Source organism: Scomber japonicus, chromosome 2 (assembly GCF_027409825.1).
Source record: "Scomber japonicus isolate fScoJap1 chromosome 2, fScoJap1.pri, whole genome shotgun sequence".
Classification (NCBI taxonomy): Eukaryota; Metazoa; Chordata; class Actinopteri; order Scombriformes; family Scombridae; genus Scomber; species Scomber japonicus.
Window position 1 is genome coordinate 27,156,203 of NC_070579.1, and position 60,915 is coordinate 27,217,117.

At 37.3% G+C, this 60,915-nt stretch overlaps 1 protein-coding gene across 1 annotated transcript; it reads left to right on the forward strand.

The window, feature by feature from the left end:
• The first annotated feature begins 7,666 nt into the window (after positions 1–7,666).
• On the forward strand, positions 7,667–59,073 carry rbm20 (RNA binding motif protein 20). The gene is made up of 14 exons (XM_053330666.1): positions 7,667–7,779; positions 41,145–42,177; positions 42,673–42,737; positions 43,189–43,298; positions 44,229–44,329; positions 51,219–51,365; positions 52,089–52,220; positions 52,307–52,386; positions 52,542–53,238; positions 53,320–53,406; positions 53,530–54,118; positions 55,068–55,133; positions 56,783–56,904; positions 58,464–59,073. The coding sequence occupies exons 1-14, from the start codon at positions 7,718–7,720 to the stop codon at positions 58,530–58,532; spliced, it is 3,360 nt and encodes a 1,119-aa protein (XP_053186641.1). The 5' UTR covers positions 7,667–7,717; the 3' UTR covers positions 58,533–59,073.
• The last annotated feature ends 1,842 nt before the right edge of the window (positions 59,074–60,915 follow it).

A 60,915-nucleotide genomic window follows, 5' to 3' on the forward strand; every position in this document is an offset into this window, starting at 1 on the left:
GGATGAGGCGGAGTAGCGAAGGTCTGGTCTTGCAGCTCTAATTATTATTATTATTATTATTATTATCACTACATTAAGGTCCATATTAGCCTAGATAGGTAAGGGTAGTGAACTAGCTAGTAACGAAGATAACCTACAACTGATTTGATAACTACTACTACTACTACTACTTAGCTAGTTGTATATTTTTACAAGATTATGCTGGCTACGATTTCTGGACAGCCACACTTGCTATACTCACCTTAATTCTTGCTGTTCGGTTCTCACTTCTTTTTTCCACCTTCTTAATGAATCTCTCTGAATTAATATAGTGCCACTAATTATGTAGTTACATATTTAACAATCCTTATGAACCTTTCAAGATTATATTGGCTAGTAAGGTAGCTAGTTAGCCACTATAGCCATGTAAGCCTTTGTGTTAAGTTAAATGAATGTTAGATTTGTGACCAGAAGACCTGAAGGTTATGCTGATTTCTCTGAATATAAATGAAATTAATAAGTAAGCTTTTGTTAAAAAATAATATTAGTTTTGCCTACAGTCTTCTCACACTAATGTTTATTTAGCTGAGACTAATCTGCCTGACAGGCAGACGGATGCTAACCCCCGTCGGCCTGCTGTTGAGCCACTGGAGCCCTGCAGGAGGCCCTGGCTCAGACTGCGTGGAACCAAAGGTCATCAGCCGATCTGGCCCCAGATTTCACTACATGACCCAAGCTGTTGGATGGAGGAAAAGTGTGATATACTTGATATGGGTCAGTATTGTTTTAATAGCTTGTTCTGTGATTTACCACTACTTCCGTTAAAATATCTGCAATTTATTCTTAATCACTGTAAAATGACCAGGGGCTCTTGACATAAAACATAACCGGATGTATAACAAGAATGTTTTAAAGTGGTCGTCTTTACGATTCAGCTGTTACTTGTTATTATTTTCTGGTGCTAATCAGTAATTGTTACGGTGCTTTTACACCTCACTTCCCAGAGATCACTTTGCAGTCCAACAACATGGGCAGCATCTGTCATCAATTTTCAATTTTCAAATATGAGTTTCAAAATGTGGGGCTCTCTGTGACTGTTCAGTGATGGTGTCTATTGTTGCTTGTGAGGTCTCCGATCATCACTGATAATGTAATTTTGAAATGAAAGATAGGCTGGACCTTTTGAAATACCCAATACCCAATATCAGGTGTTTCATAATAGACATTTTAAAACCTTTGATAAACTGGGAATATTTTTAATGAATACATTTAAACATTCTTTAAATGTAACTGAAATGATTTCTCTTTTCTCTGTGTTGTTACAACTGAGAGGCATTTCACTTCTATTGAATACATTCTAAAATCAGTAGCCAGTTATGCTGTTACAGCTGAGTCAAGCCAATCAAGTTTGCTTTTAATGGATTTTCCATAGCACAGCGGTATTTAAAATGTTGTTAAAGAGTTCTTTCATAGAGAAAAGATGCTCATCACACTGGATAGCATCTCTGAATAAGAAAGAGATGATTAATATCATAAAAATCACATACAACTAAGTAACTGAAAGTAGCCTTTAGCAGTCATTTTATTTCTTCTTGATTAATATTTAAGTCAAGTAATAGTACTTCTACTTCATAATATTCTGGTACTCTTTCAGTCCTTGACAGGAACTCCAACTGAGTAAAGTGTCTGTACCTACTTTTGCACATCAAAGGATTAATATGGCAATTTTAAGGTAAGTGTGCTGGTTGCTGTGGGGACTGTTCAAGTCTATAAAATGTGAATGTGTTAACACAGTCCTTTGTAATCTCACCTGTTTAAAGCTTCTCAAGTGTGGGCCTAAATCCATTTACACAGGATCTGAAGTGTGTCCCACTGCAGGTGTTAATGTCGTTCAGGTCCATAAAACATCAAGTATATAAATATATATATAAATTTGTTTCTCGTGTTAGCTATTTACAACATGCCTTTTTCTGGTTCACCTCCATAAAACCCAATAACATGGACGATAGTGATTATCTATGCTGTGGCATGGCTGTATGTCAATGTGTAATTTTAGTTCAATAAAAGATACAACTGCTGTCCCATCATGAACAATGGAATTTACAGGCTGTTGTTGTCAGTGATTGCTGGTGCCTCATTCCTTTTTTAAGCTTGTTTTATGAGGTCATATGTTCTCTGGACCCTTGGCCAAATGCTGATGGCTGGTCATAACCTCTTTGAAGTCTGGATAAGCCACAGGGGTACCAATGTCAAGCTACCTTTGCCAGAGTATTCTTTTGTAGTGATTTTAAATGAGCATTTTTGAATGTCGATTTGTTTCTATGTTGGACAGATGTGTAGGTTTACCAACATAAATAGAGTATTATTGACTCACTTATGACATGAAAGAAGTAAAGCTATGGTTTAAGTCAACCAGCTTTAGGATTCAGGATTCGGGATTGTGTAAATGCTGTGTCCTTATGTGTGTGAAGTTTTTATCCTTGGAAACTTTTGTTCTTTAAATGAAAATTTAAAAAGATACAATTTACTTAAATAGCCACAATTCAATCCAGATAAATACTACTTCATACTTATGTATGTCAGTGGCGCTAGCAGATGTGCCTGTTCGAGTGTGAACAGAACAAAAGAGGCCTGCTGAAATAGATACCTTCTTCTCATGCAATGGCCATAACCATATTTGACCTTCAGTGTGTATGTGTGTGTATGTAAATGTGTCACATGTGTTCGTGAATGAAATTGTGAGCTTTGGCTTGTCACATACTGTTGCCTGCTCAGTTCTCAACATAGAGGTCCTGCTATTAAGAGGCTAAGGGTAGAATATTAGTATTGTTTTAATTAACACACTAAGCCTATTTAATGACTTCGCACATGTCAGCTTAAATCCTCTACAAAATAAACATTCCCTTCTTCATGGGAATGCTCAGCAGCGGACCGGCATTCTCAGCTGCACCGGGAGCATTTTGTGGAAAACTGATCACCTGGAAAGGGAGTTTGCCAAATGCCGAAGTAAGCACAGTCTTACTTTGGCATTTGGCAGATGGAATGGATTGTTATGGTTGTCTATGTTTCACTGAATTATTGTGTCACAAAATGTAATGGTGATACTGATACGGAGAAGTTGTGGTGCCATGACATTTTTCATCCAACAAGATAAGCACAAAGGATATACCATCTCCCTGTTCCTTTATCCCTGTAAAACTAGAGACAATCTAAATGCTTCTTAATTTCCTAATAATGACTACATGCATGGTAAAATATACTGTGCTGCTTTCAAATCCAAACATACCAATGTGGACACTCATACTATAAGCTTAAGCTCACACACACAAAGTTCTGGCTTCGTATCTTTAAAGTCTGTCATGATTACATGCTAAAATTTATCAAAAATATTTCTTCACTCAGGCATTTGCAATATTCCAGATAGTGAAATGTAATCCTATTTTCAGACCACACATGCAACTTCTCTCTCTTCATACAAAGTCTGCAGGTCTAGCTAGTAGGGCTGTACATTTTGTACCACTGGTGCCAAGAGGTTGTGTGTTTTGCAGCATACACAAATATTCTGTAGCACTGACTTAAAATCTTTTGAAATTGCATATCTTATAAGTACATTTAGTGTTTTATAATTTCGTCAAAAATATAGTGGAACAAAATAAAACTTAAAAAAAAAAATCAATATACCGACTAATAAAATTTAAACAAATTTCACATAGTTTACAGACTATTAAACTATTACTTATAAAACTGTTGTTAAACTTATGTTAAACACAAAATAAACTAACTTGCGCTATAGCTGCAAGTCATTAGTGCACAGTATGTTGTTAGCAGGGATTTTGAAGTGATTTTGTGACACTTTCAGGTAGATTTATGTGCTGCAGCTGGGTAGTTAATCATCTAGTTTGAACTCAGTGAATATTTTCTTTTGCCACTTGTTCAGCAAGCTAAGGTACACAAGAAGACATGTGGTCATGCTTATAGGTTATAAGAAGCAAGAAAGCTAACGTGGGTTGTTGTTCAGAGAACACGTTGTGTAGTGGGCTGCTATGAAGCTCAGTGTGACTGCCTGCCTATGATAGTGTGTTCATTTTATCCAGGCCGGTAGGTCTGGGTCTGAAAACTGAAACAAATATGGATTTGCCTATAAACCTGCATTCTCTCTAATGGCCTTCAGGGGGTGTCTCCACTGACTCCAAAAAAAAAGTCTAATTGTATAGAAGTCTATAGGAAAATGACCTACTTCTACATTTATTACTTGATTATTAACAGTTTATGGTCTCGGTTAGTAGTCCCAAGCCTTCCTCAATACAGCAGTAAATTATAGTATATCATTTTGTAAATTGTAGTCCCATTTAATTTAAATTTGTCAATGAAGTTGGGTATGCTTCAGTGTGTTGCAACATTGTGATTGACCTGTCGGTACCATGGCAACAATGTTAGTTAGGTAATACAAACATGCCATTTAGTTTTATGGTCTTTAGCCTGTTTTTTGCTAGCCAAAATGTGTTAAGCATCATCACAGTTAATCATAGACTGTTAATGCAACATGCTAACGTGCTACATTTTGTCGAAGCAATGCAAAGTTTTCTATAGTTTAGTCCACAGTTCGGACTGTCTGAAGAGTTCTGAAAAAGTTAATTGAGTATTGAGGTTTAGACTTGAGTCCTATGATTTAGCTGCAACCAAATCATAGGACTTGCAAGTTTACTTGGACTTTAACACCAATAACTTGGGACTTCACCAAGACTTTAACCTTTTGACTTCAAGGACTTGATATTCTCCCTATACACAAATATTGAAATTTGTATTATAAAAAAGTGTGCAGTGAATTATTTCCTGATAGTGAATATGACAAATCAATTTAACAGCAGTCAATCACACTGCATATGACTTGAAGGAAAGGTGTTTTTTAAAAAATGTTTTGACAGTTTAAAAGAAAAACTGCAGGTTATGTAATACACTATAAAACACATTTACAAACAAATATTGTTGAGTAGTAATTATGTTCTGTGATCAATACATTAACAACTATTTGTATCTTTTGGAAATTGCTTTTACAACAGAGTTCTGTATCTGTAAGACTTTGTTTTCTCTAACTGCTGAGAAGCTGTGACTTGGACTTGCACACTTTGTCACTGGTTAGTTCTTTGTATAGGCCTCTTGCTGCCACTCTCAATCATCAAAAATGACTTTTCATCACTAGGCTTTTCAACCACAGCTGTCTACACTCAATATGACATGACAGATCACTCCTCCATGTCTTTTCATTTCGCATGATATGACGTGCTAATCTTAAATGGCACAGCTGCATTAATGAATTATCAAAATGTGGTTTGATGGTACACCAAGTAGTGAGAATGCTTAACTGGTATTTGCATTGACTGCAACTACTGTAAACATAAGGACTATACACATACACATACAGACACACTACGATGCATAACTGTAGAGGTCTTTCACATGGGTGTGACTGATCATTTTGTTAAGGATGGATTAGTAGTAGTAATGTGTATCTGAGGTGTGTGTGTGTGTGTGTGTGTGTGTGTGTGTCTGAGGGGTGTGTGTGTGTGTGTGTGTGTGTGTGTGTGCGCGCAGGTGTTCGTTTTAAAAAAAAAAAAATTCCATTCCCAAATTGCTGTGGCTCCAGCCTTGTGGATCATCTTTTTTAATTTTTAATTTTTTTATTAGTTTCTGTTTAAAAGAGAATGGTGCACAATGTTGATAATGTACAACCGTGTGACGCACTTGTTCTGATGAAATCTGCTTAATCAAGCAGAATTAATTACTTAATTAACGCGTAAGAAATATCCTCAGAAAATAGGTGGCTGTAGCTGTTGTGTTGTGGGTGTTCAGTATGATTGTTTCATAAGATTGCAGGGTATTGACTAGACAAACAATTTAATTGAAATTCACCTCTGTTACTGCCATGCTTCATACTGAGTCATCCAGGCATGCACCATTATAGAAACCACTTCATGCTACAGTGGTATCTGTTTCTCACAGGGCCAAAAATAAATGGAGGGATTGTTATGTAGAGTTGTCACATGAATATATGCACACACAGTGTGTAGTGAGGGTTTCCTGGTGGTTGTCAGCAGGGAAGATATTTATTGAAGTTTGTCATTCATCATTGAAACAGACAATGTGAAGATGGAGATAATTCCTCTTCCTTTAGTTGACAGGAAGATTTTTTTTGCCACGATTTATAGCTTTGTATTTGTCTGCAGTCAGTTGAGATTTCAGAAGACAAAAAAAAGTCCCTCTAAAGAGGACAGTATTTTTTTTGTTTTGTTTTGTTTTGTTTTTGCCTCATTTGTGAAAATTGATCACTGGAATATTTGTGCAGTATATTTCCCCTAAACAGCTGATGTACCTCTGTACAGACATTAGCCGTAAGATAGCTAATGACATAAGCACCAACCGTGTGTGTGGGGCGTGAGTCTGGGTGTGTGTTTGTGTGACAGCTCAGACTGATCTCAGAACTCACCAGGAACTACAGTTCTTTTTATTTCTTCCTAATTTGTATGAAGATCTTAGAATTAGTTTTACATAGTAAATGGTACCATCCCTTTTTAAGAGTAAATACCTAGTTTTAAATAATGTGATATTCCTCCAACCTAAAGAGAAAACTTAAACTCTGACTCTCAGACTAATTCTTTGAAAACAGGCTAGTTTACCAGTCACAATATTAATCCCCCTGCAAAATGACAATTTCCTATCCAATCAAAAGAATAAGTAATTAAAAATGCAACCAGTCACCAATTAAAGCTTGCCCCTGTCTCTTAGTTTGAGTTGTGGCGTACTTTTTAAACATTGCCGATGGGCTCTCACTCAGTACTATTCTTCCCCTAATGATGATTTATTACCAAACCCGCCCTACCTTTTGGCTCACAGATGTGAAACCGCAGACTGCCAGACCATTACAAAATGTGAATAATCTGACACTGTGTTCCAGGGGCTTGGGACTCAACCCCTCCAATGATTCAGCAGTTAAAATTGATCGCAACACCTAGACATACTGAGTGACTGATGGCATTCCCAAAGCCCCAGTGCATCCCTTCATTGGCCAGACTATGTGAGGGTGTGTGTGTCTGTGGGTGTGTGATTGTAGAGGTGATAATCGGCAGTGGCCGGAGGGACTTTCTTGTCCCTGTTGTTGTGCCGCGTGGAGCTGTCCCGGGCAGGGACTCCCAGTTGGTCCCTTTCAACTCACCCCCCTCCTGCCGTCTCCTGAGCCCACCTCTTCTGTTATTCCCTCTAAAACTCCACTCAGTCAAACTTCTGTGTCCCTTTTGAAGAAGCTCTGCTCTGATTTCCCCATCTTTTGACACTGGAGAGAGAAGGGGAAGTGAAGGAAAGTCTTAGAAGTGTATGGAGCAAAGTTTATAGGGAAAGGGAGTTGCAGAGAAGACGCTAAAGGGGGCTTTGCTGCTTTTGCTGCTGTCGATCAGGAGTAGCTGAGTGGAAGAGCCCCTGCTAAAGTGCTCAGCAGTCGGTTCTCTCTTCCCGCCTGCTGAGTTTCCTGTCAACTGTCCATTCAGTAAGAAAAACATAGCAGGCTAGCGAAAGTTGCCTCATCAGGATTCGCTGTCTTTGGATCGTGGTAGTTATTTTTGAGGGGGGTGTTTAGGGGGGTTAGGGGTGTTAAGGCTGCAGGTGGTGCTAGGGAGTTTGTTTTGCCATGCAGCAAGCTTGGGATCGGACAAGTAGCATTGAGGGTGTTAAAAAAGGCCATACAAAAATGCTTGGGAAAGGACAAAGTGGCGGATACACCTCAGAGGCAACGGGTGAAGTCTTGCAGAGGTAAGAGGAAATTATGTCCACCACCAAATCCGAAGGTATATATACAGTATAGGCACATGCCTGTAGCTCACATGGCTGTATGAAAAATGAATTTGTTCCACAGGGATTTGGATGATGGCATTCAATGAATATACTTCCATTAGTAGCTGTGGTGGTGGGAAGTATATCTGAAAGATTGCTTATGTTTGGAATAATTATGGTATGGCTGCCGACATGAAATCTCCCGCTGTGTGTCTGTATGGTCTGAATATTACGTCAATAAAACTATCAGCAGTCTATTTTAATACTAAATATTTTGATACTTTTTATGAAGTACTGGGTTATTTAATTTGGTCCCATTACACTATTCTTAAATAGTCTTGAGTGAAAAGGCAAATTTGAAGGAATAGTATTGATAAACAGTGTAAAACCCTAAAAATGATTACATTTTTAAGAAATGTTTGCTTATTTTGAATACATATCCACAATCTCAAAAAGGCTTAGAGATTCCCTAAAATTCAATGATTAATAATAAATGCATACCTTTTAACTTCACTGCATTAACCATGTCTGTTATCATATTTAGTGGTCTCGTATTTTTAAAATGTTTTAATGTAAAAAAAATCCCAAAACAAAATAAAAAAAATAAATATATTTGTGTTAAAAGAAAAGACTCCTCTTTAAAGGTGAGAGTTGATTCAGGTGTGTGTGTGTGTGTGTGTGTGTGTGTGTGTGTGTCACATTATTGCAGAAATTTGTGTTAAACACTAATACACATATATAAACTAACAATGTTGTACTATTAAATATTAAATTTGGTCCTTGTTTTGTGAACCCAAAAATTCTAAGTTTAAATAATAATTGGAATTAGAAATGATTTTTCCCATGAATTATTTGCCACTGTATCAGATTTTGGGTTGTAGAATTTAAAAAGAGAAAAATTGGGAACTGATTGCAGTGTTAAATCAATTAATGTTACATTTTTACAACTGTAGCATTAATTGTGTCCTTCAAAAGGAATAAAGGAATAATTATGACTCTTTTGTAAAATATATATTAATACTAAAATGTTAAAAGTGACTTTCTCTGAACAATAATGTATGGCTTTAAAAATGTCAGATGATCTTATATTAAATACAATTAACTGAAATGAATTAACTTACTGAAATGTTTATTATCCTAAAATGTGCCATTAGGAGAATAATATTTTGTCGGCATACAGCAAAGTTCATAATTTAATTTAAATAGCTTTGTTAAACACATACAACATTTTTAACTTTCTAATGAATCCAGTCATCAATACAAATCTATTTCTGTTAATTCAATAAAAATATTGTTCAAACTAAGATATTGTCAGCATGTTTGCTATAAATAAAACTACCAAATTAATTATTAAAACATGTATTAAGACAGAACTTCTGATTTGATTCATCTTTGCCGATCATCCGACAGTTTGGCACTATCAAGTATACTGTACAAGACATTGAAAGACTTAGATTTTGTCTCCGTTAAATGGCGTAATGTCTCTAAAACATAAATGCATCTGGTGAAGTCATTAAAGTGAGGGCCTCTTGCTGTGAGAAGGCCGTACATTCTGTCAGCTTCTCTATATAGCTGTAACTCAGAACAGAGTGAGGTTTTAACACAATTTACATGTACCACATCTAACCCCCAATTTGACAAAAAAAGTAATGGGATCTAATACACTCTGTGATCATATTACAGATACACGAATCATTTACATGGCTTAAGTAAAGACATGTTCTCGTTCTTTATCAGTGAAACTTGGTGTCCACATTACCGAACAAGAAAACCATTTTACTTGTTTGAATTTTAAATTTGTCACCTTTTTACGAGTTCAGGTGTAACTTTGTAATGTGCGGTATAGTGGATGTTATGGTAACAGGATCACTACTGACTTTATTGGTCAGTGTTTTATTGGTATTTACCTGTAAGTAACAACAAGTACAAGTAAACTGTGAGTTTTTATTTAGTTTGAACGTGTAGCTGGCAATATTTTAGTTGGTTACGTGGTAAGTGACAAAGTAAAAGTGTACAGCAGTCCATACATGGATCTGCAGCCTGCTACTTATTTTAGAACACAAAATCATGAATTAGTGAAGCGGTGTCCTACCTGATATCCAGCAGGGCTTTCTCAAGATTTTGTTTCAGCCAATCAAATTTTTTTCTGAGAAATCTTTTTGTATTAAGGTTTGTTCATTAACTCAGACATATGGTCATGCCATTATAATGACAGATACTGCACCAACCATTTGACTGCAGTTGTTTTACTGTTACAATTTAGCTCATACTGCAATTACTTAATAGTTATACTCACATTAATTGATTGACTTGACATTTTAAATCTAGACTTTACAAATAGTTACTTAAAGGGAAATTATAGTATTTTTCAACCTACACCATATTTTCCCATCATTTGGGTTTGTTATTGGTCCAGTACTGAGCCAAGTATCTTTAGCCAGCAGCCACCGAACATCATTTAGTCCTTGTGGGCCATTGGACTCAGACAGTAGTATTGCTGCAGTAGAAAAGGAAAACAACCGTTCTGTTTCTCGCAAGGAGTCAGGTCACCTGCTAACTGTTTTATGATGATTTATAGTCACTCAGAACTTGTTCTTACGACATGGGGTCCTATCAAGTAGGACCACATGTCAAATGCATTTATAAGTGTTCAGAACGGCTTCGCTCAAAGGGCGAGTGAAAAGCCGACTGTCGAAGAGCATGGGGCAACGTGATATTGTTTAAATATGGCGATAACGGCACATATTTTAATAATAATAGCAGCAAAACTTCATGAGCATGGGTAACCAGGGTTACCAGGCTAACTTGATTAGGCTGGCTAGCACACATCCACGAGCATGCTACAGCTAAGTGGTGCGCTACCGAAATGTACCGGCTGGAACTCAAGCACTATAATTATTATTCTGTACATCAGTGTAAGTGGATTATTAAACTATTTTGACAGTAATTGTTTGGGTCACAGAGCACACACAAACAAACATCCTGTACTGAATGTTAGAGGACAAGTACACAAACTCCTATTGATGCTTTATTCATGTTAAAATGCAAAAAAAGGGCAAAGAAAAACATCTAATTCACCCTTAGGCACAACTTTCAATAAAATCCTAACAGGCAAAACTAAAATGATCTATATAACTGACTGTGCATCGTTCTTATACATGGTTTTGTGCATTGGTCATTGCTTTAGCATGTCCTATTCTTTGCTGACTTGCTGTCATTGTGAACTACTGTGAAGCTAGTACGAAACAATTAGTGAAAGTGATGAAGTGAATGTTGATCTACTGACTTTAACTCCTTCTTGTGCACTCAAGAACTAGAAGAGTCTAAGACAAATGGTATGATGAATAATGATGGTACTGAAGGGTCCAGGTGGCTTGAGTTATGCTTGGAGATAGTCTTGTAATGTCTTTGGGTGTGGTGATGAACACTCTGGATTGTACTTTAACAGATTTATGGTCAAAGAGATTAGTTAAGCATGGTTAACATGTTTTGTCCTATTATTTTCACCTTAACATTCATCCCTTCCCTCTTTTTCCTTTTTCACTTTCCTCATCTTACTCCTCTTTACCACCTGCTGGCTGTATATCACTCTGGTAATGTGTCACAGAAGGGAAGGTTGCCTCTGACCTCTTACAAGGCGCCACTGATGGCCACAATGTAGTCCAGTCTTTTACAGTGTAGTTCTCTCTATTGCATGTGTTATCTTACCTTAGCTTTGCTGGAACCTCTAACTAAATGTTAGCTTGTACTGCAGTCCTTACAGCTGTCATCAGTAACACTGACTTGTGAAAATGCCACAGGAAAGGTAAATCCTACCAAATTGTCCGTTTCTGGCATTTATTCTGCTTTATTGGGGGTCATGCTTAATGTGTTTATGGGTTTTATTTTTTTCTCAAACTGTGGTGCCAGCAAAGCCACAGCTAAATTTCATGACGCATGTAATATTGCCTTTCTGACACTTACCATTGTAAATTGTGCCTTTTGCTGTGAGGAAATGTGGGATGAATTCTTCTGATGTGTTGTTGACTTTTAAACTTTTGGCAGGCAGTTACTTAATAGTTTTTTTTTTTTTTTTGTAACATTTTTAATCATGGCTGACTGAAAACAAATTCTCTCATGGTAGTGCTACCGATTTTATAGAAACATCCTATTCATTTTTTGCAGTTATTCAATGCCATATTCTTATGCCAATTATATTATAAGTTGCATCTTGATTTGTTATCAAAAACGAGGATTGCCCAGAGTAGGAGCTGATTTAATGGGGTTTTGGTTATTTGTTTCTTAGTTTAGTCTGTCATTTGTCCATCTGTAGTCTGTATTTTTCAGACTCACCATAGGTTACCAGGCTGGTCAGGTTCTGGTGAAGCTAGAGTTTCAGTTCTATCCCAGTGAAGCTCATTAACAAGAGCTAATCTGGTGGGCTTTCTCGCACTTCATATGGCTCTGCCCAAATGCTTGTCTGGACTTAGACGTGACGACTGATTAGTGAGCTGGCTTTACAGCTCTGTGACAGTGGGGGACCCCTTTGAAATTCATGACATTTGTTTGAACAAGGCTGAGCAAAATAAATGCTGTATTTTCTTTCGTTATTTCAGAGAGGGACACATGTTTGTTTCTTAGGTAGTTGTTTGAAAAGGAATAGCAGTGTATAAACAATGGTTAGTGTACCTGCCATGTCTTACAAAATGTGTTTTGAAATCCCATTAGGAGGATGTTTGTGATATTAACATAAAATGATATGCTCCAGGGACTAGATGTTATCTCTTCCCTAGCAGTAGTACTACAACAACTGACAAGCAGCTACTACAAGCAGTAGTATGTTAGTTATGCCCAGGCCTTCCATTTAGGGAGAATGTTTTTCTCTCCCGTTGCTTACAGAAATTGTATATTTATTGTGTCACCTTGTGTAGTTTTACTACCATCTCCTTCCCCCACCACCACCTTAAGCATGTGTTCATTGCTGTGTTGACACGTGGCAGCAACTGTGGCTTATCTTAATGTTAAATGGCTGACAGTTGCATGGCACTGGGTAGGGGTCTCTGAGGCCTCATAGTTAACATGGCCATATTGGTGTCCACTTTTGTGGTGACATAAGCCAAATCTATTGGCATCCTGTTACTATAGTGTTCAGCCAGCATAAGGTTGTGTTTAACACATGTCCACTTCCCTCCCTAAACATAGTAAACTTGCCTTATTTGTCAAATTTTTTGCGGCATGTACATTGATCTCTGTTTCTGTAGTGACAAAGCATAACAGCAAATATAAACTTGTTCTCTAACGTATGCATATTTGGGAGGGTTCTTCCAGTTTTGATGAGGTCTAGCGCTTGTTCATTTTTAGTTTGAATGCATTTATTTTATGTTGCTTTGAACAATAGCACATGATATGGATCTGATGTAATGTCATCGAAGTTAAACTATGTTACCCGTTGCGATTCATCACTGTCAGAATTCCTTTTGTACAACAAATGTAATTTATTGCCTTATAGTTAATGTGGATTGAATAATTTTCTCTACTGAAAGCCTTAAATAATTTATAGTCATGTTTCCATCACATCAGAGGACATACTTAACCCTTGTGCCTCACTCAAAAGAGTGTTAGAGTTGAAAATGTCTGTAATATAAGTTAATATTATTTTCCACTTTCAGTGAATTATTTTGAATATGAGTCCTGATAATAAATATCAAATATTCATTCATTTTCAGGACTTTAATTATTTAAATGCCAATTTGTTTACATAAAACAATATTAAAAAAAAAGATAAGACAGAAAAAATGTATTATTTTTCATATACTAAATGCAAAGTTTTTTTTTAGGGGGGGGGCAGATTATCACACACTCACAAACAAAACAAAACTCAATAACCAACTATAACATACAGTAAATGCACAGCACATTTGAAGTGTTATATATTATATTCTATTGAGTTTGACGACTTGTTTGTGCACGAGCATGTGTGTATGTGTGTGTGTGTGAGAGAGAGAGAGAGATTTAGACATAATGATGTAAATGCAGACTTGCAAGACAATACAAATTCTCCATTTGTAGCTGCACATACACACATCTACGTACACACTCATTTTGGATGCAGTCACATTTTTCAGTCTGTTTTACTGTGCCTCATAATACAGGATGAGCAGGACTGGGGAACACGTAATGTATTCTCCCATAGGCAAAATACACCTAATAATGTTATCGGGTGAAAAAAACACACCACAGCCCAGAACACAGGAATGTATGAAAGAGTCATTTTTTTGGCAGGGGGGGGGGTAAAAAAAATGCACTATACAGTGTATTATAGACCTATTATAAGTGATTGATTGAAATAAATATAATTTCCTTTAAAGAATGTGATGCCATATGCATGAACACAGCCCCAATTATCAAGAAAAGAAAAAATGAAAAGTCAAAAATGTCCTTAGTTCGGCACAAAAGTTAAGGTCTGCAGCACTTGACTTGATTCAACACATCATTCCACATTCTCGCCCCATGGTCAGAACTATTAAATGCATCTTCCCCATTAGTAATTCACTCCTTACATGAGTACATGGACCCCTGGATGGGTCTAAATGTAGCATGAATCGGCCAATGGCCCGATTACAAAGTTATGAATTGGTTTGATGCAGTTGTTGAAAGCTCTGTCTGCTCCTGTCTGCAGCTCTCTCTCTCTCTCACTCTCTCTCTCTCTCTCTCTCTCTCTCTCTCGCTCTCTCCCATAGAACTCTTGTGAGACTTGTCACAGCAACGTTACAGTAGTGCTCTGCTTGCAAGGGAAAGACATGACGTAGCTTCAAGTCTGAAATCCAAAGTTTGGAAGAGATTTGCATTTTACAAGAAGAATGGAACACTAGATAAGAAGAAAGAATAACTTAGTATCCTCCACACTTATGTTCTTGAAACTTTTAGTATTATTGCACGGCCTTCTTCACCTGCATTGGCAGAATTATTAAGAGCTGGTACCCATTTTAGAATGCTACAGGCTCCAAATACCCAATAGCTTTTAATATCTTTTCAAAGTGAGTTTTCATTTATTGCATTGGAATCATTTGTCAGTACAGGTGTAACTTTTTTTCTAAAGTGGTGAATAGTAAATTAAAATAAATATGTGCAATCGTATTTTCATTCTTCATTCTTCTTTCATTTACTTTTATACTTAAAATATAGTTACAGCTAAGGAGAAAAGCATTAACTATGACATTTTATTTCTCTGGAACATTAAGCAGAAGTTGACCTGAACTCAAACTAGATGAGACAATCAATCATCTCATTTGGGATCAGCGCTTCATCACCACTTCCCCACTCCTTAATGCTTGAATATATGAGCTGGCAGAGTTTAAAGGTCTTGGTGTAAGCACAATCTAAATTTAAATGGTTGTTCATATGAAACTAATGAAGTGTACTGTCCATTGGGAAACTTGAGGTGCAGACTGACGTATTATAAAGAGACAAATATGCTAGTGCTAATTTTCTGACAGCAGAGCAGCACAGCAGAATTATACTATGTTGCTCTGGGGGCAATTTGCCTCTAGAAAAACAATACTGCACAATCGTTTAGTATGTGTTAAACATAGAGCAGATTTCCTTCACTGGGAAACACTTTTTGTTACTGGAAAGGAAAGATATTTCAATGAGACTTAAATGCTAAATCTGCTGCTTTCTAAAAAAGATAATGATATATGTTAACAGACAGACAAATTGTGTCTGGTGCAATAATGGTAATAACCCTTTTAGATTAGATGCATTGTGTATTGTTAAAACCAACACTAATGGTTTGCCAATATTCTGCCCATAAGCCCTATATGTCTCTTAAAGAAACAGTTGGATGAATGAGTGGATGAATGGGTGGGTGAATGGGTGGGTGAATGGGTGGGTGGGTGAATGAGTAGGTGGGTGGGTGGTTGGCCATTTGAAGCTGAATATTTTCCATCTACATCTTCCATCAACACACCTGCACTTTTGTGTTCTTGCAGTATGGTCTGAAAAATGGAGCGCTGCATTGAGCTGCAGATCACTGTGTTTATTATTGATTTGTGTTTTATGCTAGGTTGGATCCCATTATAGCCTCTAGAATTAGTTTTTAGGCAGACGCAAATCTACTTAAAAGTAACTAGAAATGAGCATGTAAAGCTGAAAATCTTCTTTCAAGGGAGCATGCCCCCATACCACTGTAATTGTGTCAGGATTTCTCTGTCCACACAATAAATTGATAATAAATAATGGAATAAATATCTTTATTTTGATAGCACGCCATTACAGAGTTTTGTCAATCATCAGTGCAAGGTCATACATAACACACGTGCTTCAAAGAGCCATGTCAGCTATGAATTTGGAGAATGTACTGAATGCTTGTTGCCATCCAGGTTTAACAGTAGGAGACTAGGAGTGTATAACCGACACAAAAGCCCACCCCCTGTTTAAGTCCCAAGCAGCCACTCTGCTCTGCTCTGTTATGCCTGCACCAACAGCTGAGGCAAGGGAGATGGGAGCACGTGCGCTCACCCCAAAGGCATCTCTCTTTCGTCCACACAATGTGAGGGCAAGAATACAGGAAATTAAATTTACTGTACCTCCGTCCTGCATAGGTGCAACACACACGTACAAACATAGTCATGTTTCCATCACATCAGAGGACATTACATTGACTTGCGTTACTTTCCTAATCCAAACCACTCCTTGTTAGGGTTTCAGTAACCTTTTTATAGCTTATTTTGACCATGTAAATCACAAGTTTATCCTCCTGTTTTAGGTTATCAGCTCAAAGTGAGTATTACATATAATTAAACTTGACTGTATGCATTTTGGTTGGAGCTGTAAATGCATACATACATGTGTCTGCTGTGTGTGTAAAGTAAACTGGTACAAGCTATTACATACAATGGATGTATGTTACTGCATGGTGATAATCTCTGCTAATACATTCCCTTTTTAACTTGGAAAAGGCAGGGCTCACTCAAGAATGTATGACAGCAATGGAGACAGGCAGACAGAAAAACAGAGGCACATACATACAGTTGGCCATATATTAAGGATTGACTCTTTGTACCTAGGATTTCAAATTAATTAGTTACATAAATCAAAATAGCTAGACTGTTAGTGATTATTGAATTAGGGCTTCAATTCTATCACTGCCATGGTGAGGATGAGCGGGTGGCCCCCTTCCCATCAGCAGGGGTCTGGCTATGTATAGATCCGTAGTAGCAGAGTTGCAGGACAAGTCTCTGCCCTGAAAGAGATAAGCTGCACAGAAAGGAACACCAGGCAGGCAGAAGGGAGGCGAGAGGTGATAATTACCTATCTATACTCACCAGATAAATCACCAGATAATCACCAGATGAATGATCTGTGAGCGAAATATGAATCATGTCATAAGGTTGAGAGGCAGTGTCTGATAGTTTTTGCTAAATGCTTTAGATCAGGGAAATGTTTATGTGTTTGTCTTGCCATTAAGCTTTTAATTATCTTCCCATGGGAGAAAAGTCAGCTTGTCTAGGCTTTAGCTGCATTAAAATGGTAAATGTGATGTCAAGCTTACTCATAACTGTGTCAGGTGTTAACATGCTGGATGCATGTGGTTCATGCAGGACAAGTGCAATATATTGTATGCTCAGAATTTGGATGCACAAGGCTGGGATGCTTTGATATGCATCACACAGTACCATTAAGGAATACATTATCGTAATAATGGCGATAAGTGCAAATACAGACTTGTACTGTACAACAGTTATTGGTTTGTTTTTGTATTATTTTTATTTTCAGAGCATTGCATACAGTAATGTCATTGCCAGTAGTTGCTTTAGATCAAAACAATATATACAATAGTCTTGGAATTATCGATACACTTTTAAGCCAACTTAACATCAGTACCCTTCTTTTTTTTAACACTTATTGGTTTGTTATGCACATTTGGAAATTGTCTCTGTCACTCCTGCTGTTCAGATTTTCTTGTAGCTTTAGGTAATGCATCATTGTAAATCATCTATTTGTGGTAAGCTGGCTTTTACGTCAAGTGAATATGTGGTCCAAGGGTGAAGGTGATAAATAATTCTTATTTGACCTCGGTAGAATAGTCTGGCCACAAGGTAAATAGAACAGTTTTATCCACAACTATTTGGCAACTGCTAAAAAGTTTGTAAAAATATGTTATGGCAAATTCATTAAGGTAACCAAGCCACATTTTCAACAAGCCAATCACCAATACTTTACATAAGTTGATCGATCAATCAATCAATCAGTCAATCAATCAATCAATCAATCAATCAATCATCAATCAATCAATTATTGACAAGTCTTCACAACATAAGTTATCACAAAGCAAGTCTAGACTGTACACTTCTCACAGAGCCATGAGCAAGCACTTGGTGACAACATCAAGGAAAAATGAAGGACAGCAACAACAGTAATAACAGTAAAAACAATAATAATAATAGAAATATGACTAATCTATCTACTAATGGAAGGAATCTCTATCTGCTTCTATGTCCTCCACGTATCTCTTGAACTGCACTTGTGAGGTATATGACTGGGCGACCCAATGTAGTACAGTGTTGACTTTGGTGCAGTTTACCACACAATACATTCAATATGAGTAAACTTTGAATAAACCGGTGTTGTCAGGGAGAGGCCAGAGATGAGGTGTTACATAAGTCAGAGTGAAGTACTCTAATAAGAGTAGACACTTTAACTCCCTGTGCAGACAGAAAGTGTAGTGTTAACAGCATTTTAAGCAGGTCAGCAGCAGTAGTGACTACACGGGAGATGTTCAGGTACACTGTTGAGTGTAGGACACCCATGTTTTTGAAGAACAATACACAATTGCTGTAGTTATATACGTAAAATCAGGCAAATACTTCCACCGATTCAGTTCAAAATCAGTTAGTCTCATATGTTGAGAGACTATGTTCGCCCATTCAAAAAACAGGTCTAAGTTCCCAATATGATCCACTTCATTTTAGAATTCACACATTATTTTACTTTTAAATGCAGTCCGTCTTTTACTTTATATGAGAAAATATCTATTATTTTTACCATAAGAGTACTTTACATATTTATAACATTTCTGTTTAACAGAATGTTCATTTTCTCTCATTCTCACCTCACATCAACTGTATTCATTTTTCTATCCATTGAAGTAGCAGCTGGAGGCCAAGTAGTTGGCCTGTTGAACAGGCACAGTTGACTGTGCACAGCACTAGTAATGATAATAGCAGACATGGGTGCCAAGAAGGACCATAGCAGCATGGGGTCCGCAGCCACGTTCCATGGAAGCCTGCAGTCCTTAACTAAGAGTCCGTGACCATGATCCATAGAAACCTGCAAGACGAGAAAGCACACAAACTCTGGGGAAGAAGCCAAGTTATTAACATGCATTAACAGTACATGAATGTGTACAGATGGAACGGCGGAGGAGGAAAGAGGAGGTCAGTGCATCATGGGAGCAGTGTAACAAGGGGCTGATTCAAGGCAAGCCAGTGGTGGCCCTAACTGTAATGTTTATCAAAAAGGAACATTTTACTCTACTCTTAAATAGAAAGGGTGTCTGCCTCCCTAACCTAAACTGGAAGATGGTTCCACAAGAGAGGTGCCTGGTAACCAAAGGCTTGGCCTCCCATTCTACTTTTGAAGACTAGGAACTACAAATAAGCCTGTGTTTTGGGACCACAGTGTTCTAGTGCGGTAATACGGTACTATGAGCTCTTCATAGTACCATGAAGAGCTTCTTCATGGTGCCTGACCAAGGGCTTTGTAGGTGAGGAGAAGGATTTAAAATTCTATTCTAGATTTCACAGGAAGCCAATGAAGAGAAGCTAATATGTGAGAAATATGATCTCTTCTAGTTTTTTCAGTGCACGTGCAGCTGCATCCTGGACCAGCTGGAGAGTCTCTAAAGACTCTGCAGCTGCATGATAATCCAGAAACAAATGAACAAACTTATGTTAGTTTTTCTGTATCTTTTTGAGACAGGATGTGCTAGATATTCTCAATGTTAGATAGGTGAAAAAAGTATATTTGCCATAATATGGGTGCAGGTTCTCACAAACAGCAGATGTCAACAGTAATTGGGAGGCATGAGAGGTCCCAGGTTCATATCCTGGACAAGCCCCCATTTTATGTTACCACCCAGCTCACTAGGGTCAAGGGAAGCAACTTAAATCCCAGATGTTATGGGTTGAAGTTATTTATTAGCAAGTAGTTAGATAAAAAATAATAATAATACACAACAGAGGAAGACAATTACCAAAAGAAAAGGGGTGATACGTGCTGTTCAAAGCACAAAAAACTAATATAACCAAAAGAGTGCCTCTAAACTGGAGCTAGAAAATCTATCTGGAACAAAGAAAACAACACAAATAAACCTCACTATTTAGACCCTGTCTAGTAGTGGCAGGGTTAAAACAAACAGGACAGGAACAGCACCCCTACTCCAAGTGTCTCTAAAAACAGTGGAGCTACTTGTTCGCAAATCAGTTAAAAAAGAAAACTGGCCCAGTTCCCAGCTTGTATTAGTGCCTCAATACTAGTTCCCTCACAAAATCCCTACAATAGCAACAAGTGGCACAGCGTACAACAAGTTACTATCATCCTTGTGTGATTATTCCATTTACATTTTTTACATTTTGTGAATGCAATGCAAAAACATATTGTGTTGTTTGTCTTGCATATCCAGATTTATGGGTCTGGATAAGGAGATACATGTTCTTTTCCACGAGAGGATGGCCATTACCACCATTTGTCTTACTTTGACAAACCTTTTCTGTCATTTCATTAAATTTTTACACTGTTATCATTGCACACTAATTAGCACTTTTCATACCTCTATATGCTTTTGACCATATGTGGAAATGAGCTGGAAGAAGCTTGGTAATTTTTGTTGGTATTAAGATGCAGTTACACATATAATAGGGCTGGCTTAAGTAGCTTTTTCACTCATTCCCTGTCTAAATGCTGGGCTGAGGCAGTAAATGTAGAGACTGTGCTTTATTTGGCACATTCAAAACATAGGCTATATGGGGGCACCAGGTGGGCAGTGTATAAATGATCAGGCATGCTATATCCTCAACCCACCCTCCAGCCTTCCCCTCTTTAATTTGCCAGCAGGTGTCTTTGGCATACTTGTGTGTGTTACAACACAACACAATTGTCATTTTAGATACAATCTGCGCCAATGTTAATAGAGAGAATATATGAATATTGTTCCAACTGTGTGGAATGGTAGATAAATTAAAGATGTCAGAATGGTAAAATAATTATTCAATTCTCTGGATCAGAGCTGACTTCTTGTGTTATATGTTTATTCCCTTGTTTGATTTTTTAAAGAATGACTTAAATTAGAAAATAAATATATCTCCACCTACAGTCTAGTCAGAAAGTATTAGGTAAGCTTTTTTTGTTTAGTTTGTTTGTTTGATCTACTGCAGTATGCTCCAAATGATGATTTAAAGAATTGACTTTTTATCACTACTCGATGGCTTTATTTAAAGTTATACTGTACCATATTATTGGGGGATACAGTTTCTACATGTATTGTAGATATACACCTGAAACTTAAAGTAGAAAGTTTGCACTTCAACCTCATAGTCATTGTTTCATTTCGATTTAAAAAAGGTTTTTTGTTTTTTATATATATATTTTTTTTTACTTGAAGTGTGTAAGGGTCTGGGCACAATACGTATAACATTTTAAAATAGTTTTCATTCCTTCTAGAAATTAAATTGAATTAATTTAATATTAAAAGTTAATATTAACATACATGCCGATGTTTTTTAGCTTTCTCTCTGTAAATGAATAAGTGTACATTTGACTTATGTAGTTTAGTTGCCTCTGTAGGTAAGTTGATGATGTTGACTCGTGTCTGTCAGATGCTGTGGTGAGAGGAGAATTATATGTAACCATTTGTGTCTCCTGGGTCCTGTGAAGTGTTCAACTTTTGAACTAAAGGAACTTATTATACAGTTACACATCAAGAAATCCACTCTTTTCCTTAAGTTATTTAACACTTAAGCTCCAGATTTTACACTGGCCCACAGATCTAAATAGGCTGATGATGGCAATAGGAAGAGTGGCTCTCATGAGACCACATTGCCACCAATGAGAGAATACTCAATCTGTCACCAGGCCCACTTTGTATTATCTTTCCTGTAATCAAAAACCATGGGACTTGCAACCAAGCCAAGTTCCACACCATAATAGTAAATGAGTCAATGGCATATATGAATATGATTTCTAAACTTGAAATCTTAAGTAATTTCACAATGCAATTTCTCCAAATGAAATTAGAGCTAACGTGCAGTAGCCTACTATGCAATAATGTTATGTTATAACGTGTTTACATGCAGTTGGAATCAGGCTAGTTTTCTGGTTGGTTGGTTGGTTGGTTTATGTATTTTTAACTCACATTGGTTAATTTATGATACATTAAAAATAATGTTCTATAAATTACCTGTTGCATAATATAAATCTGCAATTTGAAAAGTTTTTTAAATGTTTAGTCTGAGCAGTTAAATTGACTCTCAGTGAGAGGAGAGGCTTTTTACTGGGTCTTTCTATACTTTGTAACAGCCAGTTATTTTCTCTTGGCTGTTTTTCATCGGTGAAAATTCACTTAAGTGGAAGAACACGTGACAAGGACATCATGTTTCTCTAGAAGAAATCTAGCTCAAATCTTTTTTCTTAATTTGTTGAAGGACACTATACGTTTATTTTCACATGAAGATGAAGAAATTAGGGTACTTCAGAAAGATAGAGTATCAGTAAGACGTCATACAAGTATAGTTCTATCCACTGGCCACTGAACAGCTACTATGGAGCAGTTGGAAGTGGCTTGCCCAAGAGCACCTCAGGTGTTGTAGCAAGGGGCGTGCATTATTTCACTTTACCACTGACATCTATTCTGTCAGTGTGGGAATCTTTCAGGCATGAATTTGTGTCTCTAACCTTTAGGACACATCATCCAGTAAATCCTTACAATATATTATTAATAAAATCATCATTCAATGAAGATCAAATACAGTTTCAGAATTGCACAAAGCAGATACATATTATCTTTCATAGTAGACACTGCACTGTCTAAAACACCTGCCAAAATGTAAGTAGGGTAGCATACTTCAAGTAAGGGAATATCCAAATCTTTCAAGGTTTTTTGGATTCAATGTGTAGTTTCCACACAACCTATATAGCTTTTTGTAGATTTCCAATAAGATGCACCATGAAACAAACCATACATCTACCTTTAATGTACGGTCCTCCCTCAATCACAGGAGTTTGATGTGTGATGTAGCTCAGTCCCCTATTAAATTGAAGCGCCACTGAGTGTCTGTGTGTGACGCAGCAGGGGTTCATGGTCAAGTATATTTTGGGTATAGCAGTGAGTCATGTAAGGGTTTTTGGGTCTGGAGCAAGTCACTGCACTGTCTCTGAGCACAAACCTTACATAACACTAAACCAGTTAGTTTGGAAAGTAGGTCATCATTGTATTGATGTAACAACTGTTTTTCTGTTTTTGGTGAAGATAGTGATTATTATGGAAAATTCTTGGAGTTCTTTATCAGATGTGTTAAAATTGTTTTTACAGTTCATTGGTCACGGCAGTTAATCAGAAATGAGAGAGAATGAAAGCAAAATAACTGTCTTCATCTTACCATTACATTTGACTCATTGCTGTTATGCAACTTTTGTTCCTCTCTTTCAGCCACTTTATATTTTTACATTATCATAATTTTCTCTCCTCTCATGCATGTAGATTTGTGTACACATTCCCACGCTTGTTCTTTGGTCCAACTAAGGCTGAAAAGTTGTATTGTATGGCATTTGTGTTTGAACCAGACGAGACAAATGTACTTTCATCATCTGATGCTGTGGCAGGTGGTAGAGCTGGAAAGTAAAACAAACAAACAAATAAACAGGATGTAGTTCATAAACTGTACCCTATAATTGAGATTTGATCATTTCCAACTAACAATATATATAACAACAGAAACAATAATTATTATTATTTACTGTATTCAATTTTTGTTAATTGCTGTCACACTAGTTCAAAGGCATTGGTCCTAATGAACCAAATAAACCCCTAACACAATCATTAACACAATTTCTGCCTCTACCTGGAAGACAACTGCAATGCGTTAAGTGCTCAAAATCAAGAAACACAACATTCTTAAACACTTATTGCTGATTTCTTGGACAGGGATTAAGTCTAGTCTAGACTAGAATCTTATCTTTAGGCTACGATTAATCTTAATCTCTTTCTAAGAAACTGGACATTATACTTAAACTCCTATTACCAACATTAACTCATGTTGCCAGGAATAAACAAGGAAGGCAAAAACAATGTAACGTCAACCTCTATTTTCGGCTTCTGCTATCAGCCTCTCTACTACTGCTAGCAGGGAGCATCAGGGCTGAATGAAGTGATGTCTGTATGTGTGTTTGGGGGTCAAGGCTAAAGAGAGGAAGAAGAGTGGGAATTAAAGAAGGGTGAAGCAGACACAGCTTTAAACTGGGAAAGATGCAGTGAGAGAGGGTTGCATACACAAACAGAAAGAGAACATGATAGAGGAGTGCTATCATACCTGGCAGTCTGAGGAAAAGATTAGGAATCAGACAAGCTAATGGACCAACTCAAATACCCAGGGTGATGATAAAGGGGGCCTGGAGCTTTTTTCTTTGTCAGCATAAGGTCAAGCCTCATACCAAAAGGCTTCCTGTCGTTTAACCCTCTGTCTAGTTAATGGCATCTTGGGGACGTGGTAGGACACATGATGATGGCTTCTGATGTTCCCTTTGAGATAGCCGTCATTAAGTAATTGGCTCCAATTGCACTGGTGAAATGAATCTGTTCTCTCTATTCCACGCTTCTCTCAGTAACATGAACTGCTTTAGCTTAAACTGGTAGAGGGAGAATACAATTGAATTTATTTTTTTGGTGTGGGTCTAGAACAGCTGTTAATGATTCATCAATGCAACTACAAAGGGGCAGTAGTCTTCCTGCTTCCCCGCAATGTGTAGATTTGCTGAAAATGCTTAAAAAAATTGCTAATACTTCATTTTCTTTGGCCATGATGAAAATCTGTATTTCCTTGGCCCTTGGTGTCTTTCACACCAAATGTTTCAGTGTTGCTACAGAATAAGATCACAACTACATTATTACATTACCTGTCTGTTGCAGATCATGGCATATCATCACCTAAATGCTATCAGGTTTCTGTGCATTACAACAGACCCAGATGTTACTATGTTCAACTCTATATTGTGCAAATACAAAAAATACATCAAATCAGGCTTTGGAAGGCTTGTACTTTTATACAACTATAATTTTGTGTTCAGTGATCAATGTGGTCTCTTTATTAAACAGTCCTCTAAAATTTGTTATTAGAGTATAATGTATGCTACAAAACCACTTTTGTATTTGCAAGTGTTTTTTTTTGTTTTTTTTAATTAAATTTGAGACTCTAAAGGATTGGATTATGTAGTGCTTCATTTATTAATGTGTACAACCTTACCCCAGCTGTAAAAATGAATTCCTCAGGAAGCATTAATAATTTCTGATGTCATTATTCTTCAGATCTGACATGCTTGCCCCTCATCCTGGCAACTCTGGTTTTCCCCATCGTTGATGAAATAAGAAATGTTAATTATTACTTTAATTCAGAATTATATGTGCTTGAAACTAAAGCTAGTTTAATACTATATGTTTGTAGCCATAAAGTTATAAAACAAACAAAAAAAGGTTTGTTTTATCACAAATATTCTATAGCTGTGTATTATTTCAATGACTGGGTTTCAAAGAGAAGTCCCTTGATGGTCATTAATCTAGGGCATAGCTAACCCATTTTGTCCTTTGGCTTTGACTGGGATTTCTCACTTACACTGGGGTTTTGCTGGCAACTTTCTCTTTTTCATTTTCCCTCTTTGGTTCATTTGTTACTTTGAGACTTCTGCAAAGCAGCTGTTGAAAATGTTGCTGAGTTCACTCACTTTCATTGTTTGGCCTAATTTGTAACTAATGGCTATTTGAGCAGCCTGTGATGCCAGCAGCTTCCTGGGATCAGACATGTTGGGCCATATGGCTGCAGTGTCCACCCTGTGTGTGTGTGTGTGTGTGTGTGTGTGTGTGTGTGTGTGTGTGTGTGTGTGTGTGTGTGTGTGTGTGTGTGTGTGTGTGATTGGCTTTTTTCTCCTAAATTCTTAGCCCATCTGTTCTATTCACTTTGAACAAAGCTATCATCTAAGATTGTCTTCAATAAAGCTGTGTGTGCCTTTTTTTTAAATAATAAGAAATACATTTTGTTTAATTTTTACCATGCTAACGTGATAGCATGATACTGTATTTCAGCATTGACTGTTGAAGTGTTAACAGTTGGCTTATTGCTTGACTGAACTGTAGCCAATAATGAATTCATAGGACATTATGTCATTCACCTACTAATTAGCTCTAACCTATGTGTATGGAACAAATATACAGGAAAATGCATATCAAATGTATAGCCATGGCCTGCAATATCTGTAATTATCAACGTGTTAGCGCCAATTGCTGTATGTTTTTGGGTGTTGGGGTTCCATAATAATTCAATGATAAATGTACTCAGATATATGCATATTGATTCATTATTGGTTTTAATGATTTTCTATATTTAAATGCAATATTTTATAATATTTGTTTTCTTGATTATTGATTATACTTCTGTGACTTCACAAACTCAAACAGTTACATTTGATAGAAATACAGGGACTGGACATTATTCCCACATTATCCATGTGTGAATATGTCTTTTATTTACCTTTTCTGTGCTTTCAGTCTTTTCCCCCTCTTTCTTAATTTAATCCTTCAAGTGCGTGATGTAAGTATCTCTATTATTTTATTACTATGTCTAGATTTTTAAAATCATAACTTTTTAAAAAATCCTTAGAAGTTCTCTGCGCCCCTCTGCTTTTTGCACAGCCGTCTTCACATAGTGAATCCTGTTCATCCTTGCCTTGGTTGCTATCATTTTCAACCACATGCTTAGCGTAAAAAGAGAATTACAAGGGGGGAGTGAGTCTACACCACCCTAGAAGTCATACCACAGATCTTACATTATAGGTCAGGCACATGGACATACTGTAATATAATTTTCCATGTTAAGGGATAGGAGTACATAGAAGTTAAAGGTCGTTTTTAGAATTTACATTTTTTTGTTGTTGTGTGTTATATTTTAGGCATTAAATGGCACTCTATGTTGCACCGATTGAACAGGAAAGTGTGCATTGATAGCTGTTGCAGGAATTTTATTTGTGATCTCATATCCTCAACAGTTTCTTGAAACATGAGACTTCCTTTGACAGTCTTTCAACCACCTTTCTCACTAGTGCTGGTCTTGGAATGTTTGTTTCCTCTCAATTGATTTTTGATTTTGGAAAATTAGGGCAGGGATCTTTGGGGCTAGATTAAGTATTGCTCAATGGTAAAGATAAAACATTTTTTTTAAATAATGGGAGGTGAGAAGGGAGCAGAGCTGTCACTGGTTAGGAAGTCCAAGAGTGGGATGACGCTGGTTGTGATTGGTATTTGTTAGCATGACAGCAGTGACACATGGTAAAATGAAACGCTTTCTTTGGACAAGAGCTGGGGGAGAGTGGGAGTGAGGTAAGAACAGAGAGAGATGGTGATATGAAAGGAAAGAAGGAAGGAAGGGCTAAAGGAGGGGTTGTGAGAATCATCGCTACGTCACCTTGTACACCAATATAGCTCTGATGTTGCTGACCACATTCAGGGAAGACTCCAGTCCCGTGTACCTTACTGTAGTCTGCTGCTACTCGTGAATTGAGCTAATGAGTAAGCCTGTGCAAAATGGTAATGGTCCATTTTATATGTTTATATTCTGAACAGCAGAATTTCATATCATAAAGAACATTTGAAAACTCTTAATGTGTCACTCATCAGCACAGCAGCAGCAAGTGAAAGAGAAATTTACTGTCTACACCAAAGCAGCAGCTATAAATAACTATTTCAGAGCAGCAGGAAAAATGGCTGGTCAGGCTCAGTTGTCAAAGCCAACACAATCCTCCCCCACTACTCATATTACTTAACCTCTGTGTCTTGTGACGCTTCCTGTGCTTGTATTCCCACCTTACAGATATTTCTGTAATCCAATTTAGACAACACCTTTAACCTTTTATTCTTAAAAAAAAAAAATCAGTTTTGAGATTACCACCCCTGGTAATTACCACCCCCCCCCCCCCTCCCTTCCTTCATTTTTGACTGACTGGTAGAAAAAGGGACAAGGACATTTTTTTGTCAAACTGTCAAAATGTGGCTACTGTGACCAAAGCTAGCTGCTGTAAGTGTAGAATTTCTCTGCAGCCTGTGCGGTCATCATCCTTCTTTTTGCCAGCTGCAAGTTTGACAAGCCAAATGGATCTCTAATGTCACTTTGTCCAAAGTCCAAGTAAGCATTTCGGAGACTCAGTCACCTGGCCTTCAGCTCTCAGCACCCAGTTTGACACTCAGTGTCAGTGGATCCCAGGTAACTGGAGGGCTTTTCTTAGCTCTTGTCACCACTCTTACATCAAAACTGACCACAGAACACCTGATATGCCAGAAAAGAGGGGCAGGTGTTGATAAACTGTCAGAAAAACATTGGTGTTGGAATTTATGGTTTACATTTGAAAGCTTAGCAGGTGTTCTTCAGAAAAATATATGCTGAGCACATATTTATATATTATATGTATTTATATATATCTCTATGGATTTTTGACATCAAGCTCCCAGTGATATTTTATTTCTTTAGCAAAAAATGTACATCAGACATGTCATTCTGAAGTCCTCAAGCGGGCACAATGTCAGCAGAGCTCTAAAGACTAACTGCCGTTTTCCTGCTAGGTGGTGTATTTGTTGGAATGCTCTTAAAGTTCCACAGTTGGGAGGCAGCTGTTAAGTCAGAAGGTTCCTTTTGACCTGCATGTTTCTCAGTGACCCCAATATCCCATGTTACACCATCTTAATGGTTGTAATAAGATCACCTACAGCTACCATGTTTAGCCTATGTGAGAGAGAAGTGGAGAAAAATGTTTTTTCTAGGCAAAGACGCTTAGGGTTCACATACATGGCTCTCAGTCCAAGTTGTAAATGTTTGACTTTGTCAGTGAATTAATGTCAGGCAGATAAACGTATTGGCTTATTTGGCAGTGACATAACAAGGATGGGTACATGCGATTTTAGTTACCTCACAAGTTTTAGTTTATCTTTTGATATCACTTCATAAAACCCCATGACTGATCCCTAGCATAAATCTGACCATTTTACAAGCGTCACCAGAGAAACACGGTATGAATCAAAGTGATGCCTTACTCTGATTGCGACAGCCTTATGGGGGTCGTGAGGGCCAGACCCTATGTCTCTGTGGCCAAGATACCTCACCCATTGCAAGGGTGCCATAAATCAGGAATCACCCCCACCACCCCCACCCCCTTGCAACTGTGCCATATGTGGTGTAAGGCAAGCTGACCCTGCTTCCTCACCCATGCCTCGCCCCATGCAACCGTCTCTCATGGCATGATGGTGCCTATGTGTTGACTATGCACACCACGGCTACGTGTCTGATTTGCTGAAAAGTTAAATTAAGGCTCTGGAATGTCAGTAACTGTTTATACCATATTTGGAAGAGGAAGGGTTGCATGGTCTTCTCTTGATTTGTTTCTTGAGTCACATATTCTGAAGTCCATGTATGCATTTGTATGTATGCATTTCTGTCCACGTCTCTGTATGCGTATGTAGGGGTCCACATTTGCCTGTGTGTATTCATTGTCAGCCATGAGCAGTCTGTCTGTATGGCCTCAAGACAAAGTTTTAGCAAAGTATTAGCCAATTCTGCATAAATGATTGGAAAAAGTATCTGAGGCACTTTCATCTCATTCTAAAGGTGACTGAAAAAGTGAGTTGTGGCATCTGTTATAGGGCACTGGATAGAATCTGCTGATCAAAATGAGTACAGTGCCCTCATATGGCAAGCTCATACATCCCTGTCAGATTTCCTGGGGCCACTTATGTGGCAATATGTGGCACCACCTAGTGGGAGAGAGAAGAAGTGTTCGATAAACCACATTGTTCTGTGTGTGTGTGAGAGAGGTTTTTGCTTTCCCTTGATCATAAACTCTGTCCCATCATTCCATGGCAGGAAACAGAACATTTGCTAAACATAAAAAACAAATAAACAAAAAATGTACTAAAAACAATTTTAATAGCTTCATAGAATAAAATCAGCAGGTGATAATAATATTACTGATATTGACCATTTTTCCATGTTTATATTAATTCACTGCATTAGTGGTCATAACAACAATAATAATAATAATGTTGATAATAATAATAATAATGGTAATGATGATAGTCCTAAGTGACAGCCATTTTGTTTATTGTAGGGTTAGGTGAGTGGTAATGGTACAAGATAAAAAAGTCTTGTTCTCTCTGAGCCGTCGGGCTATGATGCTAACAGATGGGGTGACTGTAAATCTGTCTGGGAGTCCCTCCTGGGAGCTGAATGCCTGTGTGCTTAGGTATAGTGCACATTTACAGCTTCTAAAAATCTATTGATAGTGCTCTACAGAAAAGAGAATAAGAGAAAAAACATTAAAGTAGATGAAATTGTAGGCTTACAAGTAAGATTTTTTTTGTTGTATAAGTCAGTTTTATAGTGTGCTAGTTTTTTTGTTTCGTATTTCTCTGTCTGCAACACAGAAATGTTTGTTTTTAACTGTAAAATGTTCATGCATTTATTTGATGTTTGCTAATTATAAATAGTATTTTGTAAATGTGTACAAGGGTTTACCATCTGGAAAACCAAACTAAAGCAATAAGCTAACTAAGCTATAAACTAAAATAAACAGAACATGATGATAAGATGATTTTAAAAATGTTATTATCTTTGATTAAAGATGACAATAAAATAAAAAAAGATAATAGTAATCTGAACAGCACATTAATATAATAGTATAACTAAAAACACAAACACAAAAAAATCACATTATATTCTTTGAGTCAAGCCAAACCAGCGCATGTTAGAAATGTTTTATGTTAGAAATATTTTTGTACAAAAATATTTGAATGTGGCAATATCATGGTTTATTTACCTAACAATGTTTTGCTTCATTTTTCCTAATGAATAGCATCTAACTTTCCTATTAAGATTCTCTTTATGTTGCTTGTCATTTTTATGGAAGTGTTAACAGTTGGCTTATTGCTTGTCTTTATTGTAAGTATTGATTTTAAAAATTGTGCTTTACAAATAACCTTTGTTTGAGGTTATTTGCATGCCAGTCTCTGCTGACTTGTCAACCAACCATTTTTTAATATTTGTCGTATTAGTTAAATACCCTTACTTCAACATGCAATTAAATTACGAGCAGCGTTATTATACTTGAATTGTTGAAATTTTACAAGTGCAGAACCATGTACATATATTATGCACATATGCATATATTATATATGAAGAGAATTAGATTTAAAGAAATAGACTGACACTTTATGTTTACATTGACTTTTTATTGTAATTGTTTAAATCCATAAATAGTAACACCAGTGTGCTTTGCTAGTCACTTAAGAACGTTTTACTTATCATTTGTAAGGATAAATATATTTGAATGTTTTTACTTTTGGCAGCATAATTGGTGAAATCAAAGCGCGTTTTCCAAAGTAATAAATTCTGCAGTATTTACACATTTACAGAAGTAAAATATCCATTGTTTGAAGCCTTGTCGTAGTTACTAGTTCACTAGTGACTGGGATGAATGCCCACTTCACATTGTGCTCTGTCTGTGTAAATCAACAGGCACACTCAGGAAAAAATGAAAAGATCTACAAAAAAAAAAACAGTCCATCAAAGCTATGTTAGCTCACAAACTCAATCGGCTGTATCTATGAGTGGCATATGGTCTAATGTTCTTTAAAGAATATGAATTTCATACAACGTTCAGAGGGGACATGGGATATTTGATTTAATATCTTACATTTGTTGTTATAAAAGATGATATAGTCATTTATTAGTAGTCAGACATTTGAATGTTTTCCACTACTTTGAACCTGACTGCTAACGTTACGCTACATTAAGCTTGATATGGGCCGAACACCAACCTATGTATGGCATACCATTACCCCAAGGCCTCCTATGTAAATACTCCCTATGATCTAGTCTAACCCTGTCCTCACGCACCCATTCTGACCACTTGTGACTTTTCATCACATGAGTCTCCTCTGCCTGTCTGGTAGTTAATAACACAGGGCAGCAGCGTCACTCACATAGGGTAAAGACCACTAGCAGTGATGTTATGCTAGTGTACATGTGCTAGTGTTAGTCGTCGAATTAGAGGGTAGAGACATGCGTCAGTCTCAGCTGCTGGGCAGAGGTCAGACTATAGAGAAGCAGTGTGGAGTGTTGTGTCAGAGGTGTAACTTGGACCTCCGCTGCCAGTCTTTCAAGGTTTGTGTGCTTCCTCCCATACCTCCAGGTGTGCTTTTGGATACAAGCCTATAGTAATGTAGTGTTTGTGGAGGTACATTTTTGTCTGCTGTAATGTGTTGGGGATCCGCACAGAGGCAGGATTTACAGTTTTCTGTGGAACAACATTGTGTGTGGATGTTGTGGCATATTTTGTTGGATGTTTCATTGGACTCGGTGGATGACTATTCTGTAGCTGGACTGGACCTAATTCCTTCCACTAATTTGTTACTTCCTCCGATGAGGCTCTGTGGACTGATAGGGCCCATGTGGTGCTTTGTTATGACTACGGAGCTGCCTTTGATCTCTGTGAAAGCGTTGCAAGGACAGTGTGGCTTAGAATTGAACTTCTAAACAGACTTTACTCACAAGCTGAGTGTATTGCATTTTCTACCCAAAGCGGTCCAGATAATATGAATATTTGATGCCGTTTTTGCTGAACTTATGATTCATTACTTATCACGTCACCACATTCGTACAGTTGAATACTGAAATATGTTGAGCTTTTGAATACGGTGAAGTATTTTACAGTATTTATGCATGTTCAAGATTGAAGGTTTGGACTTTATCATAAAGGTTTTCAGTGTGTTTACCAGTCCAAACTTACCATCAAGTTTGGAAATACCTTGCCACCCCCTTGAATGAGAAAGTGTGCCCAAACTTCAGACTTATACTGTGTGTCTATGAGTTAGTTGACATTGATATCATCTGGATTCAAATGGTATTTTTTTTGTAAACTGAATGATGCAGTGCATCACATTTGTCTGTTGGATTTAAAAATTGTTGCCTGTACACGTTCACACAATTTATTTACATATCAAATACATTGGTTATATTCAAGCCCTTGCCAAATTTTGTTCATACAATGCTGATTAAGCCTATCATCGTCAGATTCATCTCACTGTATGTCATAGTAAAGGAAGCTTTTAAATGTGGTGTCTGTGGTGACTTTCTGTGGTGCACTGGTAGTCAGTAATGATAAGTTTACCAGAGCTAACTGGCACCTGTAGAGCACGTGCACCAGAGACTTCCACCGGCCAAGTTGGCTAACTTCCTGTTTAGCCCTCAGCTAATTTGTCTATTTAACCGTGTACTCTCAAATGCAGAGACAAAGGTTCCACACTGCACGTTTAATTTCATTTTTGCTTCATTAAAAATGTTTAATAATTTCACATTATATTCTTTCAATGAATGGTTAGCTGTATTTCATTTCATACATTTCATTTCAGTGTATTGGCATACAACAGTATATGATAACCGTGCAGCGAAAAGTCATGATTTAGATATATTGAAGCAGATTTTTAAAATCATGAATTAATAATGTGCAGACATTATTAGATATGATGATATCACATTACAAGTGTAGGACAGTTTGTTGTATAGGACTAGAAGGGTTCTTGACAATATGGCTTACATATTCTTGTCAGACTCACTACTTGATGATGGGCTTGCTTTTAAAATAATTTAAAATACAGCCATATCTTTATGTAATAGAAAATTATTGATGTGTTTCCCCAAATTGATCAGGGGACCTACACTTGACACCAATTCAGAAGCATACACAGTATCATTTAAAAGTATTGCCAATCATGTTTACACTTCCTCATGTTATTTTTGTAGATATGAAAAATAAAAGGGTAGAATAATTAACAACAGCAGTAGTACTGTGACTACTAAATTTCACTGAAATCCTATTTTACCAACCACTAAAAGACAGTGTTCTTCTGGATTAAAGCCTGCATATAGCTGAAATGGGCAATTATATGTTCTTGTAAACTAAGTCAGCCATCACTTTCACTTTATCACATTTCACCTCATACACTTTTAAGCCTCATAAGCTGCAGGTTAAAACATTGTGAACTGTGAAAGTACAGTACTTTGAACACTATAGATATAGTCCAATACAATACATTATAGATGACTTGTAATTGAGACAAATTCTACTCTTCTTCTACTCTTCTCTTCTTCTCTACTAGTGTTTTTCTATTTTGATGTTTTACATTCATTAGAATTATTAAAATATATGTTTTAATATGCTTTGTATATTTTGTTTGTAATTGTAAAAGAAAAAGAAAATACCTTGATATGTACATTTGCAAATTTGTTTACATGCATGAGTTTTTAAATGACCGTATGAATCTATTCTTAAGACTGAGCTAATACTGGTTGATGGCATAGAAGTTATCCTATGACATAACTTTGACTGCAAGAGGCTTCTTTCGGCTGTCAAAACAGCACAGTTCTGAAGAGCAGGGCAAAAGTAGTAAATGAAAATGTATACCATATTTGGATCTCATACATTGCATAAGTAGATATTTTAAATGATTTTCTTCCTGGGATACAACAGTACAAATGTGTAGGGGGATTTAAAATAATAGGAACTAAGTGACACAGACCAAACTCTCTGGTACACCTTAAAAGGTTTTTTGAGTTGGATGTGTGGTATTTTCTACAGTTGTTTCCTTTCATTGAAAAAAAAAAAAAGTTTATCACCGCTACCAAAGCGTTATAATGCAAAAGTAGAGACCAAACAGTGCTCATGATTTAGCAGATCTTTGGTCTATTTGAAGGAAAGTCAGCTTTACCCAATTTCTGAATCATTGAGTTTATCAGTTTATCATTTACCACAACAAATTATGTACTGGAATTGTTTCTACTTTATTGTTGTATTATTTAAAATATACATTAGACACCATACACATACTCGGCTCCTCTATCTGGCACTCTCTTTCAAAGTATATTGTTACAAATATTCTACCACTGCATATAATTTGCGTTTTTTTGCCATTATAAATTAAGATAGAATGAAAAACAGATCCTGTTGAAACAGAAATAACAAAGGTTAATATGTTCTTTCAACAAAGTCAATTTCGCTGCAGTTTTAGTCAGGGGGATGTCCTGGTGATGCAGCTACAGTATGTGGACTTTTTCAAACCTTAATTTAAACTCTTTACTTGCACACCTGGTTGCAGTTGATTTGACACCTATATTCCCTATCTTCATCACAAGATTGGTCTGAAGTGTCTAGTACACTGTGCCAGCTGCCCAAGAGTCCATATTAGTCTATTAAGGACACTGTGTGTCGGGATGGCAGAGGGCTAGTATTTATAGCTTTGAGTCATAAGCTGGGATGGTGTAAACATATCTCTCTCCATCATCAGCATGCTTGTTCACTAAAGAGTGTGTACAATCAGCAGTGAAACTGGGAACTGTCAATTGTCCAAAGTGAGTCAATCGTCATAAATACATGTGTAACTCCTTGGACTGAGATTTTGCACAAGTGTAGGCAGGGGCATCGCCAGGGATTTTCGACCCCGTGACAATATATCACATGGGGCCCCACTACCACACACAGGCCATGCCAACCATGTGCAGTTGCTGTAACCACACCTCTACCTGCAAAGGCTTGGAACTATCACTCCAACTAACTTTACACAATATACTGATATTGAGCTGTGAAAATAGGAGACAGGACTGAACCATTTCATGTAAATAGAGGCGGGTGTATGGGCAATACAGTGGCTTTGGGTGGTTCATTTTTGCCAGAAACAAGAAAAATAAAGTTATGGCACCACCCCTGAGTATAGGTTGTTTTATTTTTGCTATTTTGTGTATCTCAAATACATAAAACCTAAACCATGCAGCAATCATTTAACATTTAATGCATGTCATTTTGAGAACAATTTTGGTTTTGTCTGTTTTATCATAATAAGTAATAAAACTTTTTTGTTAGAACTTTTCTGGACAAAGTTACATAAGTGATATATATATGTCTTATAGTGAGAAGTGCAAATATATTTTCATATGTTTTCAGTCTGAAACATCTATTGTTACATGTTTCTTCAAAAACACCTTTGAGAGTTTCACTTAAATTTGTCCATTAAAATATAATGTTTGAAACACAATTTAAAACAGCATTTTAATATTTTACAATACTGCATTTAGCTTTTAAACCAGTAATAATTTTAGAGACTAAAATTAGCTTAGTATAAAATTTTGATAAAATGTTTCAAAGTTATCTTCTTAATTTGTCTTCCATTGTCTTACAATAAATGATTATTTATTTTAATAAATTATGTAAATTAATTAACTTATAATTAACTAATAATTAACTTAGATATTTAGCTACGCCAAAATTCTAAATTATATTTTTATTTGCAAGAGCAGCCTGTCTACCAGTGTGTGTCGGAGTTGATTGGACACATATTACAACAGTAAAACATAGAGTATTACAAATAAATGGAACAGGTATGCCAAAAGCAAAGCTATGTGGATGTAACTAAGTCATTATAATGTAGAACTGCAGAAATGGAATCAGTCATTGGTTCTCTGTCCGATGAATGATTATTTGGTTCTACTAAGTTTGATATATTTTTGTTTGCAAGCCATTGCACCTGGATTGACAAATTAAGTGATAGAACTGAAATTGCCCAACCTTAAAACCTTTGAATAATTTACCTTAACATTAATTCTTAAGGTATTGAGCTGGTGATTATATATAGTCATCTTATTGTCAATAAACCAAAACCAGCAGTGAAGTTGTTGCTTTTTGGCTCTGCAAAAATACTGAAAATCACCAGTCAAATCCTTCAAATCAGTTTATTTGATGTATTTATTTGTTTGGCTTATATTGAGTTTATTTCAGTTCAATTCAAGTTTCTGAAAATGTAAAACAAACATACTGTAGTTTGCCAGTTTCACCGAGCTTTCATTTTCATGCTAAGGGGTGTGATTTTAGGGCCTTATGTCCACAGTGGATAGTTAGGATATCTTAGTAGGAATATGAGTGATGGTTGTGATATAAGTTTATGATGTGGTAATGTAATCACAAGACTGAATCACAACTACAGAAGCAAGTAGGAAGACAGATCTGGAGGTGATAATCCTCCACAAGATTCAGTTACATAAATTCATATTTGAAAATGTCCCCTGTACTTTCTTATATCCAATAACTTTTTTATAATGCATCTCTGCACATGTACAGCACTACATTTTATAGTTTGTTCACAAATAACTGTAATTCCAGTGCATCAGTACCACTGTGTGTAAAGTAGAATTCATGACAAATCTATGTGTAAAACAATTTAGGACTTCAGCATGTCTAATCTGATTGGTCTGTCACCTTTCAGTAGAGCAGGAACAGTGACGAGATAGGGCAGTGTCAGGTGCTTAACATAGATGATGTGATGAATAGTTGAGTATACTAAGTTTAGACAGCATGTGAGCGCATTCATCAGAAATTGAAAGGACAGGCCAGTCAGACAGGGTCATAGCACCAGTAGACGTTGCGGTTCTAAGTGGTTCTATTACAGCTGCTCGTGTTGTTTGTGTCAGCACAGTCAGTACAGTGCAGCAGTTGGAAAATTTGCTTAGGCTGCTAACCTCTTGATATTTGAATCATGCTATATCCAGTTAATTGAAAAATGTACAAATGTTCTTTTCTCTTATAGCCAGACCAGACTTAAAGCCCGATAAGGAAGACATTTGTTGTTTGTAGAGCTTCATAATATCTGCAAAAAAAATCCATGTCATGTTTCTTTCATGAAATTGATTTCTAAGATAATTTAAAGGTAAAGGAGACTACTTAATCATCGAGCACCCACTTCTGCCTTTTCCACTGATTTGTCTGAGATAGCTTGTGTCATAACATTGTTGAAGGGAGAAATTATGTTACACCAGCTACGCTATGATAGAGATGCTGTGACCTATGTGTTGAAAATGAAATCATTAAATTCATTTTCCATGTTTTTGAGAAGTAATACAAAGGATGGCAGATCATCAATGTGATGACGCTGCTACCTACTTATCTCGACGGTCTTAGTGAGCAGCCTGAGTATGAATTCTCTCTTGGAGTTCACTGACCTTGTAGCTGATTTTTCATTACATTGAACTGGATGATCATATCTGTGAAAGTGGGAAACAGAGACAGTGGTCTGGAACCCTGTGATTAAGTATGCTTGAGTGCACAACTCCAGGTATACCTTGCCCTCCATATCCACCCAAATCGCCAGTTTAGAATACCTAAACCACTGTCCCACGTTCAACTACCTATATATCATACAACCGAGTTATATATCATACAACCTAACCCTTATAGCTGTCTCACTGTTGCTTTGTAGTTCACACTGTACAGCAAAGGCTAACATAGCTCATGAACGGTGGTTAATAGTGACATATCGAAGCATTTGTATAAAAAACTATTTATGAAATTATAAAATGTAAAATATTTGTGGCTCAAGTATCAGTGCAAGTTGCGACAATGAGCATTTGTCATGGTTACCAGCTCAAGTAACCTATTTTTTTCTCCTTAGCCATATAAACAAAGGAAAAGACTTATTGCTGACCACAAATTAACACATTTTTAGGTTAGTGAACAACTTTATTAGTAGCATACGTCTGTCTAATACTTCTTGGCACTGATTACTTCCCTCGGTTTATCCTAAACACAGCAGCCCTGACAGCTAACTGATGGCTGCGCCCAACTGCTGGCCATCTGCTGACTTATCACTTGTAAGATTTGCCTTGTTTGCTAATGTGAGCTGTAAGGAACACAGTTGTGTGAATATGTGGAGCTGAAACTTACTAACAGCCAATGTTAACAATAATAGAAAAGCAGTGGAGTACTGAGTAAATGTCTCTTCGTAATACCAGTAATGTATCTTTTTCTGTTTTATGGTTAATGAAAGTAGCCAATGTAACATAGCTAATGGTGGTGGGTAGTTAGCAGAGCCTAATATGAGTGCTCATTAACCCGTGCCAACTGTACAAAAGTGGTCATTGTTTTGTGGTTGTTGGCACAATATCTAAATGAAGCAAAAACACTTGCTTCAGCCAACACATCTGTGATAGACATTATAATATTTTAAAAATGGATGCAGATCCACAGTTGTTGCATTAGCAACCAATAATGGTATTGTAATGCCTGAAAACAGTGTGAACTAGGGCTGCACAATTATGCTGCCAAAATGATAATCACAATTATTAGTTCAGTATTGAGATCACAATTATCTATCATGATTACTCATTCATTTTAGGGAATTTTTGAAATTGCACTTTCATATTTAGATCAACAGAGCACTATTTTCACTTCCATCTTTGCCTCAAAATAAGGTTATTATATAGGATATGCACTGCATTCAGGTGAACATAAAGGATATGCACTGTAAAATATAAATACAATTGTTCCTAAAATACAGACAAAAAATAAATATGCCATCATAGAATGCAACCAATTGAAAACATTTCAGCCATGTGTAGAAAAGGCAACTTAGTGTTCACATGTTTTTGGTCAGAAATACCATTGTCAACACTTTCTGGCTTGAGAAATTAGCAAAGGCTGGACACTACTATTCTGCTCTGTCAAGGTTGCCGAATTTTAGGTAGTACTGTAGCTCAGAGGCTTTAGCTTGTTGTTCTTGGTTTGGTTCCCTCAGTGGTCTTGAAGAAGCTCCCCAATGTCTTCTTTTTCCTTAAAGTGGGTGCATACTCAGCATGGGGATCAGTTGGGCTCATCTCCCTGAAAAGAGTATGGTACAGTAAAATATGAATACTGAATTCAATCTACTGAAACATATTTAACATCCATATCCAGAAAGTCCTTGATTTCAAATGCATGTAATCACAATAATTAGTTATTGCCATACCTGCAGGTTCAGTCCTCGCCATCTCAGAAGTAAGTCTGGCTTGGAGTGGTGCAACATTGTCCTCACTGATGCATCTAAGCTTACCAAGCAGAGGCCATAGCAGTTCTTGTGTCAGAGGATAATTGTATTCATCCAGCTGACTCAGGATTTTTGTCTTGATAGTGCATGTTAGGTCGGGAGCTGGCTGTACAAAGGTAACACTAACTTACTTCTCATTGGAAAGTGCCCTGATAAACTCAGTCAAAGGGCAGAGAAATTTGTTGATGATGTCCAGGACATCAGTGCCCTGCCATTTTGGGATGAGGTCCTCTCTGTGGACAAGGCATGAGCAATGGTCCTCTTTCTATCATGATTTGTCTCAATTCCTACCATGTAGGGAACTCCATCTTCATTGCATGCTCTGGAAGCTTCAGCTCTTTTTATGCCTTTCCTAGCTCCTTTTTGCACTTTCACCTGTAGGAGAAACTAGTCACCAGAGGCAGAGGCCCACTGCACAGTCAATGAGATGATCTCTCATTGTATTCTTTAAAAAGGAACATGAAAGATTAATGTAAAATTAAAGCACAGAATAAAAACTTTTTGAAGGACAAATTCTTGGCTATCTGCTCCAGACATTTGATTTTTGTTTTGCCCATCTGCTCTCTGTTGTATATACTCTTCTACTCTGGACTGCAGCTACAACATCCAGGAAATGTTTGCACAAGTTGCCAGTGTAGGGTTCTTGCTTAAAGGAAACCGTGTTAGACTGTACGTAAATATGGATGGCAAGACAGCTCCCCAAACGTGAAGCCAAAACATAGGTTGCTGGCTGTTAGTTTAGGAAGCATTTGATTTGATCTGCAGCAGAGCATTGTGTGCGTGGAGCAAGCAAAGTCAATATCATCGTCGGTCATGTTCATTTAATTGTGATAAGCCAAAATCATGATCAAGACTAGTATTCACTTAATTGTGGAGCCCTAGTCATGGTTAAGACACACACTGCATAACATAATTCTGACATTTTTTGCATTTCAGTAAACCTCTCTCTCCCCCATTCTGTCTCTCAGCAATTTCAAACTGTCAATTTCAAAAGGCAAAAATACCAAAAAAGGAAGAAAAAAAAACCCAATATGAAGTCCACTTCAGGAGCATGCTTGTGATTCCAGATGCAAACTTCCCAATTATGGTGAAATATCTAACAAGGCAAGTGGATATGTTTTTGAGATACCTGAAGGATGTCTTTTTTTCTTTTCTATAGAATCAGTGCAGTGCCAGTGGACTGCGTCGATAAGAAGGGCCTCCAGTTGGGTGGCCAGCTGTCAGGAGGTGTGCAGGTGGGGCCTCAGCAGCAGAACCAGCAGCTTCTCCTGACCCCAGCTAGCCTCCAGCTCGCTCAGCTCCAGGCACAGCTTACCCTCCATCGCCTTAAACTGGCTCAGGGGGGCAATACAGCCACTGCTGCCACTGTTCTCAATCAGGTTCTTTCCAATGTTGCCATGTCCCAACCCCTGTTTAATCAGCTACGGACTTCAACAATGGTTGGGAACCCTCAGGGTGCCTTCCCCACTGGGGTGCTGGGTTTCCCCTCTTCAAATTCAACCTTGGGGGCCTTGGTAGGTGGGGGATTCAACCAAAACCCAGGGAATGTAAGACTGAACCATCATGGTGGAGGGACCACAGTGGGCCAACAGGGTTCCGAGTATGCTAAAAAGTCAGGGCCAGTTTACCCTTCTGATACTGACAGGCGTCTTCAGTACAATTTAGTTGGAGGGACATCTGCAGCATCAACCACTGCTGGTGATGGACAGTACACAGTAATTAGCACTCAGGCAGAAAACATGAACAATGTTGGATATCAGCGAGATTTCTATGGGCAGGATATGCAGGGACAACAAGCTGGGTTTAGTGTCAATGAGCAGAACATGAATGTTTATAACTCCACTGGACATAAAGAGCAATGGAAAGGCGGTAGTAACTTGAGTAATACTGGAAAGGGGGATATGGTTTCTGATGCTGCCAATGTGTGGACAGCAGCTGGACAGTCAATTCGGTCCAGAACAGAATTGTATAACCCAGAGGAGCCAACCCCTGACCCCAAGTTCAATCCCAGTACTGGGATTTCAAGTGGCATGCATAGTTTTGGGGGATACCAGCCCCTGCATGGAAGTGAGGAAACATCTTCAGGTACCAGGACACTTCAGCCATACCAAGTCAATGATTACCATGCTGTTACACCGACTCAACTGCCACACCAATGTAGCATCTGTGACAAGAAGGTCTACAACCTCAAGGTGGGTGTACTGATCAGTTAAAAGTAAATGCATGTATGTTCGTGTATAAAGGGTTCTTCTTTTTTGTTTTTTTAACATACTTGTACTATAAACACATCTGAAATGACCAAAATTACTCAGCAGCCAGTGTGTAACATTTGTCAGTTCACACCTTCAAAATAGGCAGTAGTTTGTCTTCAAATAAAAGGTGGTGGTGTGATGCTTGCGTGATTTTCTAAACCTTAAAATGTGATCATTTCTTGTATTAGAGTTAGAAAATGGGCTTTTCAACCTGCAAATAGCTGATTTACTATTGCTTTTGATTTGAGGAGCAGCCTCTCCCTAATCCAAGATGTTGTCTCTTTAATTGCTCCCAGCCATGAGCTAATACAAGGGCCATGTAAGTGTTGTCAAGGGAGGGCAGGCAGTGAGCTTCCAGTGTGTCCAAGCTGTTCAAGTCTATGTTTGGACGGTGTGTGTGTGTGTGTGTGTGTGTGTGTATATGTGTGTTTTCAGGACTGGGACCAGCACGTGAAGGGAAAACTACACCTGCAGAACCGAATGTTGTACACAAACGAGGGGTGAGTTATTTGCAACTCTAAACTTCACTGGACAGAGTTTATAGTAGGTTGTGCTTGCAAAATGTGCTCTCTCATGAACATGGTTTTACTACTGAGTAACAACTTACGTTTTTTTCACAAAGCTTGTGGATTCACATGGGTAATTCTATTTTTATTCATTTCCAAACAGTTTTAAGTGACACTTTTTGCTTGTATGATTGTCCTTGACCATGATTTAGTAATTTCCCCGTTCTCTTACCAATGTTTTTGCATGTGAATTTCTTTACTTGTATCACTTTTTCGATCCATTGAGAAAAATACCTCTTTTGAGTGTTCAAAGTGTTTTATTTTCTTTTTCCTTGCTCTATATGCAGCTGTCTTAATGTCTCCATGAATATGAGCTCTGTCACAAGATATGAGTGAACAAGGCAGGGGAGAGGAAGCTAAAATCAGCCTTCTATGATTGTTGCAGCTCTGCAGTGGTATCGGCTGGAGCTGTTCACTACACTGTCGGCAGGCCCTCTGATGGAGGTCTGAACACCGGAGGGACGAACTCTATGATCTACTCTGCTGCAAGTCAAGGTACGGTAACCCATTCGTCACCACAAGTGTCCCTGTATGCTGGCAATGCTAGAGATTTGTTTTTCAGATGGCTAGAATATGTGAAACAGAATGATTGGTGGAGGTCAGGGAGTATTTTTAGAGTTACATGAGGGTATGAGACAACATGTTCTTATAACTTGACACAGAGTATTCTGATACATTGATGTGTGCTGTTAGAATAAAGTGTTTTGAAAGCTAAGATATGGCGGCTTATAAAACTTACCCAAACCTTAATTTGTACTTGTTCCTGTTCTCTATTATATAGATTGAATCTCTTTTCTCAATTCCATATCTCTTATCTGTTATGTATACAGCATATGATAAAGTATATGAATTACTTGAAGACAAAACACCTGTGGGTTGCAGCAGAAAGTATAAAAGCACCTTTATAACCAATACTCATTGGTCATAATTTTGATGGAGCAGGTGTGTGAGTGTCCCCCACTCAGAGAACCAGAGATCTTCTTTCAATTAAGTATTCAATGTTTACAACTGTAGCTGTAAATAATAAGAAAAAAATGTCTTTTTTGAACAAGCCAAAACACAACCATTGCATAGAATTCTTCAGATTTAAATAAACATGGATGATTTTTATGGAAGTTTCCCAAAACATCTATAGAAATTAATATTCAAATTGTCTATTGGAAAGCATTGCTGTAAGAAAACATAGTACAACTGAGAACCTGGAAGTTTATTCACATTACATCACCACGCTTCCCAGATGTCAGTTCACAACAGTGATGCATATTTTGAACACATTTCTTTCAAATTCCATAAATAAAGAAACTATTAAATAAGGGAAATGTTATTTATAACTTTAAACTATGATGTCTGAAATTGTAACTTTTTTTTGCCCCACTTGCCACATATAAGGACAATTTTAATCAAAAATTCTAATTATTCCCACAGATGTATCCTCAGGAGCCAATGCATCATACTTACCAGCTGCAGCCATGAAGACTTATCCCATGTCAGACACAGGATTTACTTCACACCAGCCAGAGTCAAAGGTCAGACAAATGTTTTTTATCTCAGGAATATTGGCGTTTGCCCTGGGCGATAAATCTTTTGTGACTGGTTAGAAAGAATATCGGTGATAAAGGAACAGCTGTCACCTTAGAACATGTTGTCGGATATACTATGATTATATCTTGTTTCATGGAACTGTTTAAAATAATCTTTGCTGTGTAATCTTTGACTCATATCAATGACAATTGCTCGGAGGCCACCGGCAAGTTTTCATTGGTACTGTTTGGTGCACAGTAAGAGCACCTGACTGATATGATAATGTATCATATGTTATCTTTAATTGCATTTACACTGAATCTCTTCTACTGAATTTCTTTCATGTATCTTGAATAGCTCAGCAGCAGGAAATAATGTATTAAGTGCATAATGAATGTTCCACAGATTTGTTTTAAGTAATGAATAGACACAGATCCCCTTGTTGACAGCTGCTGGGGCCCATCAGCTAGCTCTGACTGGAATGGACAACTCTTTTCCACTGAACTGGACAGTCTGACAAAATGTGTCATTAAATGTTGGCTAGAAACTGTGTGTTGACATTCTTCATATATTCTTACTTTACCACTTAATGATTATCCATTTTCTGGATTCAGTGTAAACTGTAAGTTCTACATAACAAAATAGTCACTGTATTAAAATTGCCATGCAGAACTTTTTACATAATACTGTAAATGCATGTCTGTTACATTCAAGCCCTTGCCAAACAAGTTCACAGAATGCTGATTGAGTTTATCAGCACTACATTTTTTAATCTGGTGTTGGTGGCAACATTCCCATGCTGGCCAGATGATTGCATGTTGTGCTTACTCTATAGGCAGAGCATGTACACTAGCTGAGAAGCTAACCTTCGGTCTTCGCTCTCTGCCACTTAATTTAATCATGCGTCTCATCTAGACAGTCCAAATGTTATCGGACTAAATGGATCAAATTCTGATAGACATGAGTCATCTCACAGGGGTTGTGTGTTGATCAAAACTATTTATCCACCGTTTTACAGCAGCAATAGCAGCAACGGAGTAGAATATGGCAAAGCCTATGACATAAGCACATGTTGACATTGTTTTCGTAATAACTCTCACTGCCAGTAGGGAGAAACAAAAGTGCTGCACTCCAGCTTTAAGTTAGAAGTTGTATAGCAGTGGGCATTTGAGAAGTTATTTATACTTTGGATGTCTTAGTACATGTTCTATGCTGCTTTATCATACTTTTTATTGCTTATAACTGACTTATCAGAAACTGTTTAATTTTAACTGTTACTTTCTATAATTGCTGTGAGTTAATATAACTATTGTGGGGACTGATGAAGGATTGTAATGAACTAATGGTGCTAAAGGGCTGCTGAAGGGATGTGTGGCATAACTGGTACAGACTTTTAGTCATGTTAAAACAAATAGATGTGCCAACAACAAACTAACAGTACATTACAATTAACAAGTCCAGAATGTTTACAGTATTTATTCTTAAGTATTACTAACCTTTTTTTATGTTGTGTTTATAATATTGCTAGGTGCTACAATCTGGAAAGACACTGACATTTTGGACACTGATTACAATCAGTTGTCCTGTCTAAAAACGGTTGGTTGTTGACTTGGGTTAAAAACAGCAGCTGTTGATAGGCTTCCATTGTGAAGGCAAGTCTCATGAAAAGCAGTGTAAATGATGAGTGAGTTCAAATTAGCCCCTTGCTAACCTGAGAGAAGCCTAAGCTGGTGCCCAGCAGATAGCTTTCAACAGTCAGCAAGTATTAACATGCACACAATGTGGAGCACATACCTGTAGAAACAGAGCTGGCCCTGTCCAATTTAGTGCCCTGGGCAAGGTTTTTAAATATAAGAATAAGAAAACCTTAAATTAAGGATTAGGCTTAATGTTTAAAGTCCAAATTTATACATTGAATAATGTGTATCATGATCTATTTGTATCAGCACATAAATTAAGTATATCATTCTTACACTATTCAAATGTGAAATGCCTTTTTTAATGTTGGACCAGAATATTAAATACAACACATCATGTTTTGGAATCAATTTGTAAACATTGTCCCCTGTATTTCAGCCTGACATATGTGTTATCCTTGGACATTATGGGGTTTTCACATAAATCTTAAACAATGTTCTGAGAGTTAAAAAAACAAAAAAACTTTTTTTGGGAATCTGAAGAATCTTGATTTTGGTCACTTGTCAGATATTGTTTATCATTTATTTATTCATTTTTCAATGGATTATTTAAATTTTAGGTAAAGTGTTGTTGTTTTTGTTTTTTTTACATAATCATACAATGCTAAAGTAAAAATAATTGTCCAAGGAAAAATACAAATAGTACAGGAAGATTAGGGTGACGTAAAGATATTAGATTAGATCCTCGAATAAGGAATTAAAAGAAATTGTATGAATCGTATGAATCGTATGAATCGTACGTTTTTGTGGAGGCTGTTGTGGATTCTGAGCCCATGCTGTTAAGTTTATATCCATTACACTGTAAAACTACTTTTTCCATTCACCATCAAATATGCGTAACTCTGCTTTCTTGTACCAGCCATGTGTTCTTTCCTTCATTGCCAGTGGAGCCTATTTAATAGGCCCTGGGAGTGATGTGAAAGTCATGTGCTTCAATGGTTGGCTATTGACAAAGAGTTTTATTGTATCAGTGGGAAAATATTTATAGGCTGTGCTACATGAGCTAATGTTAGTTGCAATAAACACACACCTGTCTAAGCAGAACAGGTGGGGTTTTACTGTTTTAAAGCCCTGTGTTGAACAGAGAACACACACTCAAACACATGCAATGATAATTTGCAAATTTTTTTAAAGTACAAAGGGGTTTTGTGTGTGTGTATGTGTGTGTGTGCGCGTACATGTGAAAATTGAAAGGAGAGCAAATTTGTAGAAACATCAGAATCATTTTGAAAATTAGATGACATTTAAATTAAATTATGTATGTGACCAAAATGAAGAAAAAAGAAGCAATTACAATAACCTGTACTTAGATGTGCATATGTACATGCATACAAGCATATATGCATGCATGCTTTCACATACAACGTGGCTCTTAGTGTCCAGTAGCCCACCTTGAAGTAACACAGTAGCTTCATGTGAAAACAGAACTCAAACAGAGATAAACACAGGATTACAGCTAACTGCTGTTAGGGGCACAGACCTTAAGACCCCCTTCCTGGGGGTGTAAAGTTTCAGACTGGTGAGAGACTAGTAAAATGATCCGAAGCATTGGCATGCAAGTGCTCTGTGTAGGAACGTGGGGAGAAACTGTGAAACCAGACTGACCATCTCCCTGGATTCTCCAACATGGATCCTGCTTTGTACAAATAAACAGCCATGTCCTCTGGAGGGATTCCAGCTAGTATCAATCAACATGCTGTCAGTGAAACAGGAAAGGGCTGTGTGAAATAGTTGTTATCCCTTGTACCATTTGGTGTTAGTTTGGTTGGCCAAAGTGAGTGTGAAGTTTTCAGCAACAGAACATATGGCTGAGCATACATTATGTCTACTGAATGTAGTCTGTAGTGTAGGGAGAACATAGTTGGAAAATGTATGGAAAAATACATTAAAATGAAAATCACTTCATTTTTTCATGTTTCATATTCTTTTGGCTAAATTTAGAGTGACAATTGGGAAAAGTTATATTTAGGGGTGTGAAAGCTTGTGTTTTACGGACACAGTTATGAACAAGAGTTTAATTATACAAGGTATAATGTTTTTGACAATAATTTGTAGCTGAACAGGATATTGTCCTCAGTGTGAGTGCATTTGTATTTTCTCATTATTAGAAAATTCCTCTGAAATTGAATATAGATTGTTATTAATGTCAAACATTCCCAGTTATTCTTTTTTTCTCTTTGTGACTCCCTTTTTTCATAGTCTTTTCATATGCAAATTCTACTACTTTAAGGAGGTGCTCAAACGACATATGGTGCCCTCTTTGAGAGTAGACATGACCCTTGCCCCTTACTGACATAGTATAACTCTGTACTGATGGTTTGTGGTCACAGCTACTGTTCAAAGCTTGAGCCAAACATGACAGTGATATCAATACTGTGGTCAAACTGTCTGAGCTTTCAGACATTGTACAAGTCAAACAGCAGTGAGTGCAGGGAGCACCAACCAAGACTCTTGTTCTCTCTAATATTCCAAGGACATAAACAGCCTATTCCTGGATCTGTTTATTGAGCCCAACCTGCACTGACCTTTATGTATTCTGGTGGTGGCAGTGGCCATGGCATGGAGCTGTTAATAGAATTATCACTCTTGCATCTGAAGCTGTTAATGTCAGTTTGCTGGCCAGAAAGCATTAAAGCAAAACTATGTAAGTTCTGCTGAGCAGCAGCAAAAGCGGCCTCTGCTGCCACAAGTGGTACAGGACACTGGTGCATTTAATTCTGTTAATATCTGAGTGGTGACCTTTACGGCACAACAGAGAACACTATTTGAGGGGTAACAGACTTCAACACACCATGTGTAGGCTACAAGCGTAGTGTGAGCAGCACTTTTAGCAGAGCAGCAGCAACAGTGAGTGCTCAGACACACAGATGAAGGCCTTACTGCTGCTGCTCTGCTAAACGTGCTGCTCAGGCTATGCTTGCCGTTTACGCTAGCGGCAGGGGTTCGCTGCTGTGACATCCCTCGCTGTACTTCTGGCTGATCTTATTTCCGTGATCTCCAACATCTGGTCCCACAGCAGTTGTGTGCTAAAATATAGTTGCTAACAGCTAGCATTATACTGACTAATAGCATGTATCTTAGTTCTGTTGATAATGATAAAGTTAAATATTCGCAAGATAAGTGATTGTAATTCACTGAAGGGCTCATCAGGCGCATCAGCTGTCGCTTAATAGCTGAACACCTATCCACACATACTCATAGAACTGAAGTTACATCCAGGTGACTGCTTTTTCTTGTGGGTGATCATACCCATCCATACCCAGTGGGTATGGAACAACAGGCATTTGGTGTGCAGAGTAGAAGTGAAAGAGATCAGTGTACCTTCAAAATGCTTTTAAAGCTGTCATTTGAAAGTCTTTCCGCAATTTATGAATAGGAAATATCTGTATATCGTTTGCACACTGAAAATACAAATCCTGTATACAGTATTTCCTTAAATAGTGGCCAGGGCCTTTATTTACCTCAACCACAGAGGGTACCAGGCCTTTGTTGGAAGCAGGCATATATTAACAAGAGGCTTCTATTTCTAATTCCCTTTGATAAATAAATGTGCTCATAATTTAGTACGAATCCTCCTTGTTTTCTGATTAGCCTCCAATTACGCTGTTAAATTTTTGTTAGTTAGTTACTACATCATCAGTAAGATGTACATCTCAAAAAGGTGAAATATAATAGGTAAGAAATATCCATTTAAATTTTTATGTTAGAGTGGAATAAAGCAATTTACTGAGCTTATTATTCACACATTTCATTTTTTGCCTCAAGTCACCAATCAGGATTTTGTGAGATACATTTACATATGATTTGTGGACTCTTTGTACATAAATAATGCTCTACGTGTGTTTTGAAAACTGATTCACTTGCTTCTGATTATGTGCAGACATGCATACTAAAGATACTTTGAGATTGTAGTTGAAGTTTCTTCCTCTCCATATACATTCTATACTTGACTACTATTAGACCCATTGTGTATGTTAGTGTTGGATTTGCCCTGAACAAATTTCCTGTAAAAACAGAAACTGTGGCTACTGTTGCGAGGGATAAGGACCCTGGTGTGTCCCACACATGGATCTGTCTGTCAGGTTTGCCAACCAGAGAGGCAGGAAGAGGAGGAGGGGTACTGGAAAAACTGCAGTTGCGGCACAATTGGTGCAGAAATAAGACTCCATGACAGACATACATGCACAGACATAACAAGCTGAATTTACAACTTTTTTTGTACACCCAAGTCACTGCTGTTGTGGAGCCGGGTCTTTGGATTATCTCAGTGAGCTTCTTAAGCTCTGAGTTCTATTCATTGCCAGCCCTTGCTTTGGACAAAGATAGGGATTGAGAAACTTGGTGCATGTGAGTCAACTGCTGGGGGAGAAAGCAAAAATCAGATAGAGGGCAAATAAACAACCAGTTATTAGAAATTGGGTAAAGATCCAAAAATATACAATGTATAGCTTGATGTGTACTGCGCAGTCTATTTCAAAATGAGAAAATGGGAAAGACAAAAGGGTGCTGAGAAATGTAGGTCAATATACTTGGCAGTCTAGAGGGATTTGTGGCAAATGTCTGAAATGTCTGGGGGCAGTCAGCTGACAAGTCTGTAAATCCAAACAAGAAAACTTTCATTATCACTGCCACACTTCTGCCAATGAACTATTAATAAACCCAGTGAGGTGGGCTGTATCAAGGAGGGGAAATGACATGACATCCTGTGTGATAGTGTTAGATTGATGTTAGACAGACTAATTTCCTACAGTAACCTTGACCCTGGTATGGCATACAGACTGTTGAAAGGAACACTCATTGTGGATATGTGCTTTTTGCTGTTAAGCCCACAGTCATGAAAAGAAAATCACTATCAAACCTATATGTAAAGAGTATCTTAGAGGTACTGTTTTCATTGTGGTGTTGGCAGGTTTGCACACTGACACTTACTCTGAACAAAACCTGGTGATTAGTTTTTTATATACTATTAATGGTGTTCAGCGCATTATGCACAGTGAAGTCAGTTGATTCTGGTTTGGTATATCTGAATGCTAGCCAAGTATATCAATGTTGAATTATTTTTGTTTTCACATGTTGAAACAATTTTTTCCAGTGGTCTGTGTGATGTTTCAAACATCGCACAGACCACTGGCATAAATTGGACATGTACAATTATGGATATTCAAATATTGCGTTTCTTTTTAATTTTTTTTTTCAGCCTTATCCACCCAGAAAGGCCACAGTAGGACGAGTCGTTCACATCTGCAACCTCCCTGAAGGCAGCTGCACAGAGAACGATGTCATCAACCTGGGACTGCCCTTTGGCAAAGTCACCAACTACATTCTCATGCGCTCTACCCATCAGGTTTTAATTCAATTATTATCAGTCAATATTTTCATTTTTAAATGTACTTGCTCAGTTGCACATCATTATAAAATGTAAAAATGATATTTGAAATAATTTAGCATCCAAGGTCACAGTCATCTACTTTTGTGCATGTCTTTAAAAAATACAGCTGGTTCTCAAACAGTCAGTGGCAGCATGTTTAATTGCATACTACTTTGATTTAATCTCAAAATGACCTTAAAAGTCTTTGTATTTGCACAGGTTTCAGTCTTGATGAGCTCCAAAATAGGCGTTGATCCTATGACTATTTTCACTTGGTGCAAATGTGTCAATATGCAAATCACCAGATTATCTATGTACATTATTATGTTTATCAACACCTTTTCTCTCCTGCGGCTGTTGTGTGATGTCACATACAACTTACCAGCTGTTGAACTACTGATACATGATAGCTCACTCAGGCTCTAAGGTTTAATTTATTAGAACTGAATTGCAATGTTAATATCACCCATATCAAATTTAAAGCATTCATACTAAAATGATAGTATTACTTACAAGGACTAAAGCAACTGTTCTGGTGATTTATTAGCTAATGACATGTGATACCTTTGATGATGATTTTCAAAGCTCCATTTTCATCTAGTCTGACATCTGAGATGAAAATGTTTGATGAGCTGTCCTGAAAGAAAGACCATATAACTGTCAGAGGGTACTATTATTTAATTTTTGCTTTCCCATCAGGCATTTCTGGAGATGGCGTATATTGAAGCAGCTCAGGCCATGGTTCAATACTACCAACTGACTCCAGCTATGATTAACAATCAGAAACTTCTTATACGAATGTCTAAGAGGTACAAGGAGCTGCAACTAAAGGTGAGACTGAAGAACAAAGTAAGCAGTGGGTTATAGACTACTAGCCAATTACTAATTCCTATTACTTGAATGTCTTCTCTGTATAGAAACCAGGTAAAGATGTTCAATCGATCATACATGATATCAACTCTCAGCGGGAAAGGGATGAAATACAAGAACTTGAGCAGTAAGCCAACATCTCATTTGTTTGCAAAATGGAAATTCAGCGGTAAAAATATCACAGATTATTACTTAAATGTGACCAGTTTCCTGACCTCACAAATTACAACAAAAAGTACAGCTTCAGAAGATTCCTCCATGTAATCTTTCATCTTCCTCCAGCTACATACCAGAGAGAGCACGATCCCGCAGCCCCATCAGCCGCTCCCTGAGTCCTCGTTCACACAGCCCCAGCTTTACATCATGCAGCTCAGCACATAGCCCCCAAGGAGCTCAATGCAGGGGTCTGGAGAGAAGCACCAATGGCCTGGGCCCTCGCCGGGGCTCTTGGGACTGGTCGTCACACTTGAGAAGGGGTGAGGATGAAAGAGAGAGGGATGACCCATGGCGGAATGGAAGCGGCGTGGATGACGATCGGCCCAATGGAAGGGTGGCCGACCGTCGGAAGGCATACCAAAAACCCTTGGATTATATCAGCTCAAGATCTGCCGACGAGCGAGGTGGAGATGAAGGCATGAGGGGCAACAGAGACTGGTACCCACGAGGCAGCCCTCAAGGCATGTCCTTCAACTCTTACAGGAACATGGAAGATGACTTCTACGCGAAGGAACAGATGTACAAGTCAGACAAACTGCCCAAACCTTCATATCAAAGACATGATACCAAGTCAAAGAGGAGAGATGGGGGTGACTACCACAGTAGGTTGAGGCATTCGGAGTTTGAGATGACTGATGAGCCACTTCGCAGAACACCAGAAGACAAGAAGCAGAGTTCACCAGGCAGGGCGAGGAGCAAAAAAACAAGCAGGAGACACCCCCCCATGGAGAGACATGAGAGAGACAATGCTACTGAAAATACTGTGAGTAACATAAATTCTGTAAATGTACATCACTGTTGTATACTTGCTTTATATGTGTCATTGAGTCATTTCCTTTTTTAGAACCACCAGTCTAAAGAAAAATCAGTTTCACCTCAGCGAAGCAATAAGACAAAAGATGTTACTGAATGTAGTAAAGATAAACACACCGTAAGTAAACCCATTTTAATCTTCATTCAACATTAACATTCAAAAATACGTTTATAAAGGGAAAATTTAACCGTAAACTTGTAGTTATGTAATTACAACTCTTTTCTTAATCCGTTTCCTTAGGAGAAGGAGGGGGAGAGTGGAGATGACACTGATGAAGAGTGTTGGTATCCAAAGAACATGGAAGAACTGGTCACTGTCGATGAAGTAGGAGGTGAAGATGATTCCATTATTGAGCCAGACCTTCCAGACCTGGAAGAGTATATTTCCTGTGCCAAAGAGTCTGCAGAAGAAGTAGCAGTGGAAGAGAAGTTATTACCAACTACCTCTTCACTGGAGGTACAAGAGACATCTAAAGAGAAGTCTAACCAAGAAAAGTCATGTGGGGATGCTGGAGACCAGGAAGAAACGTCTGTAACTGAGAAAGCAGAGAATGTTTTAACTGCAACCAGGACTGAAGAACAGAAGCTCACTCCAGTGATTTCTGAACCACCAAGTACTAATCTTAGTGACTTCCCCAGTGAGGAGTTCAAGGCTGCGCTGGAGGAGGCCTGTTTAGAGGGCAAAGACAAAGTAACAAACAGTGAGCCATTAGAAGTGCCAATGGAACATCACATTAGAGTATCAGAGGAGAACAAGACCCAGGAAGTACGGCAAGTCACAGAAACAATCATTAATGAGGCCAAAGACAAGGACGGCAGTCTTAAAAAAGGTACTTTTAATTAGGGTTGTCACGATTCTCCAAATCCTCGATTCGATTTTATTTTAAGGTCACGATTCGATTCGATTCTATTCGATTTGATTCAATTCTCAATCCCTTTTTTGGGTCCTTTTACTACAGATGCCTATGCCATTTTTAGACTAGTCATAAGTGATATAATCTCAGTCAGTTGTTTGCTATGTACCACACTAAGGCCTTACTGTCAAAATTAAATAATTTATTAGCAATATAATGGAACCAACACTTGTTTCAGTAGTCAATTGTAACTTACTGTAAACATCTAGAGAATCATCTAGTGGCCATTTTGTAACTGCAGTGTGCACTCTTCATATTAGATGATATTCAAGTTCATAATAAAACAAAAACTAAATTAAAGCAGTGATGTCCATAGCCATCCCTGAACAATTAAGTGTGTTAACTGTCCTAACAGTGTTCTAACTATATCCTAACAGTAGCATCTCTGGTGCTACAAATACCCCTATAGCGCTAGTTATTGCTTTAGTGCAGACATCCCAACTCTCCTGCATATTGATCCCTGACGCCCGCAAATTATATACATTCTCCCGAGAGTTTGCGCGTGCGTGTTTGTGTGACTATCAATGCAGCGTGTGCGAGAGCACAGTGTCCTCATAGCTCTGTGTTGCTGCTCATTAGACCATATTATTTATTTATTTATTTATTCTATATTTATTAAAAAGATATTCATTAACGAAGGTCTGCTTCTTCTTCTCTTGCTATTTGTAGAATATCAAGCATGATTAAGCTGGTACTGCTGTATTTTCCATACAGCCTGAATAAAATATTCTGCATAGAACAAATTGGACAACAGGAACTGTTGCAAACCTTTTTTCTTATTTCTTTTGGTTTTAGGGTAAATCATTAGATAAAGGTGAGCATAACATGCACCCTGCATTTCTCACAATTTTTATGCATTTCATAGAGACCGAAGTCCCCTTATCATCTCGAGAGCAAGATAAGGCTGTCAGTGAACACAGCATCCCTTTGGGTAAGCACAACATGTTTTATTACCACTTTGTTTTAATTGAGAATAGATACAATCACAGAGGATGTCTGAAAGCAGAATGTATTCATGGTTCTTATTTTGTCAGCAAATATCAGTTTACATAAAAATGATTGAACGTTGTCCTCACAGACACAGGTTCTTAAAGTTTTGAGCCTGTGGTCTTGGTCCTAAAGGTAATTGTTATCATGTACACCATTAATAAGAGCACTGACAACTTGTACCATTAGCACTCTAATTGACTGGAATTGCTTGGCCACTTGCTGACCTATTTCTGTGAGCTGGTTGTGAAATTCACCCCTGAGAGATGAGTATTTATATTATCATTAGAGCTGGAATGACACAGCCAAGCACATGGCCAGTGTTGGGCTTGCTGCATAGATACTTACATAAGCCGGAGCGCAGCATGGCAACAAAAGACAGACACAGTACAGACACAAGAGCTGTTTGTGCCATGAGCTGTGTGGCTATTTCTGTTGTATGATGCTCTGTGTGTATTCAAAGCAGACTTTGACATCAATAGTATAGCTAAGACAAATTTAACTTGTCGTTGCTGTTTTGTTGATTTTGATTTTTCATTCACTGTATGATATAGATATGTGTTTTTGTTTCTCATCTCTCGAGATTACCTTAATAGTTACCTTTTCTGGTGTCTTAACAGTGTGTTTTAAAGATCTTAAATAATTTGTATATTTGTTTTTACTGTGTAATATATATTGTGGTCGTATATTTTCAGTTGAATGCTTTTTGGGAGTGTTACACAGCTGATTCAGCTGCTTTAAAGCACTAGGCAATATTTTGATTCAAAAAGTATACATCTCATCAGCAAAATCATGAAATAAGAGAAAAGTGTCTCATTCTCTCTAAATCATTTTTACTTAATCCTCTTTGTTTGTTGTGGAACATTAAGTTTGCAAGTATCTGCTTCTATTTGGTTATATCCTGTACAGCATGTAGTGCCTCACCCCAAGTTAAAAAAGCCATTTTTAGTTCCGAGGTTGCAGTTCTCTACCAGGTTGTTTTTGGCCTCCCTTGTTTCCTGTTTCAGGTGGAGTCCATCTCAAGCCTACTTTAGGAATGTGGTCCTGGTCCATTCTGAGCACATGTCTGAGCTATAGGAGGCGAGATGTTTTATAGAACTCCTTGGCTGGAGATCTTTTCTGGCCAAAAAATGCAACATATCTTCAGGAGACAACCATTGTTGAATGCATTAAATGCATTATACCACTGGCGAGCCGTACAGCGGAACTGATTTAATATTGCTGTCATACAGTTAGATCTTGATTTTTAGACTGTACTGCTTTGACCTCCAGATGGTTTAAAGGCTAATTTATAACACAGTAAAAAATAAAAACAAGGTTTTGGAATTGGTCCCTTGTGAAGTTTACTTATGTCAGATCGCTTCATTTTGGGGTATTGGGGGAGCTATTTTCTCAGATACAGAACACCTTGTTGTAAATTTGTGATGTTTCTGACTATTTAACACATATTTTTACATTGTATTTTATCTTTGAGTGACATAAAATATTTTGACAGAAAAGAAAAAATACATCAAAATATGCTTTTCATTAATCTAAATGGCCTTGAATGAATCACATTGCTGTTTTCCAATGATTGCATTTATTGTCTAATAGGAGTGGAGTTCATTGTGCCAAGGACTGGCTTCTACTGTAAACTTTGTGGACTGTTCTACACAAGCGAGGATACTGCAAAAACCACTCACTGCCGCAGCACTGTACACTACAGGAACCTGCAGGTACACATTGCATGGTGACAGGACCAGTCCCTTAGGTCACAATGATGATAATGATGCTTATGACAAAGAGGAATAAGACAATAATCTGGTATTAGATGTGCCATTCTTCCTTGAATCGAGCGTATTGATCTCACTGAGGTATATTATGTGTGTGTGACAGTGTGTGCATGCATGTATAAGTGTATATCGTATGTCTCCTTGAGCTTTGGGCCACTAAATTTGCAATGGTAAACCTGTGTGACTGTAGTGTGGATTTTTGGGGTCAACGGTCAGTCTGTGCTAGATTCATGAGATTATACTACTCATTGTCAGGTTGTTTCATATTCAAACATTTAGTGTGCCTATTATACACTTTTTTGCCTTTCTTGTTTGGGGAATAATTTTTACTTTAATTTGTCCTAAATATAGTGCTTTCTAAACAGGACTGCAACAGACAGACTGAAAATATATGACCAGCTGGCACGAGGGGTTAAATTAGCGTGACTGCAGTTATGTACTGTGTGTAAACTATACGACTCTTTATGCACCAAGTGTATTATTCCAAAATTATGTATTTTGTAAACATTTTGCTATCTGCAATTCATCAGCCAGAAAAAAATTTGCTCAAGTTGTTTTAAAAAGTACCATGTTGACTCATCACTTCAGTAATAACCTCCTATATGCTTAAATTTAATTTCACCCACCAATACTGTGGAGTAGTGGTCATTGGATATTAAATATAGCCTAGATATTCAATTTTGAACCTAAATTAACTTCTTGCTAGATTGCACTTTGACAATAGGCACAATAGTACTAAAATGATTAGTTCAACACTGGATTTTAAATAATTGATAAACCGTTGAAGTCATTTATCAAGACAAAATGCCAAAAATGTGCTGGTTCCACTCTCTCAAATTTGAGGAATGTAAATTGAATGTGTTGGTTTTTGAGTGCTGGTTGGACAAAACAAATGGAACATGTTGCCAATGGCTGAAGGCAGTCAGATGGTCAAACACAAAGACAGATATGTTCAGCAGCATATACTGTTACATCCTACAGCAAACACACAACACACACACAAACGTAAACACTGCATGTAAACTTGAAACTGTATTAGGTTTCTGATTATTGGCCATTCAGCACCAAGCCATCTTGCATTTCTCTCGCACAGCTGAGGCAAGTCAGAGTCAAGGGAGGGACGATTCCCCAATATTTGATGGATTACATTCCACGGAGGAAAAAAATGTTTTAAACAGTTGCGCTGTCTGTCAAAGCTCTGTGTGTATGTGCGTATGTGGTTTTTAATACTTCAGAAGTAGGCATTGTATAATATGGCAGAAATTCGGATGCGCATTGTTACATATTCAAATTATTATTCAAAATGTTTAGACCAATGCACACTTATATAATAAATACCAGTTTTTACACTAAAACACAAAACACACACATCTGCAGCCCTGATATTTATCATCATGCTACTTTCACACCCTAGCCTCTTTTGAAAAATATATTACAGTGGAACTGCCTGAAAAGATGATTTTTTCCTTCCACTCATCCTGTCCTTTTTTTTCCCCCCGCAGAAATACCTGTCCCACCTAGCAGAGGAGAGTCTCTCAGGTGCACTCGCTGAACCTTCAGCTATACAGTGACATCATCTTAACCTCTGACCTCCACAGTCAGCGGCAGCAGAAGGATTCATGTGTATGTGCTGTTGGTGCAAAGCTATGGATAACGGGGAGAGTGTGGCACATGAAAGCTAGACTATGTGGATAATTGCACTGGTTTTCATATTTTGATAAAAGAGATGCTTGAATGTCTAGAATGATAGTACAAACAATAAATGCTCTGAGTTTTGTACATATCTGAAGTGTCATGTATAGTGAGGCTACAATATTTATTGCCATGTTTGTTTGTTTTTTTTGGTTTATCAATTTTCTTACAGTTTATTTTATTGGATTGTGTGTGGAATGGAGATGTATTTGAAATGACATAATAATTAGACAAACTTATACAGTATGGGCTTTATTAGTCCATTTGGCGGGTTTAAATCAATTATTCTCATTTTAAATTTGGCCTGTACATTGTCCTAGTAACAATGATACATTTATAGCTACAAAATTACTTGAAACTTGTGCCAAGGAATGTTTTTACTCAGTAAAAAAAACTGAGGCAGATTCTCAGGTTTGTTGTATTTGTTGAATAAATTTCAGTGTATAACTCAGTACACAATATTAACATTTTTATTGAGAACTAGAGCCTTTAAAGGCTTTTGCTGTTTTGTTTTTTTCATCTTGTGCCTGTTTGTGCACAATATATTGTCTATCAGGTAAAATGTACATCATTTAGAATAATAATGATGCAACTATGCAAAATATTTTACTGTCTTTAGATTGTATGTTGGATTTAATTTATAAGACAATCCCAGTCATATTTGCCAACATATATAATGCCTTAAATATGAAAGACCTTAAACTGGACCATGTGTTTAATTTATCGGTTAAACATGCAATGTTTCATGTTACAGTGATTTGTTTCAGAGGGATTATCAAGATAGACTGTTTTTGTATACTGTGAATACTGACATCCTGTGACATCAGTGACAGCGTTGTTTTCTTTGACAAACTTTTCATATGATTTTTTTGATGCAAAAAAACTTGAATAAACATTTTAAATATTTCAAAGGAGTAACTTCCCGTCTATTTTAAAATATAGAAAGCATGTTATTGAGCCTGGAACTGGTTTTAACATTTCTGCTATTTCTCAATTAAACAATATATTTCAAGAAAGCATAATGTGGTGGAACGATATCCACATAGTCAGGGTACATACAGTACTGCATCCATCCATTTTCTTGATGGAAGGACTTGGAACGGGACTGTTGTAGAAGAGCTCCCCCAAGTGTTGAGGCAAAAAAAAAAAAATCATAACGGTTCTAAAGCAAAACTTATAAACTGTGTAAAACTAAGTTTGAATACTTTTGTTTGAGTGTGAAACTAGCCCTGTCCAAAATTAATAGCCCTTTTATTGAATGCCATACATTTGCGTTCATACATTTAGTGTGTTTACTCACACATTACGTTTAAAGAACATTATGTTCTTAAGTGAACAAAATGTTCTGGATGGTAAACAATCTTCGATCAGATTAATAAATTCTAATTATTTTGTTAGTAAATTGTCTTCATCAATATCCAGTGGAGGAGAAGTACTCAGATCCTTTACCTAAGTAAAAGTACCAATATAGCAATTTGAAAAATACTCCATTACAAGTAAAAATCCTGCTTGAAAAATCCCACTTAAGTATAAGTACATAAGTATTAGCAACTTGATGTAGTTAAAGTATTGCAGTAAAAATAGTGGTTTGGTCCCTCTGACTGATATATATGACATCATTGGATTATGAATAGTGAAGCATCAGTGTTAGAGCAGCATGTTACTGTTGTAGGTGCTGGAGGTGGAGCTAGTTTACACTACTTAAAATAGAGTTCAAGGCACCAAAGGTCACCAGATAAATCTGAGGGGTCATGAGGTGATTAATGAAAGCAGAAAGAAATAAAAGCGAAGTTTTGATACACAAATCTGTTTTTGGACTTTTTTCTCAAATCTTTGAAAATATTGGATCATTTGAACATTTATTGAAATCAAACCATGTGAGAAGAAGAGTGAGAAATCACTATTTGGTGTTGTTGTTAACAACTCACATCTAAAATGTGACCCTGACAACACACTGCTTTTTGTAAGACATTTAAAGACAAAAGGTTGGAAAGTAGTTTAATCTTTAACAGTGTTGTTTTTTAAACACTTGTATTACTCGTGGTGTCAAATCTTCATCTGAAAAATAACTAAAGTTGTCAAATAAATGTAGTGGAGTAGCAAGAACAATATTTCCCTCTGAAATAGTAGTGGAGTGGAAGTATAAAGTAGCATGAAATAATTAGGCAGAATACAAATAGTATTCTGAGTTTATTTCGTTACTTTCCACCACAGTCACTATCAACAACATCGTCATTAATTACCTCGTATGCTGTAATTCAT

Excerpts from the sequence above, each read along its gene's own strand:
- rbm20 (XM_053330666.1), top strand. The coding sequence starts at position 7,718 with ATGCTTGGGAAAGGACAAAGTGGCGGATACACCTCAGAGGCAACGGGT. Across the intron at positions 52,387-52,541 it reads GAAATACAAGAACTTGAGCA|CTACATACCAGAGAGAGCAC; the intron begins GTAAGCCAACAT and ends ATCTTCCTCCAG. Across the intron at positions 54,119-55,067 it reads GGACGGCAGTCTTAAAAAAG|AGACCGAAGTCCCCTTATCA; the intron begins GTACTTTTAATT and ends TGCATTTCATAG.